The sequence below is a fragment of the Platichthys flesus genome, chromosome 10, assembly GCF_949316205.1.
Source record: "Platichthys flesus chromosome 10, fPlaFle2.1, whole genome shotgun sequence".
Lineage (NCBI taxonomy): Eukaryota > Metazoa > Chordata > Actinopteri > Pleuronectiformes > Pleuronectidae > Platichthys > Platichthys flesus.
In genome coordinates this window covers 3,060,632-3,128,104 of record NC_084954.1, presented here as the reverse complement: position 1 = coordinate 3,128,104, position 67,473 = coordinate 3,060,632, and the positions used below count along the sequence as shown (strand labels likewise).

General features: G+C 43.0%; 3 protein-coding genes across 3 annotated transcripts; all 3 read left to right on the top strand.

Moving 5' to 3' along the window:
- The first annotated feature begins 6,053 nt into the window (after positions 1-6,053).
- LOC133961413 (uncharacterized) lies at positions 6,054-22,318 on the top strand. The gene is made up of 10 exons (XM_062396508.1): positions 6,054-6,085; positions 9,000-9,102; positions 9,237-9,493; positions 13,803-13,905; positions 14,040-14,299; positions 16,105-16,207; positions 16,342-16,601; positions 19,860-19,962; positions 20,097-20,356; positions 21,602-22,318. Exons 1-10 carry the CDS (start codon positions 6,074-6,076, stop codon positions 21,707-21,709), a joined length of 1,569 nt encoding a protein of 522 aa, XP_062252492.1. The 5' UTR covers positions 6,054-6,073; the 3' UTR covers positions 21,710-22,318.
- A 13,968-nt stretch (positions 22,319-36,286) lies between these two features.
- On the top strand, positions 36,287-43,500 carry cdc25b (cell division cycle 25B). Its single transcript, XM_062397877.1, has 15 exons — positions 36,287-36,777; positions 36,881-36,963; positions 37,525-37,576; positions 38,668-38,709; positions 38,882-38,915; positions 39,218-39,358; positions 39,643-39,762; positions 39,855-39,989; positions 40,131-40,208; positions 40,402-40,590; positions 40,864-40,965; positions 41,056-41,118; positions 41,232-41,330; positions 41,596-41,841; positions 42,396-43,500. Exons 1-15 carry the CDS (start codon positions 36,584-36,586, stop codon positions 42,534-42,536), a joined length of 1,719 nt encoding a protein of 572 aa, XP_062253861.1. The 5' UTR covers positions 36,287-36,583; the 3' UTR covers positions 42,537-43,500.
- Positions 43,501-49,461: 5,961 nt separating this feature from the next.
- On the top strand, positions 49,462-54,655 carry ap5s1 (adaptor related protein complex 5 subunit sigma 1). The gene is made up of 3 exons (XM_062397845.1): positions 49,462-49,714; positions 52,298-52,589; positions 53,292-54,655. Exons 1-3 carry the CDS (start codon positions 49,533-49,535, stop codon positions 53,418-53,420), a joined length of 603 nt encoding a protein of 200 aa, XP_062253829.1. The 5' UTR covers positions 49,462-49,532; the 3' UTR covers positions 53,421-54,655.
- The last annotated feature ends 12,818 nt before the right edge of the window (positions 54,656-67,473 follow it).

Below are 67,473 nucleotides of genomic sequence, written 5' to 3'. Positions count from 1 at the left end.
TGCTAAACACAAACCCACAAGGTATTTGCCGGACCCATTTGTCAAAATCCAGCATTTCTGTGCAAGAAGATCAGCTGCTGGAGATCGCACATGACGGCAGACTTAAAAGTATGTTCGAGAAAACGACTGTGCCGGTGTTCTGGATTAAAGTCATGGCCACAACAGCAGTAAAAACTCAGTTGCCACTTCCGACATCTGTGCGAAGCAGTTTTCTGCTGTGACGACAACCAAACGAAATTACCGCCACATACAGAGCCCCTCTAGTGACATCGGTGGAATTTTTTTAATCAACGAATTAATTTTTAAATAAACTCTCAAGAGCGCACAGAAGAGCAGCATGTTCGTGATGGAGCTTTGGAATACGTACGTCTGTCTTAGCGGCCGCGTATTAACAATTCGTTAATTTCGTTGAATAGAAAGTCGAACGATGTCACCAAAGGCCGTACCTGAGGGTCTCCTAGTGAGGCTCAGTAGCCACACCTTAAAGACGGTCCGAGCGCCAAAACAGTTTGGGACCACTGCTCTAACCAGCCACCATCTGCCATACAACTCCACTGGCTTAGCACACTTGTCACATTAATCCCAGAATCGTAGTTGTGTTCGGGTATTGTGATATAGGGAATGAAACAGTTAGTATTCGTACTGGAAATGTGAGTTTCCGTAAAATGACGTTGTTAGAGGACCAATTACATCAAGGGCTATCCCTAGGCTCGCAGACATGCTGACGGAGTTTAAAAAAAATCAGAGGTGCACGAACAGCTCTCCAAATTCCACGGTGGCAAAGCTATTCCTGTGTCCGTCAAAACAGGGTAGCATATATCGGACTTAAGCTGGGACATGTGCGACGGTATCACAACTGATGGCGCTGCCTGCATGACAGGAACACACTCGGGAGATGTGAGGAGAACACTTGAGAAAGCACAGAATGCAACTTGGAACCATTAAATCGAAAACACGACAACTCAAAGAAACAAACTGAAAACACGTGACGTGTCACTGTGCTGGCCGACCCTCTTGGGTCTTTAGGTCTTAGTAGGCAGGTGAAAAAGCAAAATATTTCTATCTGAGCTGTGAGGTCCTTCCACTCGACGTTCAGAGCAAGAGTGAGTGTGAAGACTGAGGGCTCCTCTATTTATAGGCTCCCACTCACAGACTCCTCCCCCTTGTCTATTCCACTGCAATCCTTTAATTCTATATCTGTGAATAAAAATAAAATTATACATATATATTATCATAAATGATATCGTGTATCTATAAATATATTATATTTTTTTGGGCTTAAGTTATATATTTATTTTTTTTATATTCTATTTAAAATAAAATAGTGACTTGTGACTTTAAACGAATTTTGTATCGATAAACTGATTGTTTTAATTCTAATATCAAATTACATGTTATATATTTGAGTTGTCTACATCCATGTATTTTTTGGGTGATCTATCATGTTGTTATTACTACTTCGTAACATCCACAAATTATCTTATTTCAATAGTCTTTGTGATTTGTGAGTGTGGTGTGTGTGTCGCTTACAAATTTAAGTTTACAAAACACTTGTAATAACACAATGTTTTTCTTGTGACGCATTAGTGTGAGTGTTGCCTTAACTAGCAGCTCTTTTAAGTTCGTATTCCTCCTGTAAACCGAAATTTCTTGGAACCTGTCCAGTAATCCTTGATCTTGTGTCATTGTTTGAATATTGTTCTTAAGTTTGTTGTTTATTACTCCACTCATAGTAGAGTATGTTGTAATAAGAGGAATCATTCTCTATCTGTTTGTGTTTTTTGTTCTTTATAGTTTTTTTAACAGTGTCTTAAAAATGATCTTGAAAATCCCCTATTTCGTAGAGAACTAAACAGTGTTTTGACTGCTGCTGTGAAATTGAATTGCGTGAACATATTCTGCGTAAACTCCCCAGCTGTGACTTTATTAGTCCCATATAGGTTTGCCTCGGATGAAAGCTCGTTTTTAAGAGCAGTGCATGTGTATCAGTGTCCTTAAAATAAACCTTGATGTCCAATTTATGCGATTGTGTGAATGTCGGTCCTTTGAATACGGTGGTGTCCAGAAAGTCCACAGACTGGTCATTCTAAGAGTACTTCAGAGTGATGGAAGCATCGTGTGTGTTCAATTTATTAACAAATTCATCAAACTCCTCCTTGGAGTGAGTCCAAATCCCCCACATGTCACCTAAATATCTATAATAATGGAGTGGCTGGGGCATTTTGCCAGGGCTTTTTCTTTCCAATCTGTCGTGAAAATATTGGCACAGGCCAGTACGAATTTTCATCATCATGTTGACACAGTCACCTCTGGCCTGATACAGATGTTAGGCAGTAGAGTCCATGTGCTTCTTCAGAGTCGTGTTTTCTGCAGCCAGAGCAGCCTTTTGTGCCGCCTGCTTCTGCAGATCTGTGTTTTATTTTGCCAGAGCTGAGTTTTCAGCAGTCAGTTGCTTATCTAGATTACTTTTCACTGCAGACAGAGTTGTGTCTTTCTGTCGCCTCTTGCTTCAGAGCTATGTTTTCTTTTGCCAGAGCTGAGTTCTCCTACTCTTTCAGACCAATGTTAGCTGCAGCCAGAAACGGTTGTTCTGCTGCCTGGCTCCTCAGTTTAGCATTTTCAGTCGCCTCCTTCTTTAGAGCAGTTTTCTCAATAGCCAGCTCCTTGTTCTTCCTCTTTGTGTCCAGGAGGGCTAAGCGGGGGGGCTGCAGGATTTTGGTCACACTTTACCCCTTATGTTGGGCAGCGTCCTCAGACTGCATTTGTCCAAGAGACTGAAAGACACAAATATACACATAACTTGTAAAACACAGTCCCATCCTAACTTCAGATGAATTCAAAGAGACAGAGCTGAATGAATTTTAGACATTTACACACGTCTGATTTTAGAGTCTTTAAAGGTACTGTAAGGTAAAATAAATAAAAGACAATTATGTTTTGAAGAGGTTTAAAACTAATAACAGTTTAACCTAAAGTTTCTCTTGATTAAAAGCAAACATACTTTGTCTCTTGAGCAGTTGATCCTCTTCATATTGGATGAACGCAGGTGATCCATTGTGTCAAAGTTGTTGTGAAGTATTTTTGCCGGGGTGCGCTGGTCTACTGCCGGTTGTCTATCGCGGTTTAAGGACTTGTTCGTTGAGAAAATTAAATTCCTGTGTAGCTGTCGACTACGAATAATTGAGGAGTCTGATTCTGCTGAGATTGTGTTTCTCCTTTATATGTAAGTCAATTGGATTTGATCTGGAATTGAGAGGTGTAATGGCTCATATTATGAAATCACTTCAAGACATTTACACAATATTAAACTATAGAATATTATTTCTCTATATAAATTCAACAAACACACACACAAACCCGACCCCCCTCCCCAGTCTTCCAATTGTACTTTACTAAGTTTTCTGGAAAAAGACACCAAGCTCTGCCTCCAAACATCTGGAGGTCCATATTCAGTCGAGGTCAGAGCCGATGACCAGTGAACATTTAGCCTAGACGATGTTTTAATATATGATCAAGGAAAAAACTTTTTTTTATATAAAGTTAATTTATGAGGCTTGATATGTTGATGCTATCTTCAGTAAAAGAGTCTGATTCACCCTCTGGACTAAATTCACGCTGACATTAATGTAGCTACTGATCCAACTCAATGTTCTACCAGAGTCAGAAGGTGACAACTGTGGTGAACTAGACAACCATCGTGATGGGAGACACTTCATCAACCATCCATTATCTAAACCACTGATGCTTTGATGGGGATGGAGTCTCTGGTTCTTGTGTATAAACTGTATGATAAACACCTGAGGGGAATTTTATTCTTCTAACCCTAACCCCTCATAAAATGTATTACAAATATTAATTTGACCTTATATAAAACTTCATAGGTTTCCTTCTATTATCCTCATAGCTGGATTAATGATGTGACCAAGCAGAGAATTGATCAGGAATGTGAAACATGTATTTATTTTACAAGATACAGGTACAGCCAGATGTTGGGCACCTCTTCATCAATGTCAACATCTGATCTATGACGTCTTCCAGCACTTTAACTTCCTGCTCTGCTGCCCAACATGTCACGCAGCAACGGGCCCATCCTCCTCCAGCTGCATGTCAGGCCCATCTTTAAACTAACAAAAACCTGATGCACATTCTGCCACAGTGCTCCAGGTGTCCTCCAAGCTGCCACGGTTGAGAAAACTGTCAAAAATGATCTTGGAAAGCGTCTCCATCCACCTGTGGCTTGGTTTGAGCAGTTCGGTGCTTCTTCCTCTGTTTCAGCTTGATCTTGATCTTGATCTGGCTCCTTTCCACCATAACCCTGGGAGATTTCTCTCATTTCAGACTCCTGCAGGAGAACATAAGTGGAGTCAGACTGTTCGCTGATTTGCTGCGTCTCCTTTTAAGTGTTCTGGGTGGATGAAACATCAACTTCCACCTGTGGCTGCTCTTCAGAGGAGACAGCAGCTGCGACCGGCTCAGTTTGAGCAGGTTTGCGATTCTTCATCTTTTTTAGCTTCATCGTGAAAACTGTCAAAAATGATCTTGGAAACGTCTCCATCCACCTGTGGCTTGGTTTGAGAAGGTCTGTGCTTCTTCCTCTTTTTTAGATCTTGATTGATTTTTTTCGAAAGAGACGTGGATGCACCATTCAGTCCTTTCCCCAAAGCATTCAGCGGCTCAGCCGACTGGCTCTCACTCTCAAGCAGCCGTAAAGTGTAGGAGGCGAGTCGTGTGTGTGGTGACCATGTAGCTGCCGCGCTGCGCCCCGCTATTCTCAAGCGCGCTCCTGCCTGGCTGTTCAGACCGGTCAGACCGGACCCGCATTTCTCCGCGCCGGTCAGCCAATCAGAGAGTGTTAAGGTTGCCACCCTGTTGCCAACAGGGTTTGAATAACCGGGCACCGATATCCTGGTTTCACAGAGGAATATGACACAGGGCCGTCATCGATGTTGACCTGAACCAGAAGTGATTCACTTTATTGCGAACGCTCCAGTCATTTAAAGAATAAAGCAAAGACTTCAGAATAAGGGCACATTATCGTTTGAATAATAGTGATTTCGATATTGTCCAAAATAATCGTGATTATGATTTTTTCCATAATCAAGCAGCCCTTAAGTGAGGTAAATATTCTTTGCATTGTTTTAACGTGCTTTTTGCTCAGTTCCACCTGATGTTTGCTTCATTTAACCTGGCTTTCCTGTACTTTATTATTCTGTGTTCTTTTGATTATTGTTTATAATTAAGCACCTGTCATAAATCGATTTATAAGACTGATTTGGCTTTTGAATAATTGTGTGGATTGAGTTATTTTGTAGTTTCACTGTTATAAATGTATATTGTTCTGGGGTTGTTTCTTTATTTTTGTTTATTTGATTGAACCGTATGGAGCCTGACTGATGTGTGTTCCCTCTTTACTTTACAGGAGCTGAGAGCCCAAGGTGGAGGAGGCTGGTGTTTCCTGTGGTGTTGTCTTCCTCCTGTGTGCTATTCACCCCCAATCCCGTTTTCCACTGTTGTGTGTGTGTGTGAGAGGATGTGTGTGCACGTGTGATCATGGTGACTCTCCTAGTGATGCCCCTCCACTTTCACCAGCCTGCCTCTACACTGGTAAGCCTCTACCCCCATCCCCCACCCCCACCCCTTTAGATGTGAATGGTGTGATGGCTAAAAATTGTGATTTGAAATAAAAATATTATTGTGGGACGGAACCACATCTCACGCTCCATAGTATAATTAACCTGATTGCCTTATGGTTAATATTGGTTGGAAGTAATCAATACTCCCTGGATTAATATTCCAGGGTGACTTTGTTGATTACTTCGTGATTGGACTATTTAAATGTTAAATTAGACTAGTCAATAATCTCGTTGGCCAAACTTACATTGTGCAAATGTTCTCTCACAGCTTCACAAATGGTTGAAACCTGTACCTGCTGCACAATTCATAGTAAATGATCTATGAAGTTATTTGTACTGTAGGGGCCGTGCAGGCAGGTTATACAGGTCCTTTATATGCAGTTATCAGTGCAAACACACAAACTCTGCGTCAGAAGCTGATAAGACGAAGAGCTGAAGACATGGCACGAAGGGTGAGTTTCCTGCTGCTCATTAGTTACAGTAGATTTAGTTTCTGTTCCTTTACAGGGAAAACTGTTTAAGTCGGGAGAATTATAACATTATCATTTGAATGCAGCTTTAAAATGTAATTCTATCACAGAGTTTACAACAGAAACCAGAATAAACCAGATGAAGTGTGATCACAGCTGCTTTTCAACAATGAAGATATTTATTTAGCTAAAAGCGAACACAATACAAATTTCTAGTCCATAAGGGGTCGACTGAACAGAACTTAGGTTTTATCAAATTTAACAAATCTAACTGAACAGAATCGAACCTGAACAAAAGAGCATTTCAGAAACAAAAGGAGAATAGAGAGAGAGAGTGAAAGTGAAAGAGAGAGAAATGTAATATCAATAAGGTCAAAAGGTAGACATAATAAATAAATTGTGAGTTATTGACAGTTAAAGTCATTGTGTGACACAAAGTGATGCAACAAGTAAAATACATGAACATGAAGATCGGTCTTTGTTATGGAAATAAATACTGGGGGTAAAAATATAAATTTTCAGACATGTTAGAAATGATCTGTGCAATAACCACAACAGGTTAGTTTCTAATGACACTTTCACACCTTCCTTGTTTGTTCACGACCCTTTGACTTTTCAGGTTTGTCTGAATTTAAATATCAGGTGTGAAAGGTTCCTCCGACCAAAAGAGGCGTTCAGGGTCAAACTGAACCGTGGTTTGGTTCGTTTGCAGAGTGAAAACTAGAACTGCAGAGTTTGGACTTTCTGATTTAATACTGCCTCAACTTCTTCACAACTTCAACAGAACTTCTTGTTGTCTTCACCTCTGATGATTTAATGCTTGAACGACAAGACGTTCATTTTGTGAGAGTAAAATCTAAATGATGATAGAGTTCCAACAAACTAATGAAATCAAGGGGTTCATTAGTTTTCTCCCATCAAACGAAACACAACCTTTTTTCACGTGCACTTTATTCAAACCACTTGGTGAATACAGCACCTGAACACGTGGATGTGAGAAACACATGTTGTCTACAATCTAATCAATGTCAAGTGAAGGTTGGTCTCAGTCCACGAAGCTGATGACCACAGGACGTACGTATCTCTGACAGATGTTTAGTGCGCTCCATGAATTACAATGTGAAACCAAATCTAAACAGATCAAATGGAAACAATGTTGGTTTCAGACTTTTAGGTGTGAAAACGACTCCAGTGAACTTTCCTCCAAGTCCTGATTCATTAGTCGAGTTTCTTTCGTACGTCAACCTGTGGCAGGGCTGTGTCCTCGTATGACCCTCGTGCTCGTGCACACAAACAAATACAACAGGAAACCACAATTAGGGATGCACCGATCCGCTTTTTTCACCTCCGATACCGATACCGATATCTGAGGTTTAGTATCGGCCGATACCGATATAGAAAAACAGCGCGAAATTATGGTAACAAACTGTTATTTTCAATGGGGGGGAAAAGACTGGGATCATGAGACTTGACTTAAACTCTTAAACTTGACCCTCTGCAGTGGCTCCCTGTGCATTGTTGTGTATGGTGCGCATATTTTTCGCAAATGGTGAACTTAACAAATCAGTTTTCATATGTTTAATGTTCACGTTCATTTTTTAAATCATCATCGTATCAGGCCGTCATGAAATACCAGCAGCGGGCGATGTGTGTGTGTGTGAGTGCGCGCGAGATAGAGACTGTCTCTCTGCGACTGAGCGGGGCGGGGAGCAGAGCACACAGTGAGATCACAGCTAGTTCACGTGAAGCAGTCGCTCACTGACTGACCGGCTGCTTCTTAAGGCCAATGTATGCTTCTCCGTTTTGACGGACAAGAACAGATAGGACCGCCTTCTCCAACGTGGAACGCCCTCTCCGGGCCACTCCGCTGACTTTAATCCCACGGCTGTCATGACACTGTTTCTCAAACACCTTCAGGTTAGAAGCCAACACTTGGTAGTAGTTAGTAACGGGTGTCCCTGCTGACTGTGTGTGGAAGCTGGGGGGAGACAACTGCCTCCATGTAGCTTCAAGCTGTTGCAGCTGTTGAATTAGCAACGCAGTTTGGAAACAAGCCTGGGGAACCGCTGCGCTAAGACACAATAACACAAGCATTATGACCCGCTGGGTGTCACTTTATTCAGCAAAAACTGTCGCGTCATCAACATCCTTTTTCTGTTAGCTGCCATCGTTCACTGTGTGTGAGTAGCCGGGGGGACGTAAATAAACCAGCGTGGACTTCTTCTATATACCTCATGAGGTAGGCTTCTCTAAGTGGCGCCAACTACTGTTCTGGCGGTGAATTGTTTTCGGAACAAAAAGGCTCGTAGAGCTATAAAACAAAAAGTGTCCGTCCTCTCCGTCCGTCCGTCACTCCGCAACGGACTCGGAGAAGCGTACAGAAGCCTTTATCAGTGGAAACAGTGAAAACACAGAGTTTCTCTGGTCTCAGATGCTCAGAGATCAGCACTGCAGCTCCAGAAGAGGCGCAGCACTGATGCTAACAGCGGTTTCGGCGCTCACGTTTCTTAAGGTGCTTCAAAAACATGGGCATCGTCTGTGTTTCGTTATTTTAGTATCGAAAGGTATCGTAAGTATCGGTTCTCGTGACATCCCTACTCCAGATAGCCTATCATTTCGCTCGCTCCATTATGTAAACACTGTATGCTCCACACGTCGTGTTGCTTGGGTATGACGTCACTCACAGCGCACAGCATAGAATTACACTGAATCAGCCGATATGGATCGGCCCATTGTCACCGATACCCGATCTAGACATTTCTTCAATATCGGTACCGATACCGATACAAATATTGGATCGTGCATCCCTAGCCACAATGAAGAGCACTTTGATCGCTGCACATTTACATTGACTACATGTCCATTTTATTATTCATATTTTCATGTTTCTTTTTAGTTTAATGGAAAACAAGGAGACTTGATCGAGATCTCCCGTGGGTCCTACCAGCACTGGGCCGTCTACATCGGAGGACAAATGGTGGTTCATTTAGTCCCAGAGGGTGAGTGAAGTGATAACTATATTCACGTTAGAATATCACATGGACATGACGTGTATTTCATGATGGCTCCTTCCTCCTTTCCTCTTTCTTTGCCTCCCTGTTCTTCCTCTTTGTCTTTTCTATAAAACACACAGGTGGTCAGTCATCTGGCTCGTCAGCAAAACTGAGCAGCACAGGAGAGGTGAAGCGTGAGAAGCTCACCGATGTGGTCGGCAATGACCGATACCAGGTCAACAACCTGCTGGATGACCTGTACGATGCTCGTGATCCTTCCATCATAGTGAAGGAGGCCCGTGAGATGGTCGGCCGCGTGCTATCGTACAACGTTGACACTTACAACTGTGAGCACTTTGCTACTGACCTGCGATACGGCGTGGCAGAGTCTCGTCAGGTGTGTATCTAATTGTTGGGTTTGTTAACCTCGTTAACTCTTCCACAACAATATTAGTGGGTAGATGTTGTGTTTTTGTGTTGTGGCGATTGACAGTGTTCTTTGGTAGTTTTTTGTCGATGGCCCTCTGTTTCACTCTGTATGTGTCTGTATGAGTCACTTATGATCTTTAGAAGGGTTGTGTGTGTTTGAATGCCATTTTTCTTTCACTGTGAAAGTGTGTGACCATGGTTACCAAGGGTCCTTTGGGGTGTCCAAATGGAAACCACATAGAAATATCCTTAGAAAAACATGTGTAAAATATTAATTTTCTGTGGTATTGTTATCAAATTTGAACAGGGGGCTAGGTAAGGCTTCATGCTGTGGTCCCATTGTGTTTTCCAGCTCTTAAGTCCCAGCTTGAGTCATCTGCAGGCATCTGTTTACCAAAATGTACTCTAAATGGTTCAGGAAAAGCTTTCAATTTACTTTGGGTATTCCTGAGAAAGGCGTTTTGGAATAATTTCACCCGTCTCTTAAGAGTTTAAAAGCCCTCCTTCAGTCACTCTCATTGTCTTCGGGGCTGTGGGTTTCTTGTAAAAACATAATGTCTATTCTGTTAATATCCATGAGTTTAAAAACAGCCGCTCTTTTAAAATCAGCTCTGGCTCTGTTCACATTTAAAGTACGGATTTTAAAATCAAACATGGATTAAAGAAAAAGAAAAACAGTCAGAAAACAGGTCAGTAAAAGAGAAGAGTAAAAGGACTTTTTTAAACTCGTCATCGTCCCTCAACATTTGGCCTTTTAGTCTCAGCACAAGTTTCCTGAGTCTGTAAATCTCCTGATTCGTTAACAGCTCGTCGTTGACTGTTTTTCTTGTGAGCGGTTTGAAGGACTTTAAAAACAGTTTGAGGTCAGAGAAGTGATCCTCCACCGAGAGCAGCCTCTGGTATTTAGTGTTTTTTAAAAAGGGTTTTATGTCAGAGGGGGGGGTACAGACCATGAGCGTCTTCCTGAGAGGAGAGTTCGCTTCCCTTGCTGGATTTCGCCCTGCGGCTTGCCTTGCAGGCTTTGGGTCGCTTTGCCCTGACTTTGAGTTCTTCCTCTTTTCTGCTATTTTTAACAATTCATCATCATCACTCATGTCTTCGTTCAGCTCCTCACACAACATCATTTTCAATCGTTTTTTTAACTGATTCTCCTCAGTTTCATTCTTTTCGCTCACTTCATTCACAGTTAAGTTTTTTTTCAATTACTTCTGGTTGGCTGTCAGTCTGTCTAACCTGCCTGTTCAGATACATTGTTTACAGGGGGGATATCCGAGCTTTAGAGGTTACCTGAACCACCTCAGTCTCCGGAGACCCCCTCCACCTGTGGATCTGGAGGCTCTGCAGCCTCGGGCTGGGCCACGAGCGGGAACTCCCCGCCAGCCGCTACACTCCACCTTCACCGGGCAGGAGTACACCAGGTGCCCCTCCTCACCACATGCTTTCGTTTTGGGAATTTACTCCCAAGAGACACCATCTTGATCTGGGACACAATCTGACCATATAGGGACAGTTCCTTCACCAGAGACTCATTCTTTTTAAAGGGGGGTGCGTTGGAGATCATCACCCTCGTGGCTGGGTTTACGAGTGGGAGAACAGGTTTAAAAGTATCATGGATCACCACTCCTTTCTCCTACACCTCGCTCACCTTCTTTCTATTGTCTAAGAACATCATGGCTCTGTTCATCCGGGAGGCCGACTTGATCAAGTCCCACCCGACAACCACCCCCACAACCAGCGGCCTATGCCACACTACATTCCACTTAGGGCAGGGGTCTTCAACGTTTTTCAGGCCAAGAACCACCAACCTGGCAAGAGATGGAGCAGGGACCCCCTACTATATATATATATATATATATATATATATATATATATATATATACACAGTAGGGGAGAGCGGGGTAGTGTGGGAATTTTTTTACATTTGCTCCCCTCTAGGCGAGCTTAAATGATATATCAGTAAAATTTACACATTACCCATTAATTCATGATGTTTTCTAGCAATGGAAATTATCAGAATGTCTTCAGGACAAAGGGCAGTGAAAATATGATTGTTTTAAAAAAAGTGGTCTTGTGTCCCACTTTACCCCAGCTACAGGGTAAAGTGGTCCACTTACTTTTTCCACTTTAAAACTACCATAACAGCACAAATTGTAATAGTTAAAATCCCGACAGCTAGATTGACAACAACTAATATCGGACTAGTAACAGAATCATTGGGATTGGTCAACTAAGCACATTTATGATTATTATGATTCATGAGATCTCTTGCAGACCCTAGCTAACCTGCACATTGTTTCTCTGTCCAATTGGCAGGGACAGGGATATTGTTTTTCTTTGCGTATTCAAATGCCAGTTCACGGCCCTTAACTGGAGCAAGGCCATGGTACTGGTCAGCTAGTTGTTTCAAGTGTTTGGCAAGCTCCTCCTCCATCTCATCTGTGAATATTCTCTTCTCTCACCTCAGCTACTGCACCCCAGGCTACTGATTTTACTTTCCCTTTCTCTTTTTTCTTTATGAATCTTTTGAGGGTTGTCTTATCAATATTTCTATCCCTTCCAGCTTTTCTTAAGGACTTCTGTCCTTGCATGACCTCAGCGGCTGCACTCTCCATCTCTGCGAGTGGTGTTTGGCCCCAGGTTGTCTTCCTGGTGTATAGTTTCTTGGCTTTCTACAATGTTTATGACAATAAAAATAAAACATATATAATGTAATATAACACTAGAGTATGTTTAAGACTAAACTTTACTTGTTCTTCATGGTGGGGTAAAGTGAGACACTGTCCCACTTTACCCCGAAGCCACCGTTTTAGAAAAACATATCTTAGCAATTCAGGCTAATCTTCAGCTAGCATCAATCACATGGTTTTATATGTTGGAAGTTCACCAACATGTATGATATACGTTTTTCTACCTGATTAAATTTGTTTTGACACAACAGTTGATTAAGTTCAAAGCAAGAAAATTTTGTTTTACATGTAAAAAAACATACTTTCCACAGCACCAGCACCAACTTCTCCTTCATGGCAATGGCATGGGGAATGGGAGGGGCTTGAAAACATAATGGTCAAATGACCACAAATGTGTTCCGTTGCCTAGATACAGGGGGTTTCTCACATTACCTGATGTCCCACATTACCCCGCTCTCCCCTATAAAATTGTGTTTTATATTAAACTGGGCCTAGTGCCTTGTATAAACATAGCTACCCGGTTATTGTGCAATCAATACTAAGCTTATCAAATATTACAAGGGTTAATTTTTCATGTTTTTAATTTAAACATGTGCACGGTACAGGGTGGCCATGCCACTGCCATTTATAAACATACATCTTGCATACAACACTGAGCTATTAAAGTAATTCACAGATTCATGTTTTATTTTAAACATGCATGTAGAAGAGACAGTGTATCCTCAAGCCATCTGTGGATGGCACACATACGCCCACATTAGTGAGATGTCGGACCCTGATGGGTAGCACACAACTTATCTAATCTTGGACGGATGGAGGTTGTCAGACAGAGGGTCATATCAGCCTCACAATATGTTGGATGCATGTACACAAAACCTTAATGACATGTACAAATGAGCAAAGAACAGGCAGGAGTTGTGTTCTTATAACCCATAGTTCCCTCCCATTGGGTATTTACCTCCTGATGGCTTATCAGGGTGAGAGACCTCCTAACTTCATGTCTCTGTGATGATTACAAGTGATGCAACAAATAAAATACATAAACATGAAGATCGTTTTTTGTAATGGAAAATAAATCAAAATACTGGAGGTAAAAATATCTTGTTTGAATTATCTGAACAAAAACCACAACAGGTTAGTTTCTAAAGACACTTTCACACCTTCCTTGTTTGTTCACGACCCTTTGACTTTTCAGTTTTGTCCGAATTTAAATATCAGGTGTGAAAGGTTCCTCCGACCAAAAGAGGCGTTCAGGGTCAAACTGAACGGTGGTTTGGTTCGTTTGCAGAGTGAAAACTAGAACTGCAGAGTTTGGACTTTGTGGTTTAATGCTGCCTCAACTTCTTCACAACTTCAACAGAACTTCTTGTTTTCTTCACCTCTGATGATTTAATGCTTGAACGACATGGTTGTCGTTTTGTGAGAGTAAAATCTAAATGATGATAGATTTCCAACAAAACTAATTAAATCAATGGGTTAATTAGTTTTCTCCCATCAACAAATACAACAGGAAGCCACGATAAAGAGCACTGTGATCACTGCACATTCACATTGACACTTTATTATTTATATTTTCATGTTTCTTTTTAGTTTAAAGGAAAACCAGGAGACCTGATCGAGATCTTCCGTGGGCTCTATCAGCACTGGGCCGTCTACATCGGAGAGAATGAAGTGGTTAATTTAATTCCAGAGGGTGAGTGAAGTGATAACTATATTCATGTTAGAATATCACATGGACATTACGTGTATTTCATGATGGCATCTTCCTCCTTTCCTCTTTCTTTGCCTCCCTGTTCTTCCGGTTTGTCTTTTCTATAAAATACACAGGTGGTCAGTCATCTGGCTCGCCGGAGCTTCCGAGCAGCAGCAACGGAAATGTAAAGCGGGAGAAGCTCGCCGAAGTGGTCGGCAATGACCATTACCAGGTCAACAATCTGCTGGATGACATGTTTGATGCTCGTGATCCTTCCGTCATAGTGAAGGAGGCCTGTGAGATGGTCGGCCGCCAGCTACAGTACAACCGTGACACTTACAACTGTGAGCACTTTGCTACCGAGATGCGATACGGCAAGGCAAAGTCTCGTCAGGTGTGTATCTAACTGTTGTGTTCGTTAACCTTGTTAACTCTTCCACAGCAGAATTAGTGTGTAGATGTTGTGTTGTTAAAAGGCGATTGACAGTAGACGAGTCTTCCTTTCTGTTTTCTCCACAAAGTGACTCATGGTCTTGAACGCTCTGCTAACTGAGAAGCTCTCTCTACAACTCTGATATGACTCAAAAGAATCAAAGAGACAGGATTCATAATAGATATCTGAAGTGCATGAAGTGGAGATACTGATATTGGGGATATAAAACATTTCTGATACTAATACATCAGCTGATATATATATTCATATGGTGTCGTTATCAAACCCTTATTACATCAAATGTAAATGAGGCTTGATATTATACTGTTTAATTGTAAACTCTACTTTAAATTAATATGAATATAAATAAATGAACATAGAGCAAATGTATAGAGCGTGAAATGTGTGGAAACGATTAAAATGCCCCTCGAGAGGGATATGAATATTCTGAATAGTTTTCAACGATAAACAGATTTATTTAACATAAAGTGAACAATATACACAGAGTTCTGGTCCATAAGGGGTCGACTGAACAGAACTTAAGTTTTATAAACTTTAACCAAATGTAACTGAACTGAATCGAACCTGAACAAAGACAAAAACAGATCTCAAAACAATTACTTTTTTGGGCTTCGTACTTCCTGCAAACTTTGGTCGGAATTTGAGCTTGTCTAGGCCCTGAAAAAGTCCAAAAAGGGAAATAATAATAATAAGAAGAAAAATCCTTACAATTTCAATAGGGCCTCTCACCATTCAGTGCTCGGGCCCTAAAAAAGGGGAATATATATAATGAATGATCAGAGCATTTCAGAAACAAAAGGAGCAGAGAGAGAGAGAGAGTTTTCAAGTTATACTTTTTGGGTGAACAATCCCTGTAAAGCAAATTTAATGATAAATCTAAATTGTGACTGTGAAGATGAAAACTAAACATGTGCACCACCAATAGGAACTAAGGCGCTGTCAGTTCGTTTGAAATAAGGAAAGTATGTTGCATGGAACAAAAGCCAGTATTTTATTTATCTGAATTGCTGTCGTATCTGTGAATGTATTATAAATAAGATCAAAAGGTAAATATTATAAATAAATAAATGTTAACTATTAACTAAAGTGAGTTATTGATAGTTTAAGTCATTTTGTGACACAAAGTGATGCAACAAGTAAAATACATAAAAATGAATATCGGTCTGTGTAATGGAAATAAATCTAAATACTGGAGGTAAAAATATCCATTTTCAGACATATTTGAAATTATCTGAACAATAACCACATCACATTAGTTTCTAAAAACACTTTCACACCTTCCTTGTTTGTTCACGACCCTTTGACTTTTCAGTTTTGTCTGAATTGAAATATCAGGTGTGAAAGGTTCCTCCGACCTAAAGAGGTGTTCAGGGTCAAACTGAACCGTGGTTTGGTTCGTTTGCAGAGTGAAAACTAGAACTGCAGAGTTTGGACTTTCTGATTTAATACTGCCTCAACTTCTTCACAACTTCAACAGAACTTCTTGTTGTCTTCACCTCTGATGATTTAATGCTTGAACGACAAAAACGACTCCAGTGAACTTTCCTCCAAATCCTGATTCATTAGTCAAGTTTCTTTCGTACGTCAACCTGTGGCAGGGCTGTGTCCTCGTATGACCCTCTTGCTCGTGAACACAAACAAATACAACAGGAAGCCACGATGAATAGCACTTTGATCACTGCACATTCACATTGACTACATGTACACTTTATTATTTATATTTGTATTTTCATGTTTCTTTTTAGATTAATGGAAAACCAGGAGACCTGATCGAGATCTTCCGTGGGTCCTTTGAGCACTGGGCCGTCTACATCGGAGAGGATGATGTGGTTCATTTAGTTAGAGACGGTGAGTGAAGTGATAACTATATTCACGTTAGAATATCACATGGACATGACGTGTATTTCATGATGGCACCTTCCTCCTTTCCTCTTTCTTTGCCTCCATGTTCTTCCTTTTTGTCTTTTCTATAAAACACACAGGTGGTCAGTCATCTGGCTCGTCGGCAAATATGAGCAGCAGCGATGGAAAGGTGAAGTGTGAGAAGCTCACCGATGTGGTCGGCAATGACCGTTACCAGGTCAACAATCTGCTGGATGACCTGTATGATGCTCGTAAGCCCTACGTCATAGCGAAGGAGGCCCGTGCGATGGTGGGCCGTGTGCTACCGTACAAAGTTGTCACTAACAACAGTGAGCACTTTCTTACCGACCTGCGATACGGCAAGGCAGAGTCTCGTCAGGTTTGTATCTAACTGTTGTGTTCGTTAACCTCATTAACTCTTTCACAGCAGAACTAGTGTGTAGATGTTGTGTTTGTTAAAAGGTGATTGACAGTAGACAAGTCTTCCTTTCTGTTTTCTCCACAAAGTAAGTCATGGGCTTGAACGCTCCGCTAACTGAGAAGCTCTCTCTACAACTCTGATATGACTCAAAAGAATCAAAGAGACAGGATTCCTAATAGATATCAGAATCAGAATCAGGTTTATTGGCCAAGTAAGTTTGCACAAACAGGGAATTTGACTCGGTAAAGTGGCTCTCAGTTACTTAGTGCATGTAGTGGAGATACTGTGCCTAATGCACTAGAGAAGTCCACAATATCCCGAATAAAGGACACATTGTCCAAGATAGACCTACCAGGCACACAGTAGGTCTGGTCTTGGTGAACTACTTGATCCATCTTGTATCTGTGAATAGGAGCGACCAGCACCAAGTCTCTAAAACTCCCGTTTAAAACAGATAAAAGATCTTCCCCCATCTCACTCCAGAAATCTTTGAAGAACTCTACCGGAATCCCGTCGATATCTGGGGCCATTCCCCCCTCATGGTCTGCAGGGCCGTGTAGAGTTCTTGCATCGACAGGGGGCCATCCAACCCAGTGTTCACGTCTTGAGGGACTTTGGGCAGCTCTCCACAGAATGACTCATACAGGGAATTGTTCTCAGTGTATTCATTTTTATACAGATCAGTGTAAAAACTCAAGGCTCTTTTCTGGATCTCCTTGCTGCTTCTGAGTTCTTCTCCTCCAGGAGATCGCAGAGTGTGGATTATTCTGCTTTGTCCGCTCTTCTTCTCCAGTTCAATGAATAATTTAGACGGTGCATCCATGAGCGCTGCCGCCTGGAACCATGACCTGACCAGCGCCCCCTTAGCCTTAGTGCCCAGTAAGTCTGTAAGAGCAGATATTTAGAACTGGGAATCTTTAATATAATCGCGATTTCCAGTGGAATCTATTAAATTCAGCAATTCCACAATTTCCGTCTCTAGATCCTCCATAGATCTGGTTATGTCTCTTGTAACATTGAGGGTATACTGCTGACAGAGCTGCTTTATCGCAACCTTACCACAGTCCGACCACAGTTTAAAATAAATTAAATCAATTTTTCTTTCTTTAAAACCACTCCAAAAAAACATAAAAACATCTTTAAAATGTGCATCACATAAAAGAGATGTGTTAAAATGCCAGTAGGCGCTTCTAGACTTTAGCTTAGAGATAAAAACGTTGCACACAACCAGGGCGTTATCTGTTAAACCAACTGGGAGAATACTGCACTTTCTGAAGATGCTAAAATTGTGTTTAAAACAATAAAACCGGTCCAACCTCGCCATGGAGATGAGATCCCCTCGGCAATGAGTCCAGGTGTATTGTCTCTTATTTTCATTCATTCTTCTCCACACATCACACAGCTCATGGGCCTGCTGCAGCTGCCTCAGTGCACTCTGTGAAGCTCTGTGGGGCTCCAGTGGGTTCCTATATAAAACATCATCTTCTGTACAGTTAATATCTCCTCCTAAAAATAAAATATCATCAATTTTTCCTTTGCTTAAAACTGTGTCTAAAACCTTTAGAAAACAGACACTGTCGGGTCCTGAGACCGGAGCATAAACATTCATAAAAACAAAATAAAACTGCTCGACCTTTGCCCTCACCACCAGTAGTCTGCCCTCCACCACCCCCTCCACTTCCAAAGACTCTGGTGCAATCCTATCGGAGAAGATGATGCCCACCCAACTCTCCCTTTTCAACTCATTCTCATATTTTGAGTCACTATGAGTTTCCTGTAAAAACTCCACCTCAGTTCTTTTCAGTTTTATTTGCTGGAACATCAGAGACCTCCTCTGCCTTTGCTGCTCATGTGCAGCCGGGCAGAGTTTGAAAACTGCTCTTTATCAGAGAAATAATCCTCTAACTTCAAACCCTTCATGTTCTTTGTCTTCTGGAGAATCACTTTCATCTTCCCTGCACTGTAGCTTCTTGAGCTCTTCTGGCTTCCTGTCCTGAAGTTGGAGGATTCATTGTCAGCAGAGTCGGTGTCCATGCTGGACTCAGACTCTGATGCTCCTCCCCCTCCTTTCTTCACTGTCCCTTTCTTAGCTTTGGAGCTTCCATTGTTGCTCCTGGTCTTTCTTTTTAGACGAGGAACTTTAAGCACCTCCTCGTCTCTCTCCATGTCAATATCACTTAACTGATCTACCTGTTGGACCCCCCCCCCCCCCCGTCCCCGTCCCCTCCAGTCCTTCCTCACTCGCCTGATCTACCTGTTGGACCCCTCCCCCCTTGTCCCCTCCTGTTCCCCTTAACCTACCTGATCTACCTATTGGACCTCCCCTGTCCCCTCCTGTCCTTCCTCACTCACCTGAGCTTCCTTTGGGACCTCCCCTGTCCCTCCTCACTCACCTGCCTCTCCTGTTGGACTCCACTTGTCCCCTCCTGTTTTTCCTAAGTATCAGCTGTTTTATTTCTTGGTGTCCTTCCTTCCGCCAGCTGAAACACTTTGTGTTGTTCGATCACATAATCAAACTCTTCCACTCTGAGTTTAAACAACAGGAGAGAAATGTAATGTAAATAAGGTCAAAAGGTCGACATAATAAATAAATAAATGTTAACTATTTACTTAAGTGAGTTATTGGCAGTTAAAGTCCTTGTGTGACACAAAGTGATGCAACAAGTAAAATACATAAACATGAAGATCAGTCTTTGTAATGGAAATAAATACTGGAGGTAAAAATATCCATTTTCAGACATGTTAGAAATTATCTGTTCAATAACCACAACAGGTTAGTTTCTAAAGACACTTGCAGACCTTCCTTGTTTGTTCACGACCCTTTGACTTTTCAGTTTTGTCCAGATTTAAATATCAGTTGTGAAAGGTTCCTCCAACCAAAAGAGGCGTTCAGGGTCAAACTGAACCGTGGTTTGGTTCGTTTGCAGAGTGAAAACTAGAACTGCAGAGTTTGGACTTTCTGATTTAATACTGCCTCAACTTCTTCACAACTTCAACAGAAGTTCTTGTTTTCTTCACCTCTGATGATTTAATGCTTGAACGACAAAAACGACTCCAGTGAACTTTCCTCCAAATCCTGATTCATTAGTCAAGTTTCTTTCGTACGTCAACCTGTGGCAGGGCTGTGTCCTCATATGACCCTCGTGCTCCTGCACATTCACATTGACTACATGTCCAGTATATTGTTAATATTTGTGTTTTCATGTTTTTTTATAGTTTAAAGGAAAACCAGGAGACCTGATCGAGATCTTCCGTGGGATGTATAAGCACTGGGCCGTCTACATTGGAGAGGATGAAGTGGTTCATTTAGTTAGAGACGGTGAGTGAAGTGATAACTATATTCACGTTCGAATATCACATGGACATGACGTGTATTTCATGATGGCATCTTCCTCCTTTCCTCTTTCTTTGCCTCCATGTTCTTCCTGTTTTTCTTTTCTATAAAACACACAGGTTGTCAGTCATCTGACCCGTTTGAGATCCTGAAGAAAGGCAACGGATCTGTATTGCATCAGAAGCTCACCGATGTGGTCGTCAATGACCGTTACCGGGTCAACAATCTGCTGGATAAAAAGTACGATGCTCGTGATCCTTCCATCATAGTGAAGGAGGCCCGTGCGATGGTCGGCCGTCAGCTACAGTACGACCTTGTCAATAACAACTGTGAGCACTTTGCTACCGAGATGCGATACGGCAAGGCAAAGTCCTGTCAGGTGTGTATCTAACTGTTGTGTTTGTTAACCTTGTTAACTCTTCCTCAGCAGAATTAGTGTGTAGATGTTGTGTTGTTAAAAGGAGATTGACAGTAGACGAGTCTTCCTTTCTGTTTTCTCCACAAAGTGAGTCATGGGCTTGAACGCTCCGCTAACTGAGAAGCTCTCTCTACAACTCTGATATGACTCAAAGAATCAAAGAGGCAGGATTCATAATAGTTATCTGAAGTGCATGAAGTGGAGATACTGATATTGATGATATAAACATTTTTGATACTTATACATCAGCTGATATATATTCATATGGTGTCGCTATCAAACCCTTATTACATAAAATGTAAATGAGGCTTGACATTATACTGTTTAATTGTAAACTCTACTTTCTCATCTCATCTCATTTTCATCCGCTTATCCGGGGTCGGGTCGCGGGGGGAGCAGCTCAAGCAGGGGGCCCCAGACTTCCCTTTCTACTTTAAATGAATATGAATATAAATAAAGCAAAATAAAGCAAATATGTAGAAAGTGAAATGTGTGGAAAAGATTAGAATGACCCTTGAGAGGAATAAAAATATTCTGAAAAAATACTGATTAATAATGTTGAAAATACATCATTACATAGTAGTGATAGTAACTGAATGTTATTGTTTGGTAAATCTGTTTTATAAACAGGTTTATCAGGTAAAGTTTAGTTTGTTTAGTTCAGTTTTTGCAGCCCACAGGGAAACCACATCTTTACATTATGAACAATCGTGTTTATAATAAACTCAGATGCCATGTGAACAGAATGGGGTAGGGGGGGGTGTTCAGCTGCAACATGACACCACTAGATGTCACTACATTATACAAACTGAACCTTTAAGTGTGGTTTCATAAGGGGACTGTGGCAGAGCTTACACTTGACATCTATTCAGTTATGTCCATCCTGGGAGAGGGATCCCTCACATGTGGCTCTCTGATGTTTCTACGTGCTCTTTACCCTGTTAAACGTTTTAAGGGGACCTTACTCTTGTTGAGGGTTAAGGGCGGAGGATATGACACCATGTTAAATCCCTATGAGACAAATTGTGATTTGTGAATATGGGCTGTACAAATAAAATTTGATTGATTGATTGAGTGATTGATTGATTACTGAGTGACATTCCACTCGTCCAGATTCAATTTGAATGACAGTTTATCAAAATGCTTTGACATTCAGTTTGTCGATTGTTTAAAAAATAACAGTTTGGCTCATCTTGTCTCTTGCAGGTTAAAAAAACTTTGATTGCAGGCTCCGCAGGCATCATGGGCATCCTGAGCGCCTCAGCCGCCTCAGTCGCCACAGTCGCCACAGTCGCAAAAACCGTAGCCAAGTAGGTGGGGCATTTGCTTTCTGTAGATCTCTGTTAAGCAGTCGTTCTAGATGTTAAGATGAAGAGGAAGACAACAAGAACAAAACAAGAGCAAATCCCAAACACTGGCAACAATGAATGTTAGTATGTAGCTGACAGTGAATATGATTTAAACTTTTTAAATAAACGATTTCACTTGTGCAATCTGGAGAGAAAAAGGTTTCAACACAGTTAAAAGACATCTGACCTTGAATCAGATAAGACAATAAGGCATTAAATCATCTGGATGATTAGACCAAAGACACATCTCTCCAGACTTCACCTTGGATAAAAGATAAAAAATACATACTTCTATATCTGTTTAGTAGGACCTCTATATATCTAGTAGCACTTATATAACACTTACATATAACACTTTGTAGTTTGGCCTTTTTTAAGCAAATTGTACTTGATTCTTGTTGCTCTGGGTTTTTTCTCTTGTGGTTGATGAACTTATTGTGACTTTGGATAAAAGCATTAGCTAATTGAAATGTAATGTGATGTTTCTTTGTCTATCATGTAATTCTTCACTTTTTAAACGGATCAAATAATCATTTGAACACAATTTATTTACAATAAAATAATTTAAAATACATTTCTTTAGTGTAAATGATTTTTCTCATTTTAGCGGGGTTCAGAGAGATGTGGGGGGGAGATATGCGGGTATGTGTGTTGGTGTCAAATTAGAGAAAGATACTAGATGCATGCAGAGAAAGACTGAAGAGCACAACAGGAATAACATTAACTTTCAAATAACTTAAAACCAAGATATCACAGCAACACGGATCAAATGTATAAACATCACACAGAATCGAATAAGCAGTCTTTGTTTAGCCTAGTATAATTGTTAAGCCCAGTTGTGTTACCTGTCCATGGAAAGAAAAAAGTTTCTGTGCTGTTCGAAGTCCAGTGAAGTCGCCTTGTTGGGTTTTGGCTCCAGTTTTGTGGTTCTGCTGTGCGATGCAGCTGTTGTGCTGAGGTCAATGAGGCAGGTGCTCCAGTCAGGCCTGCTTGAAGGTTGGTAGAGTTTGGATTTAGAGGTTTCCTTGATGAGATGAGCTAAAAGCTGAACTTATCCTCGATGGAGGGTTGCCTGGAAAGAGCGGTGTTCTCCTCTCGGAGGGATGAGTAGGAAGAGATCGAAGGATGGGAGAACTGGGCTTATATTGGCCCGTTGACCTCATGGGTTTTGGGGCCCAGAGTGACCGATAGTGGTTGAAACTTGTGTCTCCGCTCGGTTTCAACCCTTTGTGTGACACTGGGAGACTGAGTTCTGGACGCTCTGGTTTGTCCCCAGAACAAAGAAAATGTGCTCAGGGTTTTGGTTACACATGTAGGTCGAACTCAAGGGGCAACATCCTGGTCTGAGCGGTGAAGCCGATACGGAAGTGTAAAAAGCTGCAGTTCACTGGGTGGCCACTTGAGGCTGGCTCCAAGAAACAGAAAGTCCCATTGACTACAATGTTAAAACAGCCGACTTTAGAGCAGAATTAAACCTGTTTACAGCCTGGTACAGAAATGGTTTTTAGTCTCAATGTCTCAACGCGAGGTTCATCCTAGATGACACCTCTGAGGGGGGTGAATTTTTTTTCTAACTCCCTCGTTTGAAGATATAGAGGTTTGAAATTCACGTGACGTCACAGTCAGCGTGCCGAGTGCCGCTCCTAGCCAGCTGCCTGCTCGGCTCTGCCGGAGCTAACAGGCTACTCCCCGGCACTGAACACCACCTGAGACCGAGAGGCTTCCACTCACATATCGGATGAATAACATGGTTTGATGTTCTGCTCGTTCTCCTGACGGACAAGTTAAAAACGTCTGCGCTCCCATTTCTATGGTAAGTACAGTTTAGTACTTTATTTAGATGTGTTAGAATTGATTCGCAGGTATCGGTGTCTCTGTACCTTGTTAGCTTAGCTCCGCTAGCTTCTCCGTTTTGACGGACACGGACAGATAGGACCGCCTTCTCCAACGTGGAACGCCCTCATCGTGCCTCTCCACGGCTCCTCGGAGAGCTTTTCGTGCAGCTCTCCTTTTTCTAACTACACGTCGAAATGGCGGAGAGCCCACGGATAGCCCTTGGCTGTGATTGGTCCGCTAACGCCAGCATTTCGGAATGGAAACTTCCTGTTCCATTCCCTACATCACAATAAACCAAAATCACAACTACGACTCTATGATTAATGTGACAAGTGTGTTAAGCCAGCGGCGTTGTCCGGCTGACGGTGGCTGGTTAGAGCACTTACGGCATGTGTGTACGGTCACATACTGTTATAACGAACTTTCATAACTTGGCTAGCGGGCTAACCACCATGCTAACTGCGGTGGGAACAGCGCAAAACCCGCTGACTTTAATCCCACGGCTCATGACACTGTTTCTCAAACACCGTCAGGTTAGAAGCAAACACTTTAGATCGATACTAACTAACGGTAGTAGTTAGTATCGGGTGTCCCTGCTGACTGTGTGGCCAATGTATGCTACTCCGAGTCCGTTGCGGACGGACGGAGCGGACGGACCCTTTTTGATTTATAGTTTTACGAGCCTTTTTGTTGTGAAAACAATTCACCGCCAGAACAGTAGATGGCGCAACTGAAGTCGAGCTTAGAGAAGCCTACCTCATGAGGTATATAGAAGAATTCCACGCTGGTTTATTTACGTCCTCCCGGCTCCTCACACACAGTGAACGATGGCAGCTAACAGAAAAAGGATGTTGATGACGCGACAGTTTTTGTTGAATAAAGTGACACCCAGCGGGTCATAATGCTTATGTTATCGTGTCTTAACGCAGCGGTTCCCCGGTCTTGTTTCCAAACTGCGTTGCTAATTCAACAGCTGCAACAGCTTGAAGCTACACGGAGGCAGCTAGCTTCCCCCCAGCTTCCACACACAGTCAGCAGGGACACCCGATACTAACTACTACCGTTAGTTAGTATCGATCTAAAGTGTTTGCTTCTAACCTGACGGTGTTTGAGAAAGAGTGTCATGAGCCGTGGGATTAAAGTCAGCGGGTTTTTGCGCTGTTCCCACCGCAGTTAGCATGGTGGTTAGCCCGCTAGCCACGTTATGAAAGTTCGTTATAACAGTATGTGACCGTACACACATGCCGTAAGTGCTCTAACCAGCCACCATCAGCCGGACAACGCCGCTGGCTTAACACACTTGTCACATTAATCATAGAGTCGTAGCTGTGATTTTGGTTTATTGTGATGTAGGGAATGGAACAGGAAGTTTCCATTCCGAAATGCTGGCGTTAGCGGACCAATCACAGCCAATGGCTATCCGTGTGCTCTCCGCCATTTCAACGTGTAGTTAGAAAAAGGAGAGCTGCACGAAAAGCTCTCCGAGGAGCCGCGGAGAGGCACGGAGAGGGCTTTCCACGTTGGAGAAGGCGGTCCTATCGGTCCGTGTCCGTCAAAACGGAGAACCATACATTGGCCTTTAAGGGGAGCGTACAGGAGTAATTACTGACACACACCGACCACCAGAATGGACATGAGCCGTTCCACCCAGCAGAGAGAAGCGTTAGAGTTTGATGATGAATCTTTTAAATTACGACAGGTGTGTGTCCGGAGAATAAGCTCCAGCACGTAAGATATCTAATGTTATGTAAAGTTGTTTCAATCGACATACAATTTGACTTGACAATGTGACACAGATTCTTATTCTGCAGAAACAGATTTGCTGTGATCAACTGAAACCTGAGTATTTAAAGTCATATCTGCATTGCTCTTTATTAGTAAGAGTATTGGTGTTCTGTTGTAACGTGTTACAGTGAAAACTAAACTCGTCTGCTACCTTCAGTTTTTACATAGTTAATCTCAGGCAGATTTCACTGAATTATTGTGTTAAATATAAATAAATTATAGGAAGTGTAACGTTACTAGAATAGACAGTCTCATAGAGAACCTTAGGCTGATGTCAACAATTTGTAAAAGTCTGTTAAGGAGTTAACAGGAGTTGAATGTTCATCTAGGATGTCAAACCTGAGACACAACTGGAATCCAACCAGACTGAACACTGAGTCATCACTTCAACACTGTCACTCGGTACAGACCTGTTTTCATTACTTACAAACAATCAAAGCTAAGTATCGCACATATTACATAATGTATTAAATAATATATGAAATACTTTTAATGTGAAATAACTCCATACTGTACATTCATTGTCTTGGTAGTGCACAGTTTAATCAAAAAGCATATTCAAATACATAGTTGAATATCCACAGAAAATATGGATACAAACTTGGTTTATTAGTAACACTTCCTGTACAATAATGCCATACTTTTATGTTTCCTGTCATTTTATTAGGGACGGACAAAACTGAAGGACACAGCTGTGATGACCATGTTCTGTCTCTTATGGCAAAGAAGAAAATTAAAACACTGGCTTCTTATCTAAAGTGTATCAAATCAGAAAGAAAAAGATAAACATTGTTCTAATAAGTGTAATTTTTTTTAACCAACCATAATGAATATCGAAATTAACTTTATTATCCATGACACTTAGCAATGACTGCCAACTCTAAACAGTTGCAGGCCGTCTTTAGTTAAGGGAGGAAAACATGAAGCTGGTGCAGTCGTCCTCGTGTTGCCCAGCATGAAGCTGCAGATCTCCACCATGTTGCTGCTGAGGACATCAGGTGCAGGGCTTCATCTAATGAAAAGAAGAAACTCACTGGTAAAGATTTTGTGTTGTGTATGAAGCACCACAGATGTCAAACAGAACCGATGTACTGGGGTCTGGGTTTGTATCCTCATGGTTAAATGAACATATTTTAAGTCGCTTTGGATAAAAGTACTTAAAGAAATAAAACATTTTACAAATACATAAAATGTCTTTCTACCTCATCTGTAATATTCAAGGTGATAATCTCCCACAGAGCTGTTGATAACAGTCCACATCAAGTCTCTCCACTTCCCTCAGTGTGAATACATAATTATATATTAATATGAGAACTGTCCAAACTGTCTAATTCACTCTAAAATTCCATAACAGGCTAAATAAACGAGGTGCAATAGTAATGGTGGATATACCAGCCCGTTTCAGAATATTTGTGAAACATATTACTATCACATGCAACTTACACATGCTACTTAAGTATGCAAACCTGCCTACTTCCTGCCAGATTGATGATAAAAGAGAAAAAAGCGACAACGAACTAGTCAGAAACAAAAAGATGTTTACAGTCGCTGTTTACAATTCAGCTTTACACCAGAAAAGATAAAACCAGCTGTCAAACTGGGACTAAAATTGATATGTTTGAGGTGTTTATTAAATTCACTGATTAAATCAAAGTGATGAAACCACTGAGGCCTGTTAAGTAACACATTTACTCCACAGCTCAAACTGACACAAGGGGGCGTCCTCTGTTCTTTAACTTACTTCAGTCCCCTTGAAACCTGTTGCAGCTCAGGAGACCATGTGATGTTCTTAAAGCAATGAATGCATTGTGAGCACAAACTTCAACATCACCATTTTGAATCGTCATCTTTGTTAATGTTGAGCGAAAACATAAATATAGTTTGTACCACTGGTGTGTTATTGTATCAGATAAAGTAAAGAGCTGTGTTGTTATCACCTAACTGCTGCCTAGTTTTGCTTTTGTTTGTATTAGTTGTGCATTGTGTAACATTTGCACGTGACTTACCTGGCACTTTGGGAGGTTGTGGTTTCACGAAGAGTCTGTAATGTGAGAGGTTTTCATACTTTTTCCTTCTTTATAAATAATTCATTTTCAAGCGTTTCTACAAATAACCAACAGGTGGCAGCACAGTAGAAGTGAATAAAAAGGCAGCAGCTGATTTAGTGATGTAAATTTAAGATTAGCAATCAAGTTATTACAGTTTCTAGACCTTTTGGAGTAATCTTGCTGAGCATTCACTTTAAATACATTAACTAGATTAATGTCTAATTGCTGTTTATTCAACCAATCAAACTTTATTTGTATAGCCCATATTCACAAATCACAATTTGTCTCATCGAGCTTTAAAAACTGCAACTACTATGTTGTTAACAAGAGGTTATACTTGCGCCAAATATTTCACTTGTTAGAGGATATGTTGTTGTTTTTAGTATTTCAGGTAAATGCTTTGGTCCCTACATGATGTTCAGTTGGCTTCTGTCTAACTCATAAACGTCTGTGAGTGATTGTACTAACCTGCGGACGTGTTCTCTGACCTCATATGTCCCCAAATGTCCCCTGAACAGGCTGTTGAACCCCAGGGAAGAATGACATTAAAACCAGTAAATCCCACCATTAATTAAAAATCAATCAGTGGGGACATTATAGTGGAGTGCGGCTAACTGCTGAGTTTATGAACATTTAATAACGTTACCTTTGATACCCGTTGAACTTATCAACTTTTAATTCCTGACCTCATCCATGATTAATAAGTCTCTGTCTGATCCTTTGATAATGAGGCCTTAGTGCTGCGGCTGACAGATGGGAAGGCCCAACTGCTGCCAACTGCTTTCTATACAATATTCACCACATTCACACACACACACACACACACACACACACGTGTCCGTCACTCACATTAGCAGTCAAACAAAGGGCTATGTTATAGACGGGATGTTACTCTTCTTTATCAGTTCATTACCAAGGTGGAGAAACAAAATCATTTACATAAGACAAGCACATATAAGTGAGAACGACAGTCAGGACCACTATAAATAAATAGGTAAATATAAATGTACATATATGTGCGTGTCACTGTCTCAACTAAAGAACCTGCAGGATGCAAAGCACAGTGACAGTTATGTTGTGTAAATTATAATGATTTTAGGTTTTATTGATTCATTTTCATTTGATCGATGTAGCATTTCTGCTAATTAACCGATATACAGTTTCCCAACCTGAAATCTTTTTGTAATTATTTTTATACATTATATTTATTTAAAAGCTGAATTGTTGTAAAGCCAGTTAACCAGAAATTAGCCTGCTCGCTTGTTAAAATGACAATTTCTGTTCAGATGTTTTGAAAGGAATAATAAACTTGCATGTCACATTTAAAAAAAAAAAAAAAAACTGGTTAAGTATTGATAAATTGAATATGTTCCAAAAATTCATCTCGCTTTATGTAAAAGATAAGGTTTTACATGAACAAATATACACCACCATCATCATCTCGATAAAACGAGGTTTAAACCTCTAGTTAAAAACTTCAAATTATGCTTTTGTCCTCATAAAGTGTTTCACATAATTTCACACGTTGGTTCAAAACCAAAGAAAAAAAAAACAGTGTGAATATTGATCCGTCTCTTCCTCTTTCTGCCTCCTTCAACCTCAAAATCCCTCTCTTTTGCCCCATCGTATCATAATTAAATACACCCAGATCCCTGACAGGGCTGCACTCTGTAATCCTCCTCCTCCTTCCTCTCTTTAACCCCCTCTTTAACCCTCTGCAGCCTCCCGTCTTCGTCCCCTCCTCGTCCTTTGTCTGCCTTTCCCTCCAGAATTCCTGGCTGGAGGCTGGAGCTCTCTACCTCTGTGTGGCCGTCCATCTGCCGTCCGCCTGACCTCCTCTGGGAGCAGATGTTCCGCCCTTCTTCCTCGACCTGAGCCTGGAGGTGTGTGAGGGGGTTGGTCGTTGACCAGTGGAGGGATGACCTATTCCCAGAGAGGCTCTGCATTGACACTAGTAGGGACAATAAGAGGGAACAATGGTATGGATGAAGACCCGGGTGGTGGAGGGTGTGAGCAGGGGCTGGCTGACCGTCTCCATGCAAACATACCCTTCATTCCTCTGTGGGCTGAAGGCCTGTTGAGATGCTTTGGTGGAAAAACGAATGTGCTTTCATCTTATATTTTGGTTCGGAGCGATGTGGATCATTTCTGGTCGTCATGTAAAGTGTTTTCAAATTTAATAAGTAGTATTTAACCTGAGTTTTGTGCAAAGTAAAAAGCTACCATTGTTCCTTGAATGTCTGCAAAGAACATAACTTAATGATATATTTCACATAAACCAATGATATTTGTCACTTTTGTCGTCACATATGTCTACATACACATTTCCTATTATCAAAACACCAGTATCCTTCTCAAAGCTGGAATAAAACTGGACAAATCCAAAGACCTATTAAAAGTAAATGTTGTCACTGCTTATGAAGGGGTCCCAAATCCTTCTTTTGTTTACCAAACATGAGAAAGAACTGAAACTCAAAGTTTTGACAACATATCTGCATTGGATCAGTTTGAAAATAGTTATTTGGAAAAGACTCTTATCTGAAGAGTCTGAAAGGGGGGAAACAAAAATCCTGCAACAAAGAGTTTCTGTTAAAAAGAGACCGGAACAATGCATGAGGTCAGATGTTTTGAAAAGGCTGTTATTGGATTTCTTGTTCAAAGTTAGACTAGATGGTCAATACCGCTCTCATGTTCGTCAAATGTGAAGTTAAAACAGCAGCCGTAACACAATCCGAATATTTCAAATTGACCGAATTGACCAAGTGTTAAAAGTTGCACCTTTGCATCAACAATTCATACGCCAACGTTTCCAGAGATTTATAAACTTGAGCTTGTGATAAATATTCAAGCTCGTAGCGAACTCCCTGAATCTCAACTTGTGTCTTTTAGGATTCCATGTGATGCAGAGATAAAACAAACCAGATATAACATTTTTGAATACAATCTAGAGCATTGTTTAAAATGCGCGAGGCTAGCAGTGATCCCATGGTTCTTTACGTAGCTAATCACCTGTTAGCTTAAGCAACATTTCACCAGAGAAACATGAGAGTAGTGTGAGCTTATAATTAAAGACTATAACTCTTATTATTAATATAATACTAGCATAGCAATTTTGCAAGACTCCTGAAGCAATAAGAGATTGAGTGCCACAACATTTTACTAATCAAAAAGGAATCTAGATTTTACGATTATTGCTAAAATATAAAACTCAAGTTGTGTGAAACATGTACATGTTAGAGCTTGCAAGAAAGGTTTTTCTTGCAGTTTTTCATAAAGCAAAATATACGATTTTATACTGCGCTCCACTATTCTGCAAAACCAGTTCATAATAAACTAAGCTGCATTTCAAGCATAACAACACCATAATAACACATCCACTAACGGTAATTGGACAGCAATATAAGTACGAAGTATTATTAAACAGTAAGAACTCCAGATTTCACTACTGTTGATATACGGAGCAGCCATCTTGGATTTTGAAGTCGAGGTTGGTGAGTTTCCTCCGACCTTACGAGTCGAAATTCCGACTCGTTCCAGTTGCAACTTTGTCTGCTCCGAGCTCCGAGGTATAATAGAACGCGGCGCTGGAAGGCTAGCCTTAGCCTCATCTTTACCCGACAGACACGAGGGGGGTACTGAGTATAGATATATATAAAGGCTAGATGTCTCAGCCAACGGATTCGAACATCCGCACATGGCGGCCATCTTGCCACAGGCAGCTCGCTCACCCATAACATTGTGTTGTAGTGGTACGTACTTTTTAAATAACCATAACTTGCTCAATATTCAACCGATTTTTAAACGGTTTGGTTTGTTATAAACATCAGAGATGTAGTTATGACACTGCATACTTATACTCATGAATATTAAATTATTTTCTAAAAAATAGAATAATGTTCTATATAGGTACAAGATTTCCCTCTACAAATATACATAAAGAATTATATTATTTTATTTAAAAAGTACATGTACCACTACCAACACAATGTTATGGATGGGCGAGCCGCCTGTGACAAGATGGCCGCCAAGACATCTAGCCTTTTTATATATATCTATGGTACTGAGCTTCCCATCATCAAATATTCCCCAAAATGTCAAACTGTTTTTTACAAATATTATCTCGGCATAATGTATCCGGACCAAAGTTGCCTGAGTATTTTATTCACCTGAAAGTGCCACAAGGAAAATTCACTTAATCGTGACTCTGCAGCAGCATGAAGTTCCCCTCCTGACGAGCCTGTGATGTTGATGAGGCCGAGCGTGGTGACATCGGTTTGTGGTGTCTCCTCGGTCCATGTGACAGTCTGGGAGCTTCTGTACCGAAGCTGCTGCTGCTTCTTTGCATAATGACCTGTTTGAACTAGTGCCAATGTTAATGCTGCTGCAACAATGCATTTACAGATAAGACAAATGCAAATGCTGGAGTAAAGGTCCAATCGACTGGCCCTCGGCAGTTGGGTCCATGGCACCCCCGAGGTTGTCGGTTGTGTGTTAATTGTTGGGCATCGTAGTGGGAAGTCCATTTACTCAAATGCTGTACTCAGGTGCAACTTTGACGTACTTGTACTTAACCATGAATATTTCTGTCTTATTCAGTTTGTAACACAACATAACGAATGATTTTGTGACAGTGAGGTCAAATGGGAGTTATATTCCTTTTTAAGATTCTGCAGAAAAAGTATATGATCAGTTTATATGATATATAGAGATTTGTACTTATTTTATGATATTCGTATATTATAAAATTCATATATAATGCTGATAATTACTAGTTTTATGCTTATTACATGTTAATGCATCAATAAAGATATTATAGAGAGTATCATAACCCTGTCATGAGACATTCTGATGTGTAATTAGTCATTTGTTTGACACTTAATGTACATTTTCTTATTTTTATGGGTTGAACTTTGTTTGTTGGATGAGGCAGCAGAAGGCTTGTTGGTGCTTTTTCTTTGTGATTCTATAAACTAAATCAAGTGATATCTTGACTGCTCAACTTTACTCATAATTGTAACAGTCCATGTGTTTTTGCTACTTTTACTGGTGTAATGATTCTGAATAGTTCTTTAAATGAAAACGTAGTGTCTTTGCATCTATATGTAAGAGGTCCCCATCGTTAGATATCATAGACTTATCTAAGACATTTTTATTTTGTTTTACTTTTACAGTCACATTATTGACTTAATGCAGTTTCACCGGCTTTCTTTGTTAACTCTTTTGATTTGTCACAAATATCTGCAGCTTCTGCTTTACACACCTTCAATATCTTTTTGACAACAGAGTGTTCACCAGCAAGTGTGTGGGTCTGTGTGTGTTTGTGTGTGGGTCTGTGTGTGTCTGCTCTTGTAGCTACACCCTCCACCCACAACTGTAAATGGAGGGTTTACAGACAGTGCAGATTGTTGAGTAATGAGCTGCCGGGAGGAATAATTTATGAACATAGCACCACAACTAACTTCCTGCAGATAGATACACACACACAAACACACACACACACAAACACACACACACACTGTTTGCTGAGACAGATAAGCATGGTCCTAATAGACAGTAGTTATAAACTGTAACCGCAGCGCTGACAGAAGATTAAAAGGTTGATAACACATGCATCACATCTTTAAGGAACTACACAAAGTCAATACTCATGAATATATGAGTACAGCACTGGCACTATTCCATTATTCATTCAAATTCATTCATGCAGTAATATATTTAGGTTTTTTGTTAGCTTACAGACAGCCTTTGTTATGCATTCATCTGTATTCAAACGTTGGCAGACACTTGAAACCTGTTCCAGTGCTGTGTTGTGCAATGTTGCTTTAATACCAGTTAAAGCTGGGCTGATGGGCACCATTATATATTCATAAAGCAAGACTCAGGAGTCGGTCAGTTGAATTTCCTTTGGTACATTAAGAACAGAACTGGCATGTTTTTTATGACGCAGTTTCTCGTACAATACAAAAATAAAATCCTACGTCTGTATTTGGAGAGTGGTTTGTGTGGTTTCCTGTTTGCGTGTCCGGCTTCTCCTCCAAGCTTTACCCAAATCTTCAGGTGAATGCATTTGCATATGATTCTGGCTGTATTGAATTGAACAACTTCACTCTAACCTGCAGTATAGAAAACATGCAAAACCATTTAAGCACAATGAAAATTTAGATAAGCACGATTTTGAACTCGCCTGTTTAACCCGACAGTTAACACAACATGAGGTGAGATTCTTCCTCCCATTTCCAGATAGGAGCTTTTTCCGATAAGCATTTGCGAGCTGAGCCGATGGAGATAAGCCATCGTGTTTCATATCTGTTTGTCAGACTGAAAGTAATGGAAGCACCTACTGGGACATAAGGGACTTGTGAAACTTCTTTGTCAACTCTGTGTTTGTTGGTGTGAGCTTGTGTAAAAAGGAAACCAGTTGTCCGTGGGGAGTCAGTTTAGGTTTGGTGGGAACAAGGTGTCGGGAGGTTCGAGATAGTTTTATTCAGGGTCAGTCTGTGTCTCCCTCTCCCTCTCTCTCCCCCCTTTTGTCTGTTCTTTTCAGATGTGGGGTGTGGAGCCCGGAGTCACGGGCCCGTGCTCATACCTCTGCAGGGAAGTTCATTAAACCTTATTTACATTTGTGAGGCCAATCACACAGATACTTGAACCAAACAAAGACTGAACAGTGACGAACGTTGGTGATTCCACAAGTCAGAGATCAGAACACCCCCCTGCTCACAACAGCCGGTTCGATAAAAGTAATTACGAATGTGAAAACACTGTTGTTGTGGTAAAATGGGTGCTGCCTAAGGATTTATCAGATTATTATTTACGCATAACTGTACATGCAGAGCTGGAAATCCAGTCAGGAGAGTGCATGAAAACCCTTGACTGCAGAGACTTGGGGGAAAAGATGTAGAGCCACAAACTAACACAAAAATCCAATAAACCTCAGGCAAAACACTGAGGCGTTTTACTGTCTTTGAGAACTGGACGGTCCCAGCTGTCTGGTTGAACTGGTTAAAGATGTGTGACTATTGGTCAGCAAATACTGTCTGTATATTGGTGCTAATAGAGAGGCCTTGAGGTGACACACATAGCCAGAGAAAATTGCTTTAACCAGTTGCTTTACATAATGAATTGCAGAATGAATCTGGAATGTATGACCCAAAAATGACTAGAAGATTAATGGAGTCCAAACTGCAGGGACCAAATAACTCATGGGATTTAATAAGTGAACGGTAATTATAGTTCCAGTCTATAACACCACTTATTCGTAGGATCATGGTTCAGTTCTTTTATTGAGTTGGTATTTTACGTTAAAAATAAATAAATATGTGTGATTATTTAAAAATGGTTCCTCATCTTAGAGTTTAAAATGGACTCTGGCTTAATGAGGTGGTTATAAAGACGAGGTAGTTTAGCCTGATCTCAGACAGTAAAGGAGAGGAGTGTGAGAGCTGCTGAGATGAGAAGGAAGAGAAACTACTTGAAGGAAATATTCTCTGAACAAGATTTCTTTTCTCTGAGTCACGTTGTGTGGGAGGCGAATGAGCTTGGCAGCCATCACCGGTGTGTGGGCTCACGCACACGCTGTTCCATCATTATGTCTCAAAGATGAGAGACACTGACACGTTTTACTTAAACACAAGATCAGCTTCTTATTTCACAATAACATAAGCAGTCCACTGTCCAAGTTTTCTACAATTCCATTATCTGACAGCAGGAGATGAAATGTGTTATAGATCAAATTACCTATGAGTGCATAGCAGTGCAGCTGAAATGATTTTCTATGACTTAAATTATAGTAACTGTAATGTTTTTACAATCAAAACAGATGAGGAAATAATCATCAGATTCATTTGTAAAGCCAATAATCATTATGTGAAGGGAATAGCTTCACCTCAACCAACCACATCAGTAAAATGCTGTAGCCACGTGTAAAAAATTATTTTACTCTGTTGAGAGCTTTGGCTTTTGATTCATAGGTAATACTTTGCTGATCATAAACATATTTTCAATGCAGGATTTGTTCTTGAAATTGATTTTTTTTAACATTTTGGTAACAGTACTTTTACTTCTAATTGTACTTTACGTAAGTAAAGGATCTGAAAATATTCGGTTCACATCCACCCCTGATATTTCCACCATCACTGCAGTGAATTTAGGTCAGTTTAATTCATTTATTTGTCCTTCATTTGAGGTGAAGTTATAACCAAAATTCAAACAGATGATTCATTGCATGCATAGAAACCTTCAAGCTGAAAGCCCCTGATGTGTCAGCCAGGTTCAAATTCACCTCGAAGCAGCGTTGTCTCCACCATGTTTTTTATCCTAAATGTCCTCTGACGTCCTCCTAGTTACTGCTGATCTTTAAGGCTAAAACATGGTGTAACTGACGCTGCTGTGGAGGTGAATTGGAATGTCAGGGCTTACAGACACTTGGATGACACCACAGGAGCAGTCTGGAGGCATTGAGATGCTTCTCTTGTTGTTTTTTGTTTTACGGGGGAAGAGTGGTCTCCATTAATAACCTCCATGGTGGTGACAAAGAGTAAAGTAAATTTTTTGGCTGACCTATCCCTTTAACAAATGATGAATGAACAGTGTCTTTTGTCTGCAGGTTTGGATTCATGCTGCAAATTCTGATCTGTAGAGTGGACGCAAGTTGAGTAACCCGGTGGTGCGGTCGTGGTCCGCGGCCTCAGTCCAGGGGACGAGGACAAAAGATGGAAGATTTTAAGGATTGTGTCACATCCTCCTTCTGCACGATGACAACGGCGTGAGAAGTGTCTCGCGCTGTGATTGGCCGTCGATGCAACAAGTGCGCTGATTGGCTCAGAGGTTGCCGCTCCGGAGTCTCATTTTGAACATAAATACCAGCAACATCCGGGAGGGTCGCTCCCAGAGACCAGCGGCTGTCAGAGAGCGAGGCCGCCGAGCTGCTGCTGTGCACCGTGGGTTCGATGATCCTGCACGACCCGCTTTACAGAGTTTACCTCCAGAACCACACGGTCACGACCGGCCTGTTCTCAGGCTCCGTCGCCCTTTCAAATGTTCCCCGGAGCTAGCTAGCTGGTTAGCTTTCTGGTTAGCTGGAGGATTAGCACCGTCCTTCTTCGCTTTATTGGACATTCAAACTCAATTCCCCCGCCGCCGCTGGATCTACACCCGCTGGACATCCAACCATGGAGTCGGTGAATATTTTCGACCAAGCCAGCCCAGTTAACACCGTTTTGAAAAGAAGGCCCGACGCGATCCCCGGCCTTTCCTCGCTCTCGTCGCCGCACTGCAGGACTCTGTTCTCCCCCGGCCCCGCGGCGGTGCTGTCCCCCGTCACCAACCTGGCTCTGGACCTGGACAACCTAGTGGTCCTCGGAAGGTATTGTTGTGTGCTTGTGTTGTTTCTTGTGATAAAGCTGTGGGTCGGTGCTCAGTGCTCACGCCATTGTTGTTCCTGTTCTGTGTGTCTGCCCCCCCACCAGCCTCTGTGATACCCCGAAGAGGAGAAAGCATGCCCGGCTCGAGAAGATTCCCTCCTTCGCCTCTGACGTCTCCTCTGATGCCGGTGAGCAACCATGAAAACCCATTGTCTGTGCTAATTGATGCCGTTACAAATGACGCCTTCGGGCCCAAAGCACCACTGATTCACAGTCATGCATTTTAAGGATAACTTAAGATGTGCTCATGAGATATGGGCTGTTACTCATGGTCCATTTCAGGGATTAGTTTCTTTTAATTCCTCGCGCACACATGTCTTACATTATCCTGTTCCCTATTTCACATAGTGACTATTAACTCTTAACTTTTAGGGTTCAGCCTGTTTGTGAAAAACAAGAAGCAACATGACCTTTTCAGCTTTAGGACCCAGTGTTGGAGATCTTTAACCATTTGACATTTTCCTAAACTATTATCATTATCATTATTCTTTTTTAAATCTTGATTGATAAAGTAAAACCATTGTCCCTTGCAGATCCAATTATTCTAATGCGCAGCTACATTCATCACACACGTACCACTGGTTTAAACTGGAACACGGTGCAGATTCCACCAGCCATGGATCTAATCCACCAGTATTTTTTTTGTTTGGGAGCCGGTATCGATCTCTGACCCCAGTCTTTCTCTTCAGGCCTGGGCATGGATCCCCCGAGCCCCATGGACGCTGTTGAAGTGGAGGACACGTAAGTTGCACTGTCCCCATCACGTCTGTTGCAATCAATCAGCCTGTGCGCCGTGCCCCTCAGATTATAAACCCCCCCCCCCCCCCCAACACACCCTGGCCCTGGGCTCACAGCTGAACCAAGCACCAGTTTCTAATTTGTAGGATTATTGTTTTTACCGTTGGCTTTAAAACGAGAGGTTCATATATTCTTACTAAGCAGATTAGCCAATAAGGGACGTTGGCTTAACTTTCTTTGATTTTTAAAGTTAGTTGAAAATAATCTGGAGCTGATCAGAAGGAGATGGGGACATAGCACTTGTCCATAGCATTGTTATCTCTACAAGCTCAGCTGCCTTATCTTGGGTGGCCCTTGTCTCAATTCTGAGTTTCTGCAGACATCTGCTGCCGTCTGATGTGCGAGTTCCTTTACAGCAGCATTTGGTCCCCAAGACCTCATTCACCCCCCCACAGCTGTTTGGTTGCTAGGAGGTTTCCTGGTTGGGGGAAGACATGGCTTGCGCTTGGGTTTAATGATGGCCCATCCCCTCTGGGTTTTGGCACACTCTTCCTATACACTGTTATTTCAATAGTAAAGAGGGGGCAGGAGTTTTTTCTGCATCGGGGCTATAGAAACGAGGGCACCCCCAGAGAACAACTGCCCTCCCTCCTTCTTCTCTGCATTGAATGGGACACGCTCCCCCTCGACAAACAAAGGAGCTTTGCAGGACAGGGTCTGGCGGCAGTGGCTCCAGCAGGCATATGGTAGATTAGATGATCTCTGCATCCCTTCCTCCCTGAGCTGAACACTGAGCTCTGCACTCAAACTTATTTAGCATACAGGTGGGCAGCACTCCAGCGCAAAGACCACCTCTTGCTTCTGTGCACTCGCCCATCTAATCCAACCGTTCCTCTTGGATTCTCAAAAGAGCCACAGGTTCTTTGTAGTTAATGGGCACACAGTGTCTGGACTGGCAATTAAGGCTTTCCGGCCTCTTTACAAAGTGTTTTATTACAAACGCCTGTTACTTTTCTTATTGGGCAGCTCTATCTTGAAACAATTCAACCATTCCCTACCAATTCTGAATGGTTTCTCTTTTTTCCCTGTTACAGATTTGAAAGGGCAATTCAACAGTCGAGCAGAATTATCAACGAGTAAGTTGCTTTCCAGTCAATATTCCAAAATCATTAGGCTGCAACAGTGCCCCTTATTTGAGTGACATTAATCTCCATGGACTATTTTACAACACAAACCTAAAATGTTTATTGATTTTATTTATTTGTTATACTCTTACTGAATGCTTCTTCTCCTTTCTATCAATTACAGGAGGCTACCAATTCGAAGAATCAACTCGTTGCCAGTAAGTAGATTTGTGATATTTACCTTTGATTTTATTTCTCACTGATGTTCCGGGTTGGATGATTCAGTCAGATTGTTGCCTGTTTTGATTATCAAGCATCCAGATCACTTTAAATTGAATCTCCACATTTACTTTCAGAATTACAGATAGACAATTCAGTAAACAGGAGTATAAATATCAAACTTGCAGCCGGGTCTGGGAACAAGATTTAGTTTTCTTCTCCATTAGTGCTAATCGTCTTCCGGTATCCAACCTCAGCAGAGCAGCTTTTTAACCAAGTCTCTCTTCTCCTTCCCTCTCAGCTCCAGCTCCTGGGTTTCAGTCCATCACTAAAGGGACAGGAAACTGATTCTCAGCGCTATGGAATATTCGGACAACAACCCTCCCACATAAATGCCGCCAGCTCGTCCTGTCAACTCGACAACAAAGAAAACATGCCGGAGGTCAGTGGTGTTTGTCTTTGGTGGAACACATTAACGAGAAGGTGTTTTATATACATGTATTTTTTTACTTACTGTTAAACTCAAAATATCCTGGTTAGATTAGTTTGGTTTTAATTTCAATTTAGTTGAAACAAAAGTTCACTCCACTACAGGACATCACCTGCAGAGGCATGTTGTGTAGCAAATAGATATTGACCTATGAACGATTTTTAATTATAGAGTAGTTGTTGGCGATGCTTCCTGGAAAGTGTTGAGCATTAACCTTTTTGTCAATGTGTTTCCAGGAGGGCTTTGAATTCAAGAAACCAACCAAACCAGTGTCGCGGTGTCGACTGCGCTCCTTTCACGGTGGACAGTCTAAGGACGCCTTCGCTCACCGCCCCAGCTCTGCACCAGCACTCATGGTATGCCAACACCTAAAAGTTTTTTCCATCTTTGGTTTAAAACCTGCTTCTAGAAATATTAAACTTTTCTCCTCTCCCTCTACTTTGTCCAGTTTTCCTCACCTCCTCCAATCCAGCAGCTGGACTTTTTTGACTCCAGCCCCGTGTTCCGGAGACGCTCCTCTGGCAGCTCTCTAAACGAGGATGAAGATGATGGATTTTTTGGTGTTCCGGATGACAACATGGAGGTGAGATTCCTTAACTTTAAATAACTGAATTCATTCTTATAGTTTTACTATAAGAACCACACGATTTCTCATTTATAACCTGTATAAAATTCATATAATCTTGTTTTTGCAATATTTTCCTGACATCTCTTTCCCCTACAGAACGACTCTGGGATGCCGATGGGAATGGCCAGCTTGCTCACCGCTCCACTGGTTTCTGACAGTCCAGGAGAAGACTCTGTAAGTCGACGCACTAACACAAGTTCTCTGTATATTAATCTGAGGAGATTTCCAGGAGCAAAGCACTTCAGCAGCATCAAACATGCGATTTAATCTCTAAAATAGAACTAAGAGTTATGGCAGGATTGTCTTTGTGTTGCGTCCACTTTCATTCATCAATCTAAAAGCTGATAATGTAATTTGTCTCCTGTAGCCTGTGATTCGCTGCCGGCCGCGGAGCTTGTTTCGCTCGCCCTCCATGCCCAGTCCGCATTCCCGGCCCTGTGCCAAGCGCCCCGACTGCCCCGGAGACGATATCACGCCGGTCAGGGTGAAACGCCGACGCAGCCTGGCAGGCACACAAGTCACCACCCTGGAGCAAAACCCTGAATCCCCACGAATGGTGGGTCATCACTGTACTGTTACACCCGCATGAAGGCAGCAGGGAACTTATTCTACTAATTAACAAGTACAAATGATAGAATAGCTTCTTCGTAGATTTACAACAAAAGCACAATTTGCATCTTAAAAACATTTGCTGTCTCTTGCCTTCTTTGTGGCATTGGAAAGATTATTTCTTCTGCTGAGACTATTTTCCCTGGTTTTTAAAGAAGGTTTCGAAAGACCAAATTTCTGGTCAACTGTCTTCCTAAGTCTCTCCCCCGTCTCCTTCCAGGGCTGCTCGTTCCAGAGATCCAAATCCTTCTGTCAGACGGACATCGAGAAGGTGCTGGACAGTGAGGACAGCTCTAATGACCTGATAGGAGATTTCACCAAGGTAAGGAAGTCTAAAGAACCTCCTACTGTTTTCTTAACACTGACTTTAATTATGCGAAATGAGCCTGTCTCACCCTATTTCCTTCTTTAGCCTTTTGTATTACCCACAGTGGAAGGCAAACATCAAGACCTCAAGTACATCACCCCAGAGATGGTGAGTAGATGATCCTGGCTGCTCTTCTCTTTGCCCTGACGACAAATTCTCAGTGTTTTACTGCATGTGATTTCACATGTAAACAAAACTGATGCGTTTCCTCTGGTCTTCAGATGGTGACCGCTCTGACTGGCCAGTTCAACCATCTAGTTGAGCGAGTGATCGTCATCGACTGTCGCTACCCCTACGAGTTTGAGGGAGGTCACATCCAGGTGAGTCTACAGATGCTTGCACGTGCCATTTACTGTTCATAAAAGGGCCAAATAGAGCTACAACCAAACGTATCCATTAATAATAAATAAAAGATCGAGCGCTTAAGAAAAAAGGTTGCCATAAAGACCTGGTGGTAAAGTAATGAACTCATTCTTCCCTGCTATTGAATGTCTCATTTGTAGGGACTTCATTTGACCTGGTGTAAAAGTGGAGAAATGACTCGACTGTAATAAACTGAGTGTTGGTTTTCGTCTGTTGTGTCAGGGAGCACTGAACCTGCACCAGGAGGAGCATGTGGAGGATTTCCTCCTCAAGACCCCAATCATCACGTCCTCCCTGGAGAAACGAGTCGTCATCGTCTTCCACTGCGAGTTCTCGTCGGAGCGCGGCCCTCGAATGTGCCGCTTCGTTAGGGAGCGAGACCGCGCCATGAACGAATACCCCAACCTCCACTACCCCGAGCTCTACATCCTCAAAGGCGGATACAAGGAGTTCTTCCCTCATTTTCAGGTGAGCTTATCTTTTGAGATTGCACTTGGGCTTTTGGCTACTGTGATAAGACATCCTGTTTATCTGACGATCTGGAAACACGAGACTGCAGAGCATTGCAGCACGACTGGAATACCTGGTGTTCATTAACCATAGTGCATTGTCTCACTAAGCACAGCTGAACTACTGCTGATGTTGGGATTCAGCGGTTATTTCTGAATGTATTCAATCTAAGGCGATAATAGAGTTGCACATGCACAAATGTCCCTCTTAGTATCAGGTACACGGACTAAAGGGAAGAGAAAAGTTACTTTAACGTAGAACAACCAGCCTCACTAAGTGTAACTTTAAAGCTTGTTGTAGATCCTTGAATCATTATCTAGGACAGAATATTTTCAGCTCACCGTCTCCTTAAGAGCCTTCCTCGATCTTTAAGAATGTCTCAATGTACTTTAACAAAGAGGCTTGTAAGAGGACAGAATTTTTCTAGTTGGAGGAACATCCCTCTCACACGTTGATGGACAAAGTCCTCGTGGCTGTTCTGCTCTCTGAACATGTCTCATCTTCCTCTGCAGTTGCAATGTGAACCTCAGGCGTACCGGCCCATGCACCACGAGGACTTCAAGGAAGACCTGAGGAAGTTTCGCCTGAAGAGTCGCACCTGGGCCGGGGAGCGCAGCAAGAGAGACATGTACAGCCGCCTGAAGAAGCTGTGAGCGCCTCTTGAACTGCCTCAAACACTCTGCCACCCCCGACCCACCACCCCCCCAACCTGAATGGACTGCAAAATGCAAATTTCTCTCAGAGCCTGAGGTCTCGCCCCACCCACACGGACATAATGATTCTGGAATCGCACCAGCAAAACTGGGATTTTTAAGTCTCAATTATGTCATGTATATCACAAGTTGTTATTTATGCAAACATAAAGCGGTGAAATGAAGACGTCTTGGAGCAGTGCAGAGTTGATTAAGATGATCTGAAGCACTGATCTTTTATAAACACTTGGACCTACTGCCGGTTTTACCTTTTGCATGACGCTGACGTAAGAAGCACCGATCACTGCCAGCGTGCTGAACAACGGCCAAACCATTCTGCCAAATCTCACTTGTCTTCAATCTCCTCACTGGGTTTTATGTTTTACTTTCACTGCCTTCTTCATTTTCCACCTTATTTTAGCACTTGAATCAAAAACCTAAAATGGTGAGGTGCTTTTTTGATACTGCGTTTTTGAATATAACTTTTTAATGAATTCCCCCCCTTATTTAGACCTTGGTTGAAAGCACGACTCTCACTCCAGACGTTGTGTAATGCGTATTTCAACTTTCACGGCAATTTGTAAAAGTTTCATGCAGAGCTGTTTACTTCCTGATTGGTTGCAATATTTGTTTTGTTTTTTATTTTCTCAGTCAGAAGAAACCAAAGCAAACAAGCTTCCTGTTAACTTTGCATTGAGATTTTATTTTTTTCCCCCAATGCTGCAGGTCAGCAAGTGTGAGAAGACTTTTAATCTTGAAAACACCATTTTGTTGAGCTTTGAATCTCTTTATTTAAATGTAAAGAGATGTCTTCCCCTTTGCAGCGAATGATGTCAGTTTGATATTAACCGGGTGGTTGGACTGTGTTGGTTCAGGCTCTGGGGGGAGCCGCTGAAATAAAGACCCGATGTGCGTTCAAAGAGGATGTCCTGTATGTTGTGTTTTCTTATGACTTTGTACAGATACTTGAAAGATGAGTTTGATATAAAACTGTAGCCACCAGACATTTTGAATGTTGTCCATTTTACAGCCAATGGTGTAAAAATTTGTATTTTGAGAAAAAAAGCTAAACCTTCATATGAAATTCTTATACTGGCGATATATGACTATTTAAACAAAGTAAATGTAAACTTTTAAGACTCAAAAGTTTGGTACTAGGTGATACAAAATGTACTTTACATGATACTGGAATTATTACCAAGCCCTATTCCTTGATTCAGCTTTATATCAGTGAACTATAAAGATAAAACTCGTGAACGTTCTCTTGAATGATTTGTCATTATGGGATCTGAAGGCGTGTCTTTCCTGACACTTTATAAATTAATAAGTGTTAGAACCTAACTGGTAGATGAGATCCTAAAGAAAACCTTACTTTTTAGTCCAGATGTAAACCAAACTTTCGGTTTAATGAAAGTTGAGTGTAAAGCTGATAACAGGTCTCTCATGTTCAACTCAGCCAAAGCAAACGTAATTTTCCACATTTGAAATCTAAGAATAGAACGCGTGCCGTTGTGTTTGGTCTCCGGCTCTGTGCACTGGGGACACAGGTTTTTCCTGCACACACACAGAGCACTTCCTGTGATTTCAAATTCTCCCGCTGCAGCCGATGATGGGAGTTTCTCATCTGCTGCAGCAGCACGTGACCACACACACACACACACACACACATTCCTGTGTGCTGAGGGAGTGGCTCTGAGGAGGCAGCGCCTGACAAGTCCTGACAGGAGGGTAACAGCTCTGCTGCAGGAGGGAAAACAATCCGTGTGCTGTAAACACGTGACTGAGCTGAGAGAGGTTTAAAAAAGCACAGCTCCCGCCCCCTGTTCCCTCCTGGCATTCAACCAAAGTTTAAAATCCGGCAGTTTCCCAGCGGCCATGTGGCTCTGGAAAAGAGAGGACGAGTCTTTGTGAGCCGGTGAACGTCTGAAGACTAAGTTCAAGCCAACAGTGTCCAGCTGAGAGAGTCTGTTGGTCTTGTGAACACATTTAACTGAAAGATTATATCCTAAGATTGAACACAGATGGTCCTCACGTGAACTTTCGTTATCAAGCTGCCGGCTTTCGTCTGAACAGGACGGAGAACGGAGCAGTTGGAGCCTCACACTTTTAAATGAGGCCGATCACAATGTAGCAGCCTTTCGATACAAGCTTCCTTTTTCCATTTCAACAGTCGGATTTCAAATGTAGATGAGTCTTCTGCAGCCCCCCCCCCCCAACCCAAAGAAAAGAAAACACACACTCAAACTCATTCAATTAGGAGCCGGAGATTCAAGTATTCAAGCCAATATAAAGGAAACACCAGGAAAGATGCTAGAGCGAGTGAGTTCAGCGAGATGCTTGTGCTCAAAGATAAGCCCAACCCCCTTCGGTATGAAATCATTTCAAAACATTTTGACATCGGCACAAGATGGCGGACATGCACATCTTTGATTTGTTTGGCTTCAGTTCTGGAAAGTGTGATGAAGTGGAGACATTTCAGCCATCTTGAAATACAGTCTTTGATATGGACACAGCAGGTAACAGGGTCATGGTTTACTTTAATTAATTCCCCTTAAGTAGCATTTGTAATCAGTATATAAACACTTTATAACACTATATCATCAGCAAATATTTGTGTATATTGATAAAATTGTTAACAATAACAACTACTGTGAGCAGCTGTATGCACAAGATAATTTGTAATTTTATAATAAACAGTTTTAGACGAATAGAGTATTACTTCATAGGAGAAATATGAATTTTGGACAATTGCTGCTATAAATCAAATTAACGTTTGTATACTGATACACATGAAATAAAGAAATAAAGATAAGATTTGTATATGGGATTGTATTGCTGATCTACTGAGTTAAAGGACATTGACGTCCTCTGATGGTTTGCAGCTTTGTACATTGTGTTACTTTCTAAAACCAGAGAATTCATCCTGATGCAAGATGATGGAAAACCTGTCAAAGCTGCTCTCAAACCTCCGACCACCACGCCCTTCATATGTCACCATCTCTACTGTGTGAATCCACCTCCTCGTCCCAGCCTGCCCTGATGGACACCCCCTCTCCCCGGGGTCCTGCAGGCGGCTCTGGGCAGAGAATAAGCTCCAGCCTGGGTGTCACCTGTAAACCTGCTGCTTGCTGTGACCTGTTGACACTGACTGACAAACTGCCAGCCGGTAAAACAAGGTTCTCACAAGCAGGCGAGGCTGCTGCACAACTCTGTGGTTTCAGGGGATGGGTGTGGGACGTGGTGCATTTAACTTCCTGTTTTTGTGCTTTTGAGGATCAGAAACTTGTGATCTACATTGTTCCCTCTTCTCAGCTTGTGTGTTTGCTCGCTGCACCTCCGGTCTGCAGACAGAGGATGTTTTCATTTCCCCCGACAGACACAAACACAGCTCGGCGGCTGGCAGCGTGTTGTCGTTAGTTTCCTTTATTTCAAACTGGCGGGCCTCGCCGTCATCGGTCCACGCTATTGGCTGATCGCTCTTCACTCAAATCCTGTTGTTGTTCTTGTTCAGCTTCTTCTGCAGAAAGAACTCATGACTCATAGTTCAGAATCACTGAGACCTGCTCAGACTCTTCCTGTGGCATGAGCAACCACATCCCTCACGCTGATCCACCTCGTGTGACTGCTGCACTGAACCTCCGCTGGAAACTCTGTGAAATCAGGCTTCACTTTCACAATGACAATACACACAGCTATGTGGCTAATTATTACCTGCAGAGTGATGACTGTAAACCAGCCTGGGTAATCATTACACACAGGGTGTGTGCTGCAGAAACAATGCTCAACATGTATTCTGATGAAATGACTAAAGGCTGAACACTGGGGGAGGTTTCCCCCAATCAGTTAAAAAAACATGCATTCAATCTAGTTTAACTTTGTCCTGACCCTACAATCCTTTACAGAGTAGTGGAAAGATACTTCTACTCAAGTACAGTACATGTACATTTACAAATCAGAGGTGCTTGTACTTCAGGATTTGAGTTTCCTTGTCCCGGACCAGCAAGATCTCTGTCTGGATGTATGTGGAACGCATGTCTTACAAACTGTTCATCTCATCGGCTTCATGCTTGGCTTGTGTGTAGTTAATGGCCCAGAGAAGTCTTTCAGAATTTGGTGAAATTTGGACATGCAATATGTTCATTTTGATGAAATGAAGATGGAGGACGGGGTTGAACATTTCTTCTGCACCAGAGACTGTTTATTTAAAACCTCGGGACACAACATCCAGCATAAAAACAATCATAAAGTCACAGAGCACTGTAGAGCTGTTTATTCTGGAATAACTCTGAAGTAGCTCTGGAGGAATCTGGCAGGTTTACAACAGGCACCGCACTGGTACGGATGCTTTTTTGGACATTTGTAGAAAATGTTATCGTCCAGATTTGGATTTTGAGAGGACAAAACTCCAGATAAAAGCTGGAGGTCACACACACCTCATTGCTGAAGCCAGTGTTCCCACTGATATGAAGTTCTTACCCAGTTCTCTCTCCCCATACAAAGGCTCAGAGCTCAGAGAAAAAACATCGTAACTAGAGAAACTGAAAAAAAACTGAACTTCAAAAAAGCCCAAAATAAATCGTCTGAACACTCAGAACTCTGTAATTTCTCATAAATAAAACAACACCAGTGTTTACAATGGTGCTTCTTCAGGTGCTTCTTCAGGTGCTTCTTCAAAGACTGCACCAGAGCCTCCTCCAGACCCGCGTCCTGCAGGGGCCAGGCGGCCGCCATCACGTCTGTCCCGCACTGTCCCTTCTTGAGGTCCCTCACCACAGCACCGGGCACTTTTTCGAGGATGTAGGCTCCAGGGTTAATGTTGAGCCCCTCCATCGTCTTGATGGTTACTCGTGTGATGTAGTCGTCCCATTGCTGGGAGTCGTCTGTTGGGATCACCACTCCACACTCGGTCAGGACCTTCTGTGTCAGGAGGGCCACGAGGTCCTGGGTTGTTCTGGTGTCATCGGTCTGGGACGTGTCGCTGGTCGTTGAGTTTCCCATCAGTTCTGCGTAAAGAGAACTCTCGCTCTCTCGCTCTCTCTGGCTCTCTGTCACTCTCTCTCGCTCTCTCTCGCTCTCTCTTGAACCTGCTGCTTTCTTCTTCTGTTCAGTGTAATGGCGGCTGGGTGCCAAGGTGCACTACAGCCATGAAGGCTTGAAGGCTTGAAGAATCTAAAAGCTGTGACTGTGCTTTGGATGCTTTGATGCTTTGATCCAAAGCACAGCTTATGACTTTGTGCCTTTTAAACATTTCCAAAGATATGCTTTTATCTTTTTTCTTTTCTATATCTGCTTTTGCTATTTTCAATGTTTTTTTAGTGCTTTGATCTTTAAAAACTTTTTTATGATCGTTTTTTGACAATGTTGTCGTAGGGAAGCTGTAGGAGACATACTCATAGGCAAGGCAAGCTTTTTTTGTGTGGCACATTTCAACATGGCATATATGTGGTGTATGAAACACAACATACAAAATGCATTATGACAATTTAGCATTTATACTAGCATACATTTAATGTTCCTTTAATGTTGGATGCAATCAGTGATATAAGGAACGTTATTTCTTTTGTCTGTTTGCCACCCTCCAATAAACCAAACAGGAGAAATATTTTACTTTGAAATCTCACAGACTAATGGTTCCATCAGCTCCTCAGATCCACAACGGGGGAGCAAATGTTGACAGAGCACAGTCAGAGTTTCCCTCCATCACTGCAGTCTGATCACACACACACACACACACACACACACACACACACACACACACACACACACACACACACACACACACACACACACACACACACACACACACACACACACACACACACACACACACACACACACACACACACACACACACACACACACACACACAGGGGGTAGAGAAGTGTGACCAGCAGCTGTTGGATCAGCAGCTGCCTCTGTTTGTCTGCTGAGAGTCAGAAACTCTGCAGCTGCCTCCGGTCGCTCCACTTCATCCTCTTCTGCAGCACCTCTCCACACTTACCCTGTTTTTATCCTCTTTGTTTTTTGACTTCTTCACTTGAGGTCGATCTGACTTAGATGAAAAAAATTGAAACTATCAACTTAACTGAAGATAACGGAAATAATTAATAAAATTAAACCTAAAGTATAATAATAAACCTAGACACAAAAACAATAAGGCCATGGCTTAGAAGTAATAGAAAATGTGATTTTCTTGAATCCCTCACTTTTATTTTGAAATAACAAAGATATCAGGCTGAATTTTGTTGAAAGGATGTATAAGACCTGATGGGTAGTTCCTCTTGATTTAATCAGTTTAGTCATTTAATATCAACAAGTCGATATATTGTGTGTATTGGAAACTTAAGGGAAAGTTTCTGCTGTATGTTCCTGTTCCTATGATTCACTGAATTAATTAATTTATGTTTGTTGATTGTTATTCCAACAGCCTAAAAACGTGGCCTATAATGTCTGTTTTTCATATTTATTTGACATTTCAAAAAATAAATGATTATTCAGCTCAGTAAGAAAATAATCAGCTGATGTATCAATAATTTAAAAAAGATGTATCTCTATTTGCAGCCCCACATCTTATTTTTTTTTTACAAATTCCTCTTTATTTTTGAAATTTACATAAAATAACATATTTGACTTTTTATATTAAGATCTATAGAAGGCAATAGTTTTTATTCCAAATAAATAATGTTTGTACAACAACTTATAATATAATTCAATATAATATAATATAATATGATAAAATATAATATTATATTATATTATATAGTAAAATATGATATAAAATAAAATAAAACAATATAATATAATATAATATAATATAATATAATGAACCAGCGCCATCTGCTGGTGAGTAAAAGGCAAAACAACGGTAGCCCACGGGGATCAGCTGACCAACGCGGAAGTGAATTCAGTGTAAATAAATAGATAATCGTGTATTTGGTCTTTCACTCGTTTGTCACCATGGTGCGATGCTTCCTGATCCACACCGTGTGTCCGCTCGCTGCGGTCTCTGCCGGGGACAGCAGGCTGCTCTACTGCCGCCTCTTCGCTCCGGAGGACGGGCTCCTCACCGAGCAGCTCCGGGAACTCAGCCCGGAGGAGAGGCGCCTTTTGCGGGGGGAGAAGGCCGCGGTGGTGGCGAGGTGAGCGGCTGTATGAGCTAGTTAGGGAGGTAGTAAGTCAGTAAGTTAGTTGGTCAGTCAGTCTGCTGGGTAGTTAGTTAACGAGTGAGCTGGTTAGTTAGGGAGTTAATTGATTATTTAGTATGTTAATGAGTTAGTCTGTTAGCCAGTGAGTGATTTAGTTTGTTATGGAGTGAGTCAGTTAGCTAGTATGTCAGCTGTGGGTGGGTACGTTAATTAGTGAGTTAGTTGGTTATATAGTTAGTCTTTTAGTGAGTTAGTTAGTCTGTTAGCTGTATGTGGGTATGTTAATTAGTGAGTTAGTTGGTTATATAGTTAGTCAGTGAGCGAATGAGTTAGTTAGTTGATTATATAGTTATTTGGTTAATGAGTTAGTATATATGACACTGCCAGCAGGTTGAGATCAGCAGGATTATCTTCTACATGATTGTTTCCATACTCGTGTTAATCTGCTCCAATTAAAACTGAGACCTAAATTGAATTGATTTCTTTCACAAAGTGTTGAAACAGAAACTGTGGAACTTTCTTAACTCACGTGTGTTGGTCTGTTAGTGGCTGAAGCTGAATCAACAGTTTGAACACAAATTAAAAACATGATAATATATGACTGTACAAATTAAAACCGTCCTATGATCCCTCAAACGCAGACTCTGAATTTCTCTGGTGGTGTTAAAGACATTTAGTGACGTTCATCTTGAGGAACCTTCACCTGGTCTCTGATCTGTTCACCAGGATACCTTCAGATTAGGAATTATGGGATATCCTTCAAGATGTTGCCACTAATGAATCAGACGAACTTCTTGCTTTGCTTTAGGCGTTTATTATAACACACATGCAGACAAACCATTAAGTGAGATCATCTGAGTGTTGTGTGTCTGTGAGGGCCTGACGGTGAGGGGAGATGGTTTCTTCACCTCTCAGCCTCATGGCTCCGGGAGAAACCACGTCACAGACAATATTACAATTATGAGAAGAAGCCTTAAGTCACAAAATAGTGTCAATAGAAAAACTTTAGATATTTTCACATTTCATCTTTCACGCCGGTCAGCTGAGTGTTTATTTTGTATCGATTAGCTGCAGATAAAACAAATACAAATAGCTGAACTAGTTGTGAGGCAGTGGTTTGTAGATATGACCAACACACTGGATTAGGTAAGATGTGGATTGATAGATAATCAGGGAGACTTAGTTCAAACCTGGTTAAAACCTATTTATTTCTAACTTTTAGTTGTGAATACAGTCATGATTTAAGCCCGTTTATCTCATTCTCTTGCAGTCTATGTTTTATACATGTTGCCTCATGATTAAATTCACGTGGCTGTGATCCTGCTGCTTTTAAACATCCTCCGTGTTGTTTCACTGACTGTGGATCAGCACGAGTCTCCTCCACACGCTGTTTTCAATCCATCAGGTCTGACAGAGTTTGTGCTGAGGTCATTAGGTTCTATCACAGAAACAAGTGCATTTGTATTTATATTTGACCTAAAAACTATAATGTTAAATGTTTTAGTTCAAGTTCTATATATTAGATTGTGTTGTCTTTTTTTTGTTTTAGTTTTTTTTAATAAAACATAATCTAATCTAATAAGAAGGTTAGATTCTTATTTCAAACACTTAGTTCATGTCTCAGATAAGTGAACCGAGGCGTTGGAGATCGGCTTCTTTCCTCTGCACGTCGTGTATTTCAGACATTTTTGCCTTTTCAGAAAATCACAAATCACGTGTTGCAATTTCCAAGAACCTCTGAAAACCTCGGCTCCTGATTGTGATAGAACAGCAGCAGCACTGTCATGATGCAATCCGCCACTCGTCTGCTTCCTGCTGCTCCTCTGAGGCTTGACTGTGTGAAAAGCATCGGATGGACCGGAGGAGCTTGTCAATCTTCTCTGCAGGGCTCCTTCCTCTCTTTCCTCCCACGTGACAAACTGTAGCTGCTCGTTATCTCGGTGAGAGGACGATGCTCAGTCTCCGAGCGGCGGAGGAGAATGACGAGACCTGTCGAGCTGCTTCGTGTCCAGTGACCACGACAATTTGATTTTGTATATATTTACCTTCGCAGAGGAGCTGTTGTTCTCCATTTGTTTGTTTGGGAATCATGCAAAACTACAGAGCAGATTTCCACAGAGCTCGGTGGAAGGTTGCTGGTGGAAACACAAACAGAGACAGGGATCCAGGAATTCTGTTAGCACTTTTTAAAACTCATATTTTATGCTTTTATGGGACATTTTCAAGTTTCCCTGGAAATAATTACTGGATTTATGAAAAATCATAAATCTTCGTGGCTCTATGAGTGGCGGAGGTATGCGCTCTACTGAGTGATGCTCTAGTTCATGTATGAACAAACTTTTAACACATGAAGGAAACAAATGATTTTACAGTTGTTCTCATTTCAGATGATCTAATAAGGCCTGAAACGCTTCCTTACATTTTGATGGTTCCTCTGTCTTTCTTTTGATTTGTATTTGTTCCCTAATTTGAATGAAAATGACTGTTATGGTGATTTGTGAGGGAACTAATGGATATTATGACGACAGAAGCCTGAGGGCCTCAGCCCATGTGACACCCCCCTCCTCTGTGTCTCAGGCAGGTGAGGAGCGCTGTGTCCCTGTCCCGCGAGGCCTCGGGGCGCCCCCTGGTGGAGGCGCTGCCCGGTGAGGAGGCCCTGGCCCTGCAGGACGCCAGCAGCGGCGTGGTGCGTCTGAGAGCCGGCGACCCGTTCTCTGAGGAGATGAGCGCTCTGTGGCTGGGCGTCCAGAGTCTGGGCTTCACGCTGGTGTGCGAGCCCCACGAGAACCTGCTGCTGGCCGAGGGAACCCTCCGCACCCTGACCCGCCACTGCCTGGAGCACCTGCACATGCTGGGCCCGGGGAGCGAGGTGAGGACTCTGATGTTAGAGGTGGCACCAAAGGGTTAAAGGAGGTTTTTCAAATCTTTTAAATAACATTTAACCTTTTTAAAATCAGTGTCCCACCTGTGGGAGGCTTCGGCCTTGGTTGTGCTGCTTCAGTCGTGTTTTTTGTCTGTACCAGACTCGGCCCTCACACAACCTTGACAAATCATAGCTTGTTTGAAAGCTCCGGATTCTGTCTGTGCAAAGAAAGATAATCTGAAAAAATAAGCAAAGCTAAATTTCTACCATGTTTGTGCCTCTCTGGGTTAAAACCTCAGGAGGAACAGAAGTACTTCGAATTTGGGTTGTTGGTCTAATTAAAATAATCAAAGTCTTAAAACTGAATTTTGATGTAAATCCCTTCTACAAACTAGAACAGGTGTTTTTACAAAAATGTTCTTGTCTCAATTGAGTTCAATGACAAAGAAACCCCACAGTATTTGCATCGAGGCCTCTTCACAGGCCTGAGATCAGTTCACCTAAACACTTCACCTCCTTAGAAACATGGCTGCGGAGCTCTGACGGCCTTATTCCCACTGAAGCATCTCATCTCACATGTTATGGAATCTGCAGTAAAAAGCACAAGGCAACCGTGATGACACAAGATGGCAGCCGAACAGATTCTCATCACCATCTGTAACTAACAGAGATGATTACTGAGTCCACTAACAGAAACTCTCCCTCCAGGTCCTGCTGAGGAGCAACCGCATCGACGCCCTGCTCAGCCGCCTCCTGCCCCACGGCCAGCTCCTCTTCCTCAACCACCGCTTCGCCCAGAGTCTGGAGAAGGACGTGGCAGCCTACATGGCCAAGTGAACCCCGGGACCCGCCTGACGTCCAGTGTGAGCTCTCAAGCAAACGAGTCGCCTCTTGTTTACCTCCGGTGACTTTACTGCGGCGGAGGAAGAAGCGCCGGCGACTGGCAGCTGCTGTTTCAGATTACACGAGGTGGTAAACACACAGACTGGTAAATATTTCCCCCTCAGCCACTCGCAGCAGCTCACTCCTGACTGTTTACTGTGTGGGAGGCTTCAGTTCAAATCCTGTTTGTCAAATCGAGGAGTGGAAAGGAGAATGTGGCAGATTGAAAGAGTGCGGCTGAAGAGGCCAGTTAAGACCTACTCACCCGCTTCACAGGCCGCCATTTATCTAATTCCCTCGCACTTCAAGTGTCAACGCGTGACCTTGGACAGCCAAGACCTCACCTGCTCTTTTTTCGACAGTCCTCTCCGAGTATAAAAGAATCTGAGAGTGCTCTGTCGGCGAGTCGTGACTTCCAGCCGAGCAGAGCTGTTCCAGGCGAGTGGGAGGAAACCGGAGCCAAACCGCCGAAACGGAGCAGAGACTAAATCAGAGCCAAACCAGTTTAACGTCACGTTTGAACCAAATATGTCAGAATTCTTTAGACACCGAGGACGAAGGGAAAAGACGGGTGATGACATGAACTATATTTAAAAACACAATGGATGAAAGAGGACATGTTGGCACGAAGAACAAAAATGGAAACGTTCAGACAACAAATATCAAATCTATTCCCATATCTGAACATCTGCTGTACCTCTGACAGCACCCCCCCCCCTCCTCTCCATCCTGCTCCCCCCATTCAATTATCTTAAACCCTCAGTTTCTGTGTTGGCAACCAACTCCAAAACTAAACGTGTGGGATTCGAGGAGAGGGAATCTGTCTGGATGCCAGGATCAGTTGCTTTGATTGTTTTCCTTTTTTTTTTGTTGCTGTATTAAAGAATTGAACTCATTTCCAGTTTTACCCAGGGCGTACTCTGTGAAGCTCGAGCACACAGGACGTGTTCTCCAAAAACAAGGCTCAGGGGATTGAAGATTAAAGTGATGAATCACACAAAAAGGATTTAGAGGTTGTGTTGCTCCCAGGGGGGTGAAAAAAACAACACAACACAACATCAGCCAGATAAGAACATCTGCAAACTGAAAAACATGTCAGGTGAACAGGTTCTACTGTAGGACCAGCAGAGGGCGACACTGATCCTATTATGAAGTGTGTTTGTGTGGTTTTATTAAATTGATATAACGAATGTCTCAAATATAATTCTTGATTTATTGTGTATTGCCAAGAGTATGTTTGTTTTATACTTTCATACTTGAAGTCGTTATTTATATTTTGAATCAGCTGCATACAAGTTTAAGTGATGAAGATACAGGCACAAATATTCCTTTACATTGTAGAGGAGCAAAATGTAAATTTTAAACCTCAAATCAATAAATAATCCAATTAAACTTGAGAAAATAAGTTATTGATTATTCATTAGGTATAATTACCTTTCTTGCAGTGGCCTTCAGAAGTGACCTGGCTGCAGAAATAACATTTTAAAGGTTTTAGCAAAAGTACAAGAAAATCACAATAATTCCTCCAGAAATAATTTCATTTTGATAATTATTTAATCTTAAATTAGCCCAGAATGTAAACATGATGATGAGTGTGTAGAATTTAAAAAGAAAAGAACACAATTTGTACGATTTAGTGAAAACATCACAAGGATTGTTTTGTTCTCATCTCTGCTAATAGATTCCCTTTCACCTAAATCTCACATACTGAGCCTTTTAAACTAATCTCCATATATTTATATCTCTGAGCCTGGAACAAACAACGTCTCTCCAGTAATGGTTTGATTTGTATTTGTGTCATTAGCGAACAAATTACCACATTACTCCAGGATAAGACACTGGGCCAAGAAAGATACCATTCTGATTTGCCGTGGAGCCAGATCAGGTTAACATCGTGAGATAGGGCCGGTTTAAAATTTTCACTGACTTATAATAACGTGGATTCATAATCTTAAACGTTCTCATTAAACTGCAGCATCAGGACCGACAGGCCTGTGGTTTCCCCACCAGGGGGCAGTATGCAGTCAGGCAGGGGGTGGGTGGGGGGGAGCTGCACTGTCGGCTGCTGCTGCTGATAAGAGACAAATACTGACACCAGAGCAGAAATCCACCTCGGATACTAAATCTGCACTGCTGCTGCTCGGAGACAATCTACACTGAGCTGGTAGACATCAAACACAAAGCGCTCACACTGTCTCTGTGTGTGTGTGTGTGTGTGTGTGTGTGTGTGTGTGTGAAAATAGATTGTAATTACATCTCATTAGTGATGCGCAGGCACAGGAAGTTGATCCTTGCCTGCAAACAGCTGTTTGATAAAATGCATGAGTTGGTGTCAAGTGGAGATTGAAGTTACAGAGTGTGCTGAAGTGTTTCCTGTGCGCTCGCTCCTCTAGCTCCTGCGATGGGGTCAGGGTTCGATTCCACGGCACGGTTTGCTTTGTGTTGTCAGTAACGTGGCATTGTTCACATGCACATGAGCGGATCAGCAAAAGGGGAAATCACACAGCGATGCTATAAAATGAGCGTATTTAACCGTCCTCCCTTTGAGCAGAGGCCACATGCAGGGTGAAAGTTAGAAGATTAAATGGATGACTGTGATGAGGAGGTTCTCGGCTAAGTGCTGCTGCTAACCACAGAACGTGCACGTTTCTCCTCCAGCCTGCAGAGGATCGCTGCCTGATTAGCATGAGGCACGAGCTCGTCAGTGAAATCTGCTTCTAAAATGAAAACCTGAACACTCGGGCTTCAGCAGCACTTTACACAGGGAACAAATTGAGGGCCATTAACTGGAGAACATAAAAATCTCATAGCAAAAAAAAACAATCTTGTGGCATTCACCAAGTTTGCAAATTGGATTTTAGCAGAGGAGGTAAAGAAAACAGAGCAGATGGAGAGAGAGAGAGAGAGGGCTGAGTTTCTCGGGGGGGGGGGGGTAAAGGTCAAACTGCACAGGGCTGCTGTGCCCGTGGACCAAAACCTACAAAGTGAATTTGAGAACCGGCTCGACTGCTCTGTTCCGTTCTGATAGATCCTTCGAATGCAGCCGACTGACGCCTCCTTCCATCGCCGAGGAACAAGTGCTCCTGCAGGGGGGGGGTCCTTCTCGGCCCAATCCCCCATCCCACAATTCATTGTGCTCTGAGGATGAACCGTTATCCCAAGAGGTGATGATGGTCCACGTAGGCCGGGTACAGACCACGAGCTCTGAAGGACGCAGCCCCTGGATTGAGAGGTGCACAGATCAAGACCTGATCGAGAAAACCCTCAGGACCACCGGCGACCATCTTCCCCCCCCCCCCCCCCCGTCCTCCGAGCTGCCCCTCGTCTTCACTCATCGTCCTCCGAGCTGACCAGACCGAGGCCGACCCTGTCACAGCCCATCTCACTCACTCACACAATCTTCTCTTCCTCCTGCGTTCTGTTCTCTCCCCCCCCCCCCCCCCGGCCCTGAAGCTCCGACAGCACGTCCTCTCATTGAATTCAAATACTGGCTGTTGAATATGCCGACTCCCCCCCCCCCCCCCCTCCATATTTTCCCTCCTGGCACGGTGGAGAAAATGGGCTCGGCCTCAGCCAGTGATGATAGAATATGAATTTCAATACGAGTTGACAACTTATTCACTTCGGCCGCCGTCAGGGCGCTCGGCGTGAAATACCCGAAACGCCACGGCTCCCATTCATATACATTAGCCGTCGTTTCCATTTCCCTTTCATGCACACGTCCCTCGGATTTCAAATATTCCTCTCACAGGCGAGAGCTATTAAAGTGGCGCTCGAGGAATGCTCAGTGATAACAGCTAAACGCCACTCACATGAGGTGTCACAACAGATCTGCTTGATCTGTACATTTCTGCGTTTTCCCTCTGCCTGCGTAGGAGGGAGATTATATGTTTGAAGCACAGGATGTAGGAGTTGACATGCTCAGCTGGAAATAACCGCCGGGACCTGATTATCATCATTTCTTCACGTTCCTTCTTTGCAATAATTCTGCAAATTATACCTGGACTTCGACTGTTTCCCCCCCGCTCCTGCACAAACAAACACAAACACATTTATCTTGTACTTCTACAGATGTGAGGACACTCATTGGCTGCAACGTGACACTTCACCACTAGATGTCACTTAACTCTACACACGTAACCTTTAAGGTTTGTGCAGGGATTTGTTCCAGTGTTTAGAAACCAGAAATATACTCACTGTGAAGGTAGCAGGCTAAAAATGGTCCTCACAAAGATATCTGTACAATTACACACACACACACACACACATACACACACACACACACAGAAATGCATGTTGGCTGTGGGGCTCATCCAGTCTATAAAGTTTTAGAAGAGAGATGTTCTCTCGTAGCATCTCAAATCGCTTTAGATTTCCAATTTCAAACCGTTTATTTCCTGTTTTTTTTTCACCCAGCTCCTGAAAATTACCTTTTTTCACGAGTCGACCAATCAAAACGAGGCGCCTGCTGTCCGTAGGTATAGCTTGTCAACGTGAGACGATCACACCGATTCAAACAACTCAATTAATTGAAAATATAAGTCAATTAGTGCTTAATTAAGCTCCTTCCGCTGTGTGCTGCCCCTGCAGGAAGTGGAAACGTTCGACGGACGAACAACTTCACAGAAAGGAAATGGAAACAAGGATTTTTCATATCTTCTATTTCTTGTTTTTCTCCTGAGCTCTTTTTTGTTTTCCCCCCCAAATTGATTTGTTGATCTGTAAATAAGCTCAGCGATAAAGAAAGTCTAGACCGAGGAAATCCACAAAGTCCCGATGCTGTGACAGCGACTCAGAGGGGATCAGATGGCAACAGGACCCAGACTTTACTCTTCACCTTTATTTAAGATACTTTCATATTCTTCTTCCTCCTGCAACAAACTTACATCTGTTTTACAACATCCTCATATCATCATCAGACACAAAAACCTGATGCTTCTTTATCTCCCGCACTTTGTCATTAATTGCAGTTTTAACAGTAATTAAAGCCACGGGGGGGGGAGGAGGCTGAGAGGCGTCGGTGGCTCGACATCATCCAGGATCATAATCTCAACGGCTCTGAGCAAATGTGATCACATCCTTTACGGGGCCGCGGCTGTAAAACCTTACGACCGGTTCCATAAATTTACATCAGAGTGCGGCTGAGAGTCTTTTATGGTGAAATTACAGTGAGGCTGCGTGTCACTGTATTTTACTCGGAGGCCTGGAGGGTTTAACGGCTCCCACTCCTTTATCTCACTCACACACACACACACACACACACACACACACACACACACACACACACACACACACACATACACACACTGCTCCTGCACGCTCCACACACATCCCTGATAAACGTTCAGGAGGCAGAGGCAGGCTCCCATTGGACGATGGCTTCATGCTAATTAGTTCACGTATTAACCCATTTGTGTTATTAGTTTAGAAATAAATATACAGCATTCACAATATATCTAAATTAAAATAAGATTGGAATAATTTCACGTGTGGTTATTAGTAAAACATATTTTTGTTGGGGGGGGGGGGGGGGGCATTTCAGAGAACATGGAAACTGTAATAAGCCTCGAAGCCAAACGATGATTTGGTAGATTATGATTTCTACAAAGTGAACATAAGGTAATTCCATTCAGGTAATTAGCAGCTAACTAGATGAATAAACATTTTGCTTATTTTGTACAAAAAATTGAGGTTATGGATTCGTTCTGTGCCAGTTACCATAGAAACACTTGGATTTTATGTTGATGTTTGTGTGTTGATGTTGTGTTGAATAGATTATTAAAATGTTTTCACGTGTCCATGTTTGTTCCCAGTTTGTGATGATTAAAATAGTAAAATATTAAATAATTAGTACAAAAATAAATGACACGATTTCCCCCTTTAGTGTAATTTCCGTGGATTTGGAGACTTTCTTAAATTATGAAAACATTATTCAATTGAAAAAACTGTTTATTGTTTTCATGTGTGTCCCAGTTTGTTGTCGTTCATCTGTTCCCAGTGTGAGTTGTTGTTTGTAAACCTCTGATTGCTCTGGTAGATTGAAACAGCTTCTCTCACAGATCGATCTCTGCATCTCTGAACCAGTTGGAAACGTGTGAACTGGGATTCAAATGGTTTGAAACCAGCTCAGGATGTTTCAGCTTCATCTCCAGCTCTGTCTTGTGCTGTTGAACCAGTGGCCTGAGCTCAAATCTCCACAGGGAGGAATCTCCTTGAGCAACACTTTTCATATTCCACACACTAATATGATCGGTTTCAAATGCTTCTAATAAAGAAACATAATGAGACAGACGTCTTCAGTGACGTCTCTGAGGGCTGCCTGACTCGTCCCTGCAGGACTGAGGATCACAGGTTTGTAAGTACTGATTTGTGGCAAAGTCTCCCCCCCCCGAAAAAAACATTTCCGTTCCAATCCTTGATAAATAAATCCATCAATCATCCCCCTGCTAAAAACAGGAACAGTTAGAGTCTCTCGCTTTTCGCCCGTGCACCAGTTCACCACAGTTAATTAGGAGCTTCAGATTCAGCCGCCCGGTGCTCGTGGCACGCGAGAGAGAAACCACAGTGTGGAAATACAGAGCTTCATTACTGCTGCTTTCCAAATTAAATGGCCAAGATGTATAATTCATTTGTGGTGAATCCCCCTGTGAGTGAGGCCCAGCAGGAAAACAGGACGTGTGTGTGTGTGTGTGTGTGTGTCTCTCTTGCCTCGCACTTAGCAGTCGGTTGATAACAGTGAGTCCTGCAGCCGGGACCCAGGAGAAGGTGGAGCGTCCACTCACAGGACTCACATGATGTCCAGGAAGCCTTTTCACTTTGGACCTGATAACAACATCTTTCTTTTTGTTTTATTCTGCTCAGTTCCAGAGACGTATGAGAAAATGCACCGTCGCCTGATTCAGGGTCTGGAAGCCACCGGGTCACACGTCACACCCAGTTTTCTTATAGTCCCATAAATTGTTTAACGGGGCAGCAGAGCCGAATCGACTCCAAAAATCAATAATTATCACAAGAGCCCGACGTGTGTACCGAGGAGTTTTGATGAGATCGTAATCTTCTCCCAGTAAATGGTAAATCACCAGAACAAGACCAGTGGAGGCATCACCGCAGGGGGTAAATAATGGAAATCCAGGCAGAGAAGCCGCTCTTGGCTCTTGTTAGCCGCGTGGACATGATGTTATTCACACAGTAAAATGGAACATGTGTGTAAATAGCTGCCATCACATCCACAGCTCATGCAATAAACATGAGTATTATGGGAGCTTGTCTCTGGTTTCGACACTTCTTGATGATAATCAGCTGAACGCAGCTTCCCCTGGATGGCTGCTCACCTTTGTCTGATTGATTCAGAGGATCAGGTCACATACACACACAGCTACAGTGTCACTCAATGTAAATCAGTGAGCACAGGTATTGTAAATATGTATGACTTTGTGTTTGACGTGTAGAAACCCACTCCTCTGCTTTGATAATAACGAGTAACTCCTCTCGCATTGTGTGTAATCCACTGCAGCTGCACATTGAATCTCGGTTTGTTCACAGTAACACAGGTTCCAAGAGGGACTTGCAATTAGAGAGGGGAAAGTGGGTCGCTCACGACACCGGGGACTGTGCAGCTTGTCGTGTCATCCCCCCCCCCCCCCCCCCCCCCCCGGTGTCACTGGCTTCGGTGTGGGCAGGTTGAATCCCACTCCGAAAGCACGCCCGTCCCATTTCCCCCTGTACCGGCCATTCCCAACTTCTTAGAGCTCGGCGTCAGCTTTGCATATGATGGGAATCCTCATCAGAGAACATCTGGAAACACGGTGCGCGTGCAGAGGTTGAGAGGTAGAGGAGTTTATTCAGGCTGCTTTTAATCCCTCACACGTCATGGAAGTGGTGTGTGAGAATACCCAGTAGACTCCCAGTTCATCTGTGATGGAGACTTCAAGGAATAATTCACTGCAGGGGAGATGACCTTCGAATAAATAAATCAACCGTCTATGATGGAGAAGGTTTGGTGCTTCATGAGAAGACTCAGAAAAAGGGCTTATTGGGCTACCTTCATGTCGGCCATCTTTATGTACAGTCTATGGTGTGTGTGTGTGTGTGTGTGTGTGTGTGTGTGTGTGTCCTGCTGCAATTCTCCATATTATTATTGATCACATCATAGAAATTGGAGCAGTTTGATCGTAATATTAAGCTTTACATTATAACCATATCAGACGTCATCATCATCATATTTGACTTCAGTTTGAGTCTCCACTGGAGTATTAATAAACTTTAATAAACAGAAAAATTAAACATTTATATTTAGTTGTGTTCAGTTTGATTCAGCTCAGCTCAGCTCTGTGACACCTCGTCCAGATTGATCCAGACTCACTCTCGATACTGGTCCAGTCCCAGTTTATTTATCCCCGCCTCATTCCAGGCCATCACTTGTGTTCCTGATCCTGTTCCTGTTATTTACAGTCTCCTCCCTCTGTCTGTAAATCCGGATCTTGTTTCACGTTTTTTACAGCGGCCCTCCTCCTCATCCTCTCCTTCTCCTCCTCCTCATCCTCTCCTTCTCCTCCTCCTCCTCTCAGTTTGCGTCTGTGTGGAGCAGAAGGGGGTCACGCACAGTATTCCACCTCCTTCCATGAATGAGCTAATCTCTGTACTCACACATAAAACCCTTCAGAGCTCGGCTAAAATGCATAAAACAGATCATACAGATAAAAGAAATAAAGTGCCATTTCTAAATATTACTATGTTACCTGTTAACTCCATTCAAAGTCCAACACATACCTGAAAATAGACTGACAATGTGAGATCAACACAGACTGAGCACCAATGGCAGTGTTAACTGAGGCCAAAGGCAATAAAGCCGAGAGAAGGGAGTCGTTTAGAAATGTTAAAGTTCAGGTAATTTCACTTATAAAGGTATTAAAACTCATCCTTTCTTCTTAAACCACATAGTCCACGATTCCCCAGCACGGCTTCAAAATAAAAGCATTTCTCTCCGCGGGGACACGAGCATCAATCCCACTGATTTCCGTCGACCCCCTTCACCCGACTGACGGCTGCAATTAGCCAACAAAGGGTAATCTCAATCAATTTCAATTTCACCTTTGAAGCGAGGATTGCGAACACGAGGGGTTAATTATCCCTCTGCTGTATTGATTGGTGTTTCTCTCTGGCCTGTTAATTAGGGTGACTGATCTGGGATCGGAGCGAGAGATAAGTGATGAGCGTGAGCCGGTTGGAATGATTCCTCACCGCTCATCAACAATATCAGATGTCTTCTCCTCGTCTGTCCTCCTCATCCTCGGCTTCTCCCCACTTATCAATGTGCTTCGAGCTGAATAATGTAAAAGCAGCTTATTCAACCCCCCCCCCCCCCCCCCCCTCCTTGACAATCAGACCTGATGGAGGCATCTGTCACTCAGGACCCTGAGACGGGAGGACAGCTCATTGTCCCTCCTCGCTGGAAGACGAGGCCTCTTCAAGCCGTCCTGTTGTCCTGTCTCGTTGACGGGTGCTTGATCTGGAATGAATGAATCAGAAACATCCTTCGGCCCGAGGCTCGGCTGAACAGGCGACAGTGTGGCAGAGCTGCCGAGACGAGGTAGAGCTGCAGAGACGAGGCAGAGCTGCAGAGACGAGACAGAGCTGCAGAGACCAGGTAGAGCTGCAGCGACGAGGCAGAGCTGCAGACACGTGGCAGAGCTGCGGAGACCAGGCAGAGCTGCGGAGACCAGGTAGAGCTGCAGCGACGAGGCAGAGCAGCGGAGACGAGGCAGAGCAGCGGAGACCAGGCAGAGCTGCAGAGACCAGGCAGGGCTGCGGAGACGAATAAGAGCTGCAGCGACGTGACAGAGCTGCAAAGAGGAGGCAGAGCTGCAGCGACGTGACAGAGCTGTGGAGACGAGGCAGAGCTGCAGAGACGAATAAGAGCTGCAGCGACGTGACAGAGCTGCGGAGACGAGGCAGAGCTTCAGAGACGAGGCAGAGCAGCAGAGACGAGGCAGAGCTGCAGAGACGAGGCAGAGCTTCAGAGACGAGGCAGAGCAGCAGAGACGAGGCAGAGCTGCAGAGACGAGGCAGAGCAGCAGAGACGAGGCAGAGCTTCAGAGACAAGGCAGAGCAGCAGAGACCAGGTAGAGCTGCAGAGACCAGGCAGAGCTGCAGAGACCAGGCAGAGCTGCAGAGACCAGGTAAAGCTGTAGAGACGAGGCAGAGCTGCAGAGACCAGGCAGATCTGCAGAGACGAGGCAGAGCTGCAGAGACCAGGTAGAGCAGCAGAGACGAGGCAGAGCTGCAGAGACGAGGCAGAGCAGCAGAGACGAGGCAGAGCTTCAGAGACGAGGCAGAGCAGCAGAGACGAGGCAGAGCTTCAGAGACCAGGTAGAGCAGCAGAGACGAGGCAGAGCTTCAGAGACCAGGTAGAGCTGCAGAGACCAGGCAGAGCTGCAGAGAGGAGGTAGAGCTGCAGAGACGAGGCAGAGCAGCAGAGACGAGGCAGAGCTTCAGAGACCAGGTAGAGCTGTAGAGACCAGGTAGAGCTGCAGGGACGAGGTAGAGCTGCAGAGACGAGGCAGAGCTGCAGAGAGGAGGTAGAGCTGCGGAGACGAAGCGTAATTGAAATCCCCTCCGATGTGAGACAGAGGAGTCGGAGCTGTAGAAGCGTTCTGTAATCACTGAGGCCACTAATGAGAGATAATGAGGTCGTATGGACACGTCTCCACCGGGGCCCCGCTGCCAGAGATGTGGAATAAGAAGTCGGGCAAACCATTAACCCCCTGCTGCTCGTCCCCATTATGAACATTACAAGTGAGCAGTTCATTAGGAGAAACGAGTTGTCTTCTTCTTTTCATTAGCAGCAGAGTGAGCACTGCCCAGGGCCACGCCAAACACTCCTGAGGCCTGAGGCAGGAGCGGATTGAACAGCTCTGTGGGGCCCAAAGCCCCCGGGGGCCCCGTAAACAAACCACGGTAAACAGAAGTGAAGCTCTCAGTATATTTTCATTTAACTCTCATTAAATCTTTACCTTTCCACCTAAACTTCATTTTCTTTGTCCAAAAAACACAAATCTTCTGTCCGAACCCAAATCCTACTTTTGAAACCAAATGCTGTTATGTATTTTAAGTTGTGGGCTGCTGAGTGTTATAGGCAGACTTTAAATCCCTTTATATTCAATGTTATTTATTTGCAATTGTTAACGTTTATGTCACAGTTTTTTTTTTACAGGGCTAACGTGAAAGTCAAAGCTTCTTCTATGTGTTTTGTGTGAACTGCTCAGTTTGTGGCAAACATCGATTTGTTCTGTTTTGGGCTCAGTTCACTAGTAAAGGATGAAGTTCCTCTACAGCCGTGTGTGTGTGTCGGTGTGTGTGAGTGTGTGTGGTAGAGTGATGCCCATGAGGACCCTGAAGAGGAATCTCAATGACATATGAGGAAAACACAAGAAATCACAATAATGTATCACAATGAATGACATAACAACAAATCAGAAAACACAAGTGAAAAGGCACAACAGCCGTTTGTTGTTGGGTTTTGTTATTCGTTGTTTTATTAATTTGCTGCTGTTTTTTTTGTCAATTTGTGTTGTGATTGTTCTTTGATTGGGTGTTGTCTATTTGTTGTTGTGTTGTGCTGGTTGAATTTTTGATTGGCTGTTGTGATTTGCACCTCCGGGCCACCGTAGCTGCTGCACACGTTCTCCAGCCTCAGTGAAGGTTTCACAAACACGTCAGACGCCCTCTGTGGTCAACAATCAGCCTTGTGTGTGTGTGTGTGTGTGTGTGTGTGTGTGTGTGTGTGTGTGTTTTTTATTGGAGGAGTAAAAAACAAACAAAGTGCAGAGACGTGGCTCCAGCTTTTGAAAACCCTAATGGCTTTCTTCAGAACTCTTCAGGATAACGACCTCTTCAGCTCGCCAACCATTTAAGCCATCTTCAGTTAATTGGGCCAGAACCCCCCCACACACACACCTGACCCTGCTCTCTTTTTACCCATTAGCAGTATTTTTATTCCAAACCTTCCAGAGCGCTTGCAGAGGGAAATTATCTTCACGGTTAAAGTTGAATCTCTAAGAAAAACCAATGTTGAAGGGAAATTTCGTTTTCTCACAAAGTAGGAACTTCTTGTTTGCTCTGTTGCTCATATATTTAGTCTTATAAAGGATTTCATGCAGACTTGAAGCTAACGGATCAAGGACTGTTGGAAATGCATCCTGAAGCGGCTGTGGTGAAGTTTAAGTTCGGGATGCAAAGCTGTGAAACTTCTTCCACTGTCCCCGGGTCTTTCATACGTTTTTCTTTTTATTAAAGGAGCAGCCGATCATCACTGATTGATGTAGATGTGCATCAGTGCTAACGTGACGTGTTTCATAGCTTATACTTATTCAGGTGGAGGGAGTCTCATTGGTGGGGGGGGCTCAGTTTGCACAGGTAGCTACGCTGTGGGCCCCGTCTCGCCTGTGACAAAGAGACGGTGGTGTCTCCGGCCTGGAGGCCTCTGTGGCACGGGGACTGGGGACTGAGGTCGGTTTGACTCAATGAATATTTATCACAGGGGCAATATTTCACCCCATCAGCTTCAAGCCGGCTGGTCCCCGTCCTCCGAAAAGAGACAGACGGGGAGAACACGGCTGACCAAGCGGTGACGAGAGTGAGGGACGTGAAGCCGACTGAGGGAAGCAGAGGGAAAGATTCTGTGACTGGATGAGAAAGACAACTTGGGAGGGTGGGCGGTCGGAAGGGGGAGAGGAGGAGAGACACTGAGGCTCGGGGAGAAGGATTGCTTTGGAAAGATGACTCGACAGCGACAGAGCAAAGGAAAAGGGGTGTAGGAGCGTTTGAGAGGGAAACATGGCAAACAGCGGGGGGGGGGGGGGGGGGGGGGGGGCGAGAGTAAGACGGAGGTGAGAGCGATTGATCTGGAAAGATGAGTAAATTAAACCAGAGTGAGGAAGCTGTGAAGGAAGCAGGAGAATGGAGAGGAGTGAGGATGAGTCGATGGCTTGAGCGGAGAGGAAGCTGTGGATGTTTGGCGTCGGTGTGAAGAATGATTTATCTCCGGATAGAGATTTATCCCCCCCCCTCTCCTCCTCCTCCTCCTCCTCCTCCTCCTCCTCCTCCTGCTCCTCCTGCTCCTCCCAGCTCGTCCGGCCGGCTGCTGGTTTACCTGCGGACAGGCGGCTGCTGTTCTCTTTAGTTAAGGGATAAGTAAACAAGGCTGTTGCCCGCAGATGGGACTGTCTGAGATGGATGGCCTTGTCTCAGATACACACACACACACACACACACACACACACACACACACACACACACACACACACACACACACACACACACAGAGGCAAAACAAATACTTGTGCATAGAGAGGCTTGGCGGGGAAATCACTTGTCTGCTGTTTTAGTCTTTGAAGGACCCCGAGGAGGAGATGGTGCAGAAGCTGAGACAGAAGCTGGGAACCCCCCCCCCCCTCCCCCGTGTGACCCATTACCTGTCCGTCCTCTGAGCTGCTTCCATGTCCCGTTAACATGAGAAACCAGTAATCTGTCAGACACGTGGAAGCAGCAGTAACGAGCTGGCTCCAAACAGGCCGCTGCAGATAGACGTCTCTAGATCCCGGGAGGAAACAAATGAGAAAGTCGTCACCAACCTTTTATTTTTTCATTTGTCAGCGAGGCACGAGCGTGACAGCTTCTCTCCACATGAAGAGGAACCACATGAATGCAGGGGAGTGGGAGTGTTGTCACTCCGCCACCTCAGACGTCAGCCCGGCCCTGCGCCACGAGGAGAACACGGGAGAGGGGAATTCATCATCTCTAATGTATTCTGATGCAGCCGAGTGCCAGGACTCATCACAGCTGAGGAGTGTGTTAGCAGGATGGAAGATCCCAGACAGTGGGAGATGATTTACTGTAACTGTGCAGCTGCTGGAGATGTTCATCCAGCAATTGATAGAAGTGTGAATTCAACAGTCCAGTAAAAAAGTGTTAATGTGTCGCTTCAACACGCCCCCCCACGGGAAGTGCG

Bases quoted from the DNA above. Each gene is read 5' to 3' on its own strand.
- ap5s1 (XM_062397845.1), top strand. From the start codon at position 49,533: ATGGTGCGATGCTTCCTGATCCACACCGTGTGTCCGCTCGCTGCGGTC. The intron at 49,715-52,297 runs GTGAGCGGCTGT...TCTGTGTCTCAG, and splicing joins AAGGCCGCGGTGGTGGCGAG to GCAGGTGAGGAGCGCTGTGT. The intron at 52,590-53,291 runs GTGAGGACTCTG...CTCTCCCTCCAG, and splicing joins TGCTGGGCCCGGGGAGCGAG to GTCCTGCTGAGGAGCAACCG.
- cdc25b (XM_062397877.1), top strand. From the start codon at position 36,584: ATGGAGTCGGTGAATATTTTCGACCAAGCCAGCCCAGTTAACACCGTT. The intron at 39,359-39,642 runs GTCAGTGGTGTT...ATGTGTTTCCAG, and splicing joins ACAAAGAAAACATGCCGGAG to GAGGGCTTTGAATTCAAGAA. The intron at 41,119-41,231 runs GTGAGTAGATGA...TCTGGTCTTCAG, and splicing joins AGTACATCACCCCAGAGATG to ATGGTGACCGCTCTGACTGG.
- LOC133961413 (XM_062396508.1), top strand. The intron at 9,103-9,236 runs GTGAGTGAAGTG...TAAAACACACAG, and splicing joins GGTTCATTTAGTCCCAGAGG to GTGGTCAGTCATCTGGCTCG. The intron at 19,963-20,096 runs GTGAGTGAAGTG...TAAAACACACAG, and splicing joins GGTTCATTTAGTTAGAGACG to GTTGTCAGTCATCTGACCCG.